This window comes from Microtus pennsylvanicus, chromosome X, assembly GCF_037038515.1.
Source record: "Microtus pennsylvanicus isolate mMicPen1 chromosome X, mMicPen1.hap1, whole genome shotgun sequence".
Lineage (NCBI taxonomy): Eukaryota > Metazoa > Chordata > Mammalia > Rodentia > Cricetidae > Microtus > Microtus pennsylvanicus.
The window spans coordinates 43,239,793-43,311,881 of record NC_134601.1 but is presented as its reverse complement, the minus strand read 5'-3'; the positions used below and the strand labels follow the sequence as shown (position 1 = coordinate 43,311,881).

General features: G+C 44.2%; 1 pseudogene; it reads left to right on the top strand.

The window, feature by feature from the left end:
* Positions 1–26,117: 26,117 nt before the first annotated feature.
* Positions 26,118–70,217, top strand: LOC142841575 (uncharacterized; annotated as a pseudogene).
* Positions 70,218–72,089: the final 1,872 nt, after the last annotated feature.

Genomic DNA, 72,089 nt, shown 5'->3' with positions numbered 1-72,089 from the left:
CAATGCTCCAATGTGGGTCTCTGTCTTTATCTCCATCCATCGCCAGATAAAGGTTCTATGGTGATATGCAAAATATTGATCAGTATGCCTATAGGATAGGGCCATTTCAAGTTACCTCTCCTCTGCTGTCCAAGGAACTAACTGAGGACATGTCCCTGGACACCTGGGAACCCCTCTAGAGTCAAGTCTCTTTTCAACCCTAAGATGACTCTCTTAAATAACACATATACTTCCCTGCTCCCATATCCACCCTTCCTGTATCCCAACTATCCCATTCCCTCAAGTTCCCCCCATCCTCCCCTTCTCACTTTTCTCTCCCAATTTCCCCTTACCCCCATCCCACCCCACTCCCAGTTTCCCAATTTTTGCCTGGCAATCATATCTATTTCCAATATCCAGGAGGATAACTATATGTTTTTCTTTGGGTTCACCTTCTTATTTAGCTTCCCTAGGATCGCAAATTATAGGCTCAATGTCCTTTATTTAAGGCTAAAAACCAATTATGAGAGAGTACATCCCATGTTTATGTTTTTTGGGTCTGGGTTAACTCACTCAGGATAGTGTTTTCTATTTCCATGCATTTGCATGCAAAATTCAAGATGTCATTGTTTTTCACCGCTGAGTAGTACTCTAATATTTATATATTACACACTTTCTTCATTCATTCTTCCATTGAAGGGCATCTGCATTTTTCCCAGGTTCTGGCTATTACAAATAATGCTACTATGAACATAGGTGAACAAATGCGTTTGTCATATGATCAGGCATCTCTTGGGTATATTCCCAAGAGTGGTATTGCTGGGTCCTGGAGTAGGATGGTCCTGAATTTCCTGAGAAATCGCCACACTGATTTCCAAAGTGGTTGCACAAGTTTGCATTCCCACCAGCAATGGATGAGTGTACCCCTTACTCCACAACCTCTCCAGCAAAGGCTATCATTGGTGTTTTTCATTTAGCCATTCTGACAGGTGTAAGATGGTATCTCAAAGTTGTTTTGATTTGCATTTCCCTGATCACTAAGGAGGTTGAGCATGACCTTAAGTGTCTTTTGGCCATTTGAACCTCTTCTGTTGAGAATTCTCTGTTCAGTTCAGTGCCCCATTTTTTTAATTGGTTAATTACCATTTTGAAGTCTAGTTTCTTGAGTTCTTTATATATTTTGAAAATCAGACCTTTGTCTGTTGCGGAGTTGGTGAAGTTCTTCTCCCAGTCAGTAGGTTGCCTTTTTGTCTTAGTGACAGTGTCCTTAGGTTTACAGAAGCTTCTCAGTTTCAGGAGGTCCATTTATTCAATGTTGCATTTAATGTCTGTGCTGCTGGGATTATATGTAGAAAGCAAACTCCAGTGTCCTATGCTGTAGAGTATTTCCCACTTTCTCTTCTATCAGGTTCAGTGTGTTTATATTGATATTGAGGTCTTTGATCCATTTGAACTTGAATTTTGTTCATGGTGATAGATTGGATCTAATTTCATTCTTCTACTGTTGCGGGAGGTCCTCCCACTCCTCCAACCTATCACCGCTGAGATACCAGCCCCTTGGGGCGTGGTCTCTCTCCCTTTAAAAAAGCGGCCACTTCCCTCTCCTCTCTCTCTTCACTTCCTGCTCCGCCGGTGACTAGACTCCTGGTCGCGTAGAGGGCTGTTGCCTGGGACAGTGATCTGTAAGTTTTTCCCCTTTAAATAAATATCACCCTATTAATCATAATCCCAAATTGGGGTGGCATTGTTTGTGACTTACGCCTTCATTTTGGCACCCAACGTTTGGTTTTAGAACCTCTCACGGCTCGCAGCCGCGAGTTCGGCTTGGCGGCCGCAAGTTCGGCTTGGCGGCCGCAAGTTCGGCTTGGCGGCCGCAAGTTCGGCTTGGCGGGAGCCCTTTCTTCCTCAGCCGCTGCCTGTGCCTTGCAGCGGCGGCCTTGGCCTCCCGTGGTTTGCTCTTTTCTGAATTGTTTTTAAATCTCTCTTGCAAGCACAGCTCTTAAAGTGGCGCAAACCAGAGCACGCGGTTGCTGAAAGCTGCAACCCCTCAGGGTGACTCTGTCACGTGGAGGCATAAGCAGCTTCCAGATTGCTCTTCTCTACCCCTGGATTCTGGGTTTCTGGTTCCGTCTCTGGAATTGATTTAATTACATTTACTTTGTTGAGAAACTTGCGTTTTCCAGTTTTTAACATCTACTAAGGCACTGAAACAGGACCATGTTTTCATCGCGATTCTGCAACAGCGCCACCTGCTGGACAATAGGTAATATGGCAATTTTCGTTTCTAACGCAAATTTTACTGCTTTGTTTTCACTAATACAATGGATTAGTAATTTTGTATTTACTAATACAATGAATTACATCATACAAGGTCTATATGATTATGGGATTACCTTAATTTGCTTGTTACTAGGCTTCAGTTTTCTTTTCCATATTCTATCATTAAGGAAGAATATGGCACTCCTAAGAATGATAGAATCTTTACGAACTAATAATGAACAACTAATTGACAGGATTAAAATTATTGAAAATCAGAGGTTATCTGAACAAGTGGATACTATGACAGACAAAATTGATTCCATATCCAAGGGTATTAGAAAGTTACCTGAAAGGGTTCAGGCTATTGAATTTGACCTTCAGAGTTTATCACAAAGTTTTGATAAGGTAACAGACAGAATGTACCTCCAAGATGGGAATCTACATGATATACAAGAAAAGTTTAAGGAGGACATGTTATCTTTGAAGGAAAAAATTAAAGCTTTGGAATCACAGGTGCAGAATGGGGACCAAAAAATTGATACCTCAGTGAAATCACTGGAAATATATACAGGTCAAGAGATTCAGGATTTAAGAGAGACAATGATAAAAAGATTTGAAAAGATTGGAGAAATTATTGCAGCTGGTGAACAGAGTAAGGAGGCACAAGGACAGGATACAATGCCTCCACCAGCTATTAGAACTGGCTTACCCAGGGTTCTAGCGACATACCCTATACTTGATTCTGACAAAGCGTCAACTTCTAAAGGCTCAAAGGGAGTCAGAGAAGCTAGATGGACACCAATAGCAATGAATGATCTGAAAGAAATTAAGCAAGCTGTTGTTAATTTTGGCTTGCACAATGCATATGTAAAGGAAATGATAAAGACTTGGGCTTCTAATGCTAGAGCTATCCCCCATGATTTCCATCAGTTAGTGTCTGCAGTTTTAGATAAGGGACCTTCCTTGATGTTTGGAATTTATTTCAGAGAAGAATCCAAACATATGGAACAGCAAGGAAGAGCAAAAGGTATTGAGGTTTCCCAAGATCAAATTCTTGGTGCAGGAGAATATGCTGATCCACAGGTCCAAGCTCTTTATGATGATGAAGTACTGTGTCTATGTCACCAAGCAGCTTTAAATGCTTTGAATAGGATACAAGATCCAGCAAAAAGGGTTGAATCATATACCAGAATTAGGCAGGGACAGAGAGAACCCTTTATTGACTTTTTGCAAAGATTGATTAAGGCTCTGGACATAGGGGTAACAGACCCAGAATCTAGACGAATACTTCTTGAATCTCTAGCTTTTGAGAATGCAAACATAGAATGCAAAAAGATAATTGGGCCTTTAAAGTCTAGATCAGCACCTATGGATGAATGGATTCAGCATACGATGAATGTTGAGACGTTTAGCTATAATGATGAATCTTGGGTAGGAGAAGTGATTTCCAAAGCAATGAGGAGACATCAAACTGCCAGGTGTTTTAATTGTGGTAAATTAGGACATTTACAAAGGGATTGCAGGCAAAGAATTTCTAGGAATAATATCTCTTCTGGGAATGACAAAAATAGGAGACCTCGGCCTTCAGGTATATGTAGGAGATGTGGTAAAGGCAGGCATTGGTCCAATGAATGTAGGTCAACAACAGATAGACGGGGCAATCTGATATCATCGGGAAACTCCATGGGGGGCCTCTCGCAGGCCCCCAAGCCAACAGTGGCCCAGTCATTCCCAGTCACAGTGGAGAACGTGCCTCACCAAGAAAATTAAAAGCTCCAATTTCTGCTGTAAAAAGTAATGCTGGTCTAAATGATGAATTACGTGTGGAGGATGAGTCAAAAAACCCAGTAGGACAGAGTAAACGTATATTTTGGCAGACTTCTATTAATGATCAAAGACCAAAGCTAAGAGTCTGTATAAATGGCACTTTTATTGAAGGCTTATTAGACACAGGTGCGGATGTAAGTATCATTACCCCAGAATCTTGGCATCCGAATTGGCCTCTTCAAGAGGTAGATGTTCAGTTCCTAGGAATTGGAACCCTATCTCGTGTAAAACAAAGCACAAGATGGGTTGAATGCATAGGGCCCGAAGGGCAAATAGGAAGACTAAGGCCATATATAGCCAATATTGCCATAAATTTATGGGGCCGTGACCTGCTACAGCAATGGAATACCCAGATTAACATTCCTGCATTTCCAGGAATTCATAATTCTGGGAAGGATATGATGAGGTATTATGGAAAAAGGTCACCAGCCATTCAGGCTGTACAAGAACATACAGCAAATACCAAACCTTTAGAGGTACCAACAGCCCTACCTTTAAAATGGCTAACTGAGAAGCCAATATGGATCAAACAGTGGCCTCTAGCTGAAGATAAACTACAGGCATTGGAACAGCTGGTGCAAGAGCAACTAGATGCTCACCATATTGAAGAATCAACCAGCCCTTGGAATTCTCCTGTGTTTGTTGTAAAAAAGAAATCTGGTAAATGGAGAATGGTGACAGATCTAAGAGCTGTCAACAAAGTAATTCAACCTATGGGCCCACTACAGTCTGGAATTCCTTTGCCTTCTCTGTTACCAAAAGGATGGCCTCTTATAGTTATTGATTTGAAAGATTGTTTTTTCACTATACCGTTACAAGAAAAGGATAGAGAAAAATTTGCCTTCACAGTGCCTACTTATAATAATTCTCAGCCTAATAAGAGATATCAGTGGACTGTCCTCCCACAGGGTATGCTCAATAGTCCTACACTGTGCCAATATTTTGTAAGTAAGCCATTGGAAATAATTCGTAAACAATTCCCCAAGTCCATCATTTATCATTACATGGATGACATCTTGTTATCTGATTCAAATAAAGATACTTTAGAAAGGATGTTTGAAGAAGTAAAGAAAGTCTTGCCTAGGTGGGGATTACAAATTGCCCCTGAAAAGATTCAAAGAGGAAATTCTATTAATTACCTAGGTTACAGAATAGGGTTAGAGAAAATTAAAACGCAAAAGGCACAAATTAGGAGAGACCGCTTAAAGACTCTTAATGACTTCCAAAGATTGTTAGGAGACATTTCCAGTCTACGACCAGCTGTTGGGATAACACCTGATCTAATAGTTCATTTAAACAAAACCTTAGATGGTGATAAAGATTTGAATAGTCCAAGAGAACTGACAGCTGAAGCAGAAAAGGAACTGACAATGATTGAGGAAAAATTACAGGAGGCACATGTGGATAGGGTGAACCCAAATCTTAGCTGCATCCTAGTCATATTGCCTTCCAGAATTTCTCCTACAGGGATTCTAATGCAGAGGGAAGATATTATTTTAGAGTGGATATTTATACCTAATAAACCAAGTAAAAAATTAAAAACTTATGTGGAAAAAGTCTCTGAATTAATTATAAAAGGTAAGCTGAGACTTCGTCAACTAGCAGGTATAGACCCAGCAGAAATTATAGTGCCTTTTACTACTGATGAAATAAAAAAGTTATGGGAAGACAATGAACCGTGGCAAAGAGCTTGTGCTAATTTTTTGGGAGAAATTAATAGCAACTATCCCAAAAGTGGTAGACTTAACCTCTTAAAAAGAACTTCTTGGATTCTTCCTAGAATTGTACGTGATGCTCCAATAACTGGAGGCCGTACGTTCTATACTGATGCAAATAAATCAGGGAAAGCAGGTTACAAGTCAGATGAATTGAGTAAGGTGGAACAAAGCCCTTATAATTCTGTCCAGAAGGCAGAATTATATGCCATTCTTATGGTGCTAAGGGATTTTAAAGAACCTCTTAATATAGTCACAGATTCACAATATGCAGAAAGAGTTATCTTGCATATTGAGACAGCTGAATTTATACCAGATGACACAGAGTTGACTTCATTGTTTATCCAGGTACAAGACATAATCAGGAACAGGCTTTGTCCGATGTACATAACACACATCCGGTCCCATACAGGTCTGCCTGGTCCTCTAGCCCAAGACAACGCTGAGCTTGATCAATTATTGATTGGAAGTGTGTTGCAGGCCTCAGAATTTCATAAGAAGCATCATGTCAATAGTAAAGGCCTAAAGAAAGAATTTTCCATTACTTGGCAACAAGCTAAGGACATTATAAAGAGATGTCCTACTTGTTCTTTCTATAATCAAACACCGTTGCCTGCAGGGAGTAACCCAAAGGGTACTAAGAGAAATGAAATCTGGCAGATGGATGTGTTCCACTTTATGGAATTTGGTAAATTAAAATATGTACACCACACCATAGACACGTATTCAGGTTTTCAATGGGCTACTGCCCTGAGCTCAGAAAAGGCTGATTCAGTAATCACACATTTATTGGAAGTTATGGCCATCATGGGTATACCTGCACAAATAAAGACAGATAATGGTCCAGCATATGTATCTAAGAAAATGAAATGCTTTTTTGATTATTATAATATAAAACACATTACAGGTATACCAAACAATCCTACAGGTCAGGCAGTTATAGAAAGATCAAATCGTACTATAAAGGATATGCTGAACAAACAGAAAGGGACCGAAAATACCCCCAGAAATAGATTACATAATGCTTTATTAACCTTGAATTTTCTTAACGCTAATGAGAAAGGAACGACAGCAGCAGAGAGACATTGGATAATGGAAAAGTCTGCTGAACTAAATCAACCGATTTATTTCAAAGATGTGCTGACCTCTCAATGGAAGCCAGGAGATGTGCTACGTTGGGGAAGGGGTTTTGCTCTTGTTTCCACAGGAGAAGAAAAATTGTGGATACCATCAAAATTAATAAAGTTTCGATTTGAAGAGGAGAAACCTCTTGGAAAGGAGAAATGACAACCCATCCACAATGATGATATTCATACAGGTGGTAAGAAAAACATATAGAATGGGGGCAGGGTTCTGTTCTTATCTCCACAGGAAAACACTCATCTTTGAAAAATTCAAGGGACCCTGGATATTTGGATACTGACAGATGGAAAAATACCTGCCCAATAGGAAATATCAAGAAAACTGAAAGGGTTGTGTAAGTAATATTAAACCATATTTCTAAATTTATAAAGCTGGTTTTGAAGTTGGACTCTGGCTCAGTCCTTCTCCAATTCCAAGCCTGTTAATAAGAGAAAAACCCAGAGTTTCTGGAGTTTCTGTCTCATGTCAAGAGCCATGATATGGGACAGAAAGAAATATGAGTTTAGAAAACATCTTTGCTTTTCTTCATATCTATCATACTTTTCATTGAACATATCTATCATGCCTTTCAGTGAATATGTATATATATGTCTATATATGTCTATATGATTAATGTTTAAGTTTTTCACAATGAACAATGAGTTTTTCCTGAAGTGACATTTGAAGTTTCCAGGAAGAAGATGGGGCCCCATAACAACAACTCCACCTGGTTGATATGACGTCATGATACTGACAGCGCTACTACAAGACCTGCTTTGGGTACCAGCTGCACAAGACAGTTTCAACTTGGTTAGCTGAAATGGTGCACATCTTATACAACATTTTGGCCAGACCTGCACAAAATACTCAGAGACTATTGGCAATTTTAAAAGACATTGATCTTGAAATTTAACCATCATTTTACTTTCACAGGATCCCCCAGAAAGAACGTCGCCCCTATGACAGCTGGAAGTAATTTTAGAGGACGACGTCCCCTCTCCCAGTAAAGTTTGCCCTTGGGTTTAGGGACATCATTTAGGGGTTGATTATAATTAGTATATGATTGAGGGTTGGGGGAGGAATTTTATAAGCTCAGGGATCATTTTGAAAAAAAAAAAAAAAGAGGGATGATGGGATAATAGATTTGTAATTGTGAGTTACTGTTGTTAGACAAATATATTGGTATAGATTCTTGTATATTGATACAGTTAAATTGTATTGACTATTGTATGCATTCATGTTTCTACCTCTGTTTAAAATATTTTTTATGTATTGACATATATTGTATTGATATATATATATATTGTATATATTTACCATATTGCAGTGTACATTTCTACCTCTGATTAAGATACTTATATAATGTTTGTGTATTGATATATATTTACCTACTGCAATGTATATTTATTTGTACATTGTTTATATTTGGAGGTCATTGTCCTCATTTGTTTCACAGTCGTTTATTGTCTTAGTCTTTAAGTTAGATAGATATTGAGAATTATATAGACTAATAGTCATCTAAGTTTGTCATTTATAATTAGACTAATCAGGTTCTTTAGATATATAGAGATTATACTCAGTATAGATAGATAATCTTCAACTTCTTCAAAGAGCTGTAGAAAATGGCCTTTAATCTAACTCAGAGTTTTGTGGTAGTGAGACACAATTGCTCCTGGCAACACCACTCTATTCCCGAGAGAATGTTGAGCACCAAAGACACTCCACCTGGAGCCTTTCTTTTTGGCAGAACTGGCCTTGGGGCAAAGAAATGCCTATACCTCAACCACTGACAAAGATACAGAGCATGCATCAATGGATAAAACAGGGTTGTCTTATCCTGCCAAGACAGGGTAAGATAGTTTTGAAAGTTGCTTGCCTTTGAAAATGGTGTGTCAGTTATGTTAGGCCTTAGCCAAAGTTGGTTGCTTCAACGCTGCTAATGTGACTTTGGGTGATTGCCTAGGTAGCTAGTTGTCTCTGTGATTTGATGCATGTTTTGGAAGTTGTTTTACTGAACTTCCTAATTACCCAGGTAACATTATTTCCCTTCTCAGATCTTTGATGGGGTTGAAGACTATATAAATGTAGTTACTTTCTCTCATGACTTGGCCAAGTTATTTATTATACAAGACCTAAGCTAGTCAGAATAGGATATTTGTACTTATTGTATATAATTTCATAGTAGGTTTAGAACTCTCTTATTTAAACAGAAGGGGGAGGTGTTGCGGGAGGTCCTCCCACTCCTCCAACCTATCGCCGCTGAGATACCAGCCCCTTGGGGCGTGGTCTCTCTCCCTTTAAAAAAGCGGCCACTTCCCTCTCCTCTCTCTCTTCACTTCCTGCTCTGCCGGTGACTAGACTCCTGGTCGCGTAGAGGGCTGTTGCCTGGGACAGTGATCTGTAAGTTTTTCCCCTTTAAATAAATATCACCCTATTAATCATAATCCCAAATTGGGGTGGCATTGTTTGTGACTTACGCCTTCATTCTACAGCTTGACATCCAGTTAATCCAGAACCATTTGTTGAAGATGCTTTCTTTCTTCCATTGTAAACTTTTAGCTCTATTATGAAATATCAGGCATTCATAGGAATGAGGGTTAAAATCCGGGTCTTCTATTCGATTCCATTGGTCGACTACTCTGTTTTTATGCCAATAACAAGCTGTTTTCAGTACTGTAGCTCTGTAATAGAGTTTGAAGTAGGGATGGTAATGTCTGAGGCACTTCTAACGGCCTGTCCCAGGCTTGTCTCCTGTCCACGGATGAAGTATAAACCAAACCAACACAGAAACACACTCACACAAACACACACACAAGAGTTCAAAGTTCAAGAGAGCCAGGTGGTGTCCTCTGTTAATTTCAGAGTCTTCTCTGTGTCACAATGGTTAGCTGGCCCTGAGACCCTGAGCACCTGGCCAGAGATGCTGGGCTGTGTGTACGGTTTCAGGCAGGAGCTGTGTGTGCTGCTGGAGAGGCTGAGCCAAAAGCTAGAGGTTCCCTGGGCGGGCCTGTGCACAGGACGTGGGGTGGCGGGCACCCCGAGGTCCCCAAAGGAATCCGGAGGAGGCCCAGGATGCAGAATGCCCTGCAGCGAGCAAGGAGCAAGGTTCTCTGATCCTGCCAGACATGGCGGCCTCAGGACCCGGGAGGCCGTGCTCCCGGTGCCCAGCAAACCATGGGCGGTGGCGCTCGGCGCGGGTCACCTAGGTCCGGCTTGCTCCCACACCTCTCGTGGGTCAAGGAAACTGCGGGGAACCATCTTAGTAGCACTGGGGAGCTGCCCTTTAGCCAGCCCGCCGCCATGTTCACGGGAGCACGGGAAGCTGCTGGCGGGATCGGCAAAACAATTCCTCTTGATGGCAGTAGTGCACCGCGAATGCCTACTGTAGCGGGCCACGGGCACACGCCCTCCGCCCTTTCCGAACAGAAAAAAGAGAAAGCCAAGCCCAGTTAGCCAAGCTCCAAGATGGCCGCCCCCAACCAACCCACTGGGCCAGGCCTGGCCAGAGATGGGTGCCTAGGCCTTTTGCAAGGGATCCAAGGGCCTGTGGACCCTGAGGGGTGGAGGAGTTCAGTGCGGAGATGGGCTCCGGGAACCTCTAAGCTTCTCCACCACACTGCCTGGAGGGAGACACTGGGCTTTGTGCTTAGGCCAGCCCCTGAAGGCTCTGCCTTTGGTTCCAGGGGTGCTCTGCTTGCCAGCCTGCAGGCCACTGCATGCCAGTCTGGACCACGGGGGAGGAACCTCAGAAGCAAATTCCAATTCGTGGACTTGGGAACATGGGGCCCAGGGTCCCCACCTAGCTGTGCAGCCAGAGTGTTCTGAGAGCCGCCCCCTGGCCCTGTCACAGGTCCAGCAACTCCTTCCTTGACCCTGTCCCTCTGTGTGAACAAGAAGGCTGCCAGGTAGGCCTTGGGTCTGCTGACACCTTAAATTAAACCGGGGCAAAAACCAAGCTTCCAGGTCCTGGTGGCCAGCCAAGAAGGGGCCTGCCTCCCAGGCTGACCCCGTCCGTGCTCCTAGGCTAGGGCAGCACCTAGGTAGGGACTGGTGGGCCCAGTCTGAGAATTAGGGCCCCCAGGGAAGATGGGCAGATGCCCCATAGCAGACCACCACCCACCTGAGTGTGTCCGCAGCCCCCGGACCGGCTTCCCACCTGGCAGAAGGCAGCAACGGGATGGACGGACACAAGGCAATGGGCAGGCAGCTGTGTGCGTTCGTGAGGGCTCCAGTTTCGCCGGCCTGAGCCCCGAGGCCCAGGGTCCCATGGGTCCCATGCTCCTAGGGGAGAGGAGAAGAGCCACAGGACACCTTGGACTTCATGCCCAAGCTCCCCGCCATGCGGCTTCAGGTGGCTGTGACCCCACAGCGGCCTCAGCTGGGACCCGAGCAAGCCAGGGTTCATCTGCGACCTCGCACCTGGCAGGCCCCCAGGACCCTCTTGTGAACACAAGGACACATGGAAGAAGACACATTCCATCCCACGTGCCCCCTTGCCTACCAAACCCTGGGCAGGCTGCCAAGCCTAGCACTCTCTTCTAGGCATCGCCAGGCAACCATTGTGAACTGCCTCCAGCTCTGTCACAATCGGTCCTCTCCCCCACAGGCCTCCATCCCCCACACCACCACCTTCAACCCACAGCAACCACCAGGCACCTCTCAAGAAACTTTTCTCTCCTGTCTCCAAAGTCGCCAAGACCCCCACCCCCAGACATGGAACTCTCTGTATCCTCTCAGATACCTGCTTGCGGACGGGCCTAGGCAGCCAGGGGACTCACAGCTCTCTCGAAAGATTCCAGGAGACCCAGGACAGCCAACCTAGACACCAAGGGAGAAATGAGCTCTTCTCATTTGTCGCACTTGGATGCCTATAGCACATACCCACCCCTGTCCTTTTCTGTGACATCCTTCCAAAAAGATCCAGGTGAATCCAAGTCCCCTGGCCAGGGGCCTTCAAATCCCCCGCCCCTCCCCAAGGGACCAAGACCCATGGAAAAGAAACGCATGGCCATGGACAGAGTGCCTCTGCCCACCCACCGGCAAGGCAAAACGCCAACACACATTAAAAAAACACCCAACAGGCCAGACTCAGTCTCTTTCTGCCGCCCCATCCCCGTCTCCTTCCCTCTATCTATGTATCTGCCTATCCACCTATCCTCCGAATCCACCTCTACCATTATTATCTCGGCTGTCTCCAGCCCTGGCATCTGGGCACAGTCCCATCCGTGGTATCCTAGGAAGCTGGACCTGTCTGGACACCAGGTGAGAGACGGAGTTCATTTGGGAATTGCTTTTCATGCCCAACAGGAATCCTACCCGTGTGGGCACTCAGAGGCCGGCCTCCACAGGTCCACACTCCCGAGAATGTCAATGAAGGGACTTAAAGGTGAGCCCTCTCCCCGCCTCCTGGAGACAACCATGTCTAAGCTCTTCCAAGTCGCCCTCTCCACGAAGCCTCCTGGAGTCTTCTGCACTGAGACTAGAAGTGGAACCCCCAGGGAATGTGTGTGTGTGTGGGGGGGGGGTGGCAGGGACACACGTCTGTGTTGGGCAGCCGGCTCTGAGATCGTAGAAATGCCAGTGTGGCCAATGATAACGAAGGTACTGCCACTTCCGGGTGGCTCCCACAAACTGCTCTCATCCATCAAGAAACATGGACAGACACCCCCTGACCCCACCAAAACGCACCGTTTCCTGGACCACGCCATACTTCTACCCACATGAGCTGGAACTGAAGGATGCAGCCTTAAAAGTCTTCACCTACGTGCCATACACCATTAAGCCTGAGCTGACCAACAGAGCTGTTACACGCTGTGACCTCTGAGGCACTTCTTAGGGCATGTCCCAGGACTGATACCCTCTGTTAATTTCAGAGTCTTCTCTGAGTATTCTTGTAGCTGAGCTGATGCCTGGACAGCCCAGGGCTGGTGAAGGGGCTTTTGGACCCTAGACCCTGTGACTTCTCCCTGGGAGTTACTCAGGGTGTCCTCGGCGGGAGAAGACAGGTGTATGCCGCCTGCATGGGCGCCCCTTATCAAAGATCGGGGGTTTGCCTTGGAGGGCAAGGGCACTGAAGCCTGGCCTGGATGGTACCCACAGGCCTGCCTGGCCTCTTTTCGGCAGCCTCCATTCCACACCCTGACCTGGCTACTTCTACTCGGATTCACCCTGAGCCATCAACCCGAAGTGAGCTCGTTGCCCTCTGGGTATGCACAAGCAGGTGGTCCATGATGGTGTTGGTGGCGGGTGCCTTCTCACAGACCCCTTGTAGGGTTCTGCGGAATTAGCTGTGGATCAGAAACCTCTTCTGGCCGGTCCCGGTCCCGGTCCCTGAATTGCTAGCCCAGCACGGCTCAAGGAAAAGCCATCTCACAGAGAAAGCAAAGGGAAAGAAAGGAGGGCCCTGCAGAAAGCGAAAGAGAGGAGAGAGGATGGCAGGGAGGGAGTTGTGTGGATGACAGACACTGTGTGTGTCACAATGGTTAGCTGGCCCTGAGACCCTGAGCACATGGCCAGAGATGCTGGGCTGTGTGTACGGTTTCAGGCAGGAGCTGTGTGTGCTGCTGGAGAGGCTGAGCCAAAAGCTAGAGGTTCCCTGGGCGGGCCTGTGCACAGGACGTGGGGTGGCGGGCACCCCGAGGTCCCCAAAGGAATCCGGAGGAGGCCCAGGATGCAGAATGTCCTGCAGCGAGCAAGGTTCTCTGATCCTGCCAGACATGGCGGCCTCAGGACCCGGGAGGCCGTGCTCCCGGTGCCCAGCAAACCATGGGCGGTGGCGCTCGGCGCGGGTCACCTAGGTCCGGCTTGCTCCCACACCTCTCGTGGGTCAAGGAAACTGCGGGGAACCATCTTAGTAGCACTGGGGAGCTGCCCTTTAGCCAGCCCGCCGCCATGTTCACGGGAGCACGGGAAGCTGCTGGCGGGATCGGCAAAACAATTCCTCTTGATGGCAGTAGTGCACCGCGAATGCCTACTGTAGCGGGGCACGGGCACACGCCCTCCGCCCTTTCCGAACAGAAAAAAGAGAAAGCCAAGCCCAGTTAGCCAAGCTCCAAGATGGCCGCCCCCAACCAACCCACTGGGCCAGGCCTGGCCAGAGATGGGTGCCTAGGCCTTTTGCAAGGGATCCAAGGGCCTGTGGACCCTGAGGGGTGGAGGAGTTCAGTGCGGAGATGGGCTCCGGGAACCTCTAAGCTTCTCCACCACACTGCCTGGAGGGAGACACTGGGCTTTGTGCTTAGGCCAGCCCCTGAAGGCTCTGCCTTTGGTTCCAGGGGTGCTCTGCTTGCCAGCCTGCAGGCCACTGCATGCCAGTCTGGACCACGGGGGAGGAGCCTCAGAAGCAAATTCCAATTCGTGGACTTGGGAACATGGAGCCCAGGGTCCCCACCTAGCTGTGCAGCCAGAGTGTTCTGAGAGCCGCCCCCTGGCCCTGTCACAGGTCCAGCAACTCCTTCCTTGACCCTGTCCCTCTGTGTGAACAAGAAGGCTGCCAGGTAGGCCTTGGGTCTGCTGACACCTTAAATTAAACCGGGGCAAAAACCAAGCTTCCAGGTCCTGGTGGCCAGCCAAGAAGGGGCCTGCCTCCCAGGCTGACCCCGTCCGTGCTCCTAGGCTAGGGCAGCACCTAGGTAGGGACTGGTGGGCCCAGTCTGAGAATTAGGGCCCCCAGGGAAGATGGGCAGATGCCCCAGAGCAGACCACCACCCACCTGAGTGTGTCCGCAGCCCCCGGACCGGCTTCCCACCTGGCAGAAGGCAGCAACGGGATGGACGGACACAAGGCAATGGGCAGGCAGCTGTGTGCGTTCGTGAGGGCTCCAGTTTCGCCGGCCTGAGCCCCGAGGCCCAGGGTCCCATGGGTCCCATGCTCCTAGGGGAGAGGAGAAGAGCCACAGGACACCTTGGACTTCATGCCCAAGCTCCCCGCCATGCGGCTTCAGGTGGCTGTGACCCCACAGCGGCCTCAGCTGGGACCCGAGCAAGCCAGGGTTCATCTGCGACCTCGCACCTGGCAGGCCCCCAGGACCCTCTTGTGAACACAAGGACACATGGAAGAAGACACATTCCATCCCACGTGCCCCCTTGCCTACCAAACCCTGGGCAGGCTGCCAAGCCTAGCACTCTCTTCTAGGCATCGCCAGGCAACCATTGTGAACTGCCTCCAGCTCTGTCACAATCGGTCCTCTCCCCCACAGGCCTCCATCCCCCACACCACCACCTTCAACCCACAGCAACCACCAGGCACCTCTCAAGAAACTTTTCTCTCCTGTCTCCAAAGTCGCCAAGACCCCCACCCCCAGACATGGAACTCTCTGTATCCTCTCAGATACCTGCTTACGGACGGGCCTAGGCAGCCAGGGGACTCACAGCTCTCTCGAAAGATTCCAGGAGACCCAGGACAGCCAACCTAGACACCAAGGGAGAAATGAGCTCTTCTCATTTGTCGCACTTGGATGCCTATAGCACATACCCACCCCTGTCCTTTTCTGTGACATCCTTCCAAAAAGATCCAGGTGAATCCAAGTCCCCTGGCCAGGGGCCTTCAAATCCCCCGCCCCTCCCCAAGGGACCAAGACCCATGGAAAAGAAACGCATGGCCATGGACAGAGTGCCTCTGCCCACCCACCGGCAAGGCAAAACGCCAACACACATTAAAAAAACACCCAACAGGCCAGACTCAGTCTCTTTCTGCCGCCCCATCCCCGTCTCCTTCCCTCTATCTATGTATCTGCCTATCCACCTATCCTCCGAATCCACCTCTACCATTATTATCTCGGCTGTCTCCAGCCCTGGCATCTGGGCACAGTCCCATCCGTGGTATCCTAGGAAGCTGGACCTGTCTGGACACCAGGTGAGAGACGGAGTTCATTTGGGAATTGCTTTTCATGCCCAACAGGAATCCTACCCGTGTGGGCACTCAGAGGCCGGCCTCCACATGTCCACACTCCCGAGAATGTCAATGAAGGGACTTAAAGGTGAGCCCTCTCCCCGCCTCCTGGAGACAACCATGTCTAAGCTCTTCCAAGTCGCCCTCTCCACGAAGCCTCCTGGAGTCTTCTGCACTGAGACTAGAAATGGAACCCCCAGGGAATGTGTGTGTGTGTGAGGGGGGGGGGGTGGCAGGGACACACGTCTGTGTTGGGCAGCCGGCTCTGAGAACCTCGAAATGCCAGTGTGACCAATGATAACGACGGTACTGCCACTTCCGGGTGGCTCCCACAAACTGCTCTCATCCATCAAGAAACATGGACAGACACCCCCTGACCCCACCAAAACGCACCGTTTCCTGGACAACGCCATACTTCTACCCACATGAGCTGGAACTGAAGGATGCAGCCTTACAAGTCTTCACCTACGTGCCATACACCATTAAGCCTGAGCTGACCAACAGAGCTGTTACACGCTGTGACCTCTGAGGCACTTCTTAGGGCATGTCCCAGGACTGATACCCTCTGTTAATTTCAGAGTCTTCTCTGAGTATTCTTGTAGCTGAGCTGATGCCTGGACAGCCCAGGGCTGGTGAAGGGGCTTTTGGACCCTAGACCCTGTGACTTCTCCCTGGGAGTTACTCAGGGTGTCCTCGGCGGGAGAAGACAGGTGTATGCCGCCTGCATGGGCGCCCCTTATCAAAGAGCGGGGGTTTGCCTTGGAGGGCAAGGGCAGTGAAACCTGGCCTGGATGGTACCCACAGGCCTGCCTGGCCTCTTTTCGGCAGCCTCCATTCCACACCCTGACCTGGCTACTTCTACTCTGATTCACGCTGAGCCATCAACCCGAAGTGAGCTCGTTGCCCACTCGGTATGCACAAGCAGGTGGTCCATGATGGTGTTGGTGGGGGGTGCCTTCTCACAGACCCCATGTAGGGTTCTGCGGAATTAGCTGTGGATCTGAAACCTCTTCTGGCCGGTCCCGGTCCCGGTCCCTGAATTGCTAGCCCAGCACGGCTCAAGGAAAAGCCATTTCACAGAGAAAGCAAAGGGAAAGAAAGGAGGGCCCTGCAGAAAGCGAAAGAGAGGAGAGAGGATGGCAGGGAGGGAGTTGTGTGGATGACAGACACTGTGTGTGTCACAATGGTTAGCTGGCCCTGAGACCCTGAGCACATGGCCAGAGATGCTGGGCTGTGTGTACGGTTTCAGGCAGGAGCTGTGTGTGCTGCTGGAGAGGCTGAGCCAAAAGCTAGAGGTTCCCTGGGCGGGCCTGTGCACAGGACGTGGGGTGGCGGGCACCCCGAGGTCCCCAAAGGAATCCGGAGGAGGCCCAGGATGCAGAATGCCCTGCAGCGAGCAAGGAGCAAGGTTCTCTGATCCTGCCAGACATGGCGGCCTCAGGACCCGGGAGGCCGTGCTCCCGGTGCCCAGCAAACCATGGGCGGTGGCGCTCGGCGCGGGTCACCTAGGTCCGGCTTGCTCCCACACCTCTCGTGGGTCAAGGAAACTGCGGGGAACCATCTTAGTAGCACTGGGGAGCTGCCCTTTAGCCAGCCCGCCGCCATGTTCACGGGAGCACGGGAAGCTGCTGGCGGGATCGGCAAAACAATTCCTCTTGATGGCAGTAGTGCACCGCGAATGCCTACTGTAGCGGGGCACGGGCACACGCCCTCCGCCCTTTCCGAACAGAAAAAAGAGAAAGCCAAGCCCAGTTAGCCAAGCTCCAAGATGGCCGCCCCCAACCAACCCACTGGGCCAGGCCTGGCCAGAGATGGGTGCCTAGGCCTTTTGCAAGGGATCCAAGGGCCTGTGGACCCTGAGGGGTGGAGGAGTTCAGTGCGGAGATGGGCTCCGGGAACCTCTAAGCTTCTCCACCACACTGCCTGGAGGGAGACACTGGGCTTTGTGCTTAGGCCAGCCCCTGAAGGCTCTGCCTTTGGTTCCAGGGGTGCTCTGCTTGCCAGCCTGCAGGCCACTGCATGCCAGTCTGGACCACGGGGGAGGAGCCTCAGAAGCAAATTCCAATTCGTGGACTTGGGAACATGGAGCCCAGGGTCCCCACCTAGCTGTGCAGCCAGAGTGTTCTGAGAGCCGCCCCCTGGCCCTGTCACAGGTCCAGCAACTCCTTCCTTGACCCTGTCCCTCTGTGTGAACAAGAAGGCTGCCAGGTAGGCCTTGGGTCTGCTGACACCTTAAATTAAACCGGGGCAAAAATCAAGCTTCCAGGTCCTGGTGGCCAGCCAAGAAGGGGCCTGCCTCCCAGGCTGACCCCGTCCGTGCTCCTAGGCTAGGGCAGCACCTAGGTAGGGACTGGTGGGCCCAGTCTGAGAATTAGGGCCCCCAGGGAAGATGGGCAGATGCCCCAGAGCAGACCACCACCCACCTGAGTGTGTCCGCAGCCCCCGGACCGGCTTCCCACCTGGCAGAAGGCAGCAACGGGATGGACGGACACAAGGCAATGGGCAGGCAGCTGTGTGCGTTCGTGAGGGCTCCAGTTTCGCCGGCCTGAGCCCCGAGGCCCAGGGTCCCATGGGTCCCATGCTCCTAGGGGAGAGGAGAAGAGCCACAGGACACCTTGGACTTCATGCCCAAGCTCCCCGCCATGCGGCTTCAGGTGGCTGTGACCCCACAGCGGCCTCAGCTGGGACCCGAGCAAGCCAGGGTTCATCTGCGACCTCGCACCTGGCAGGCCCCCAGGACCCTCTTGTGAACACAAGGACACATGGAAGAAGACACATTCCATCCCACGTGCCCCCTTGCCTACCAAACCCTGGGCAGGCTGCCAAGCCTAGCACTCTCTTCTAGGCATCGCCAGGCAACCATTGTGAACTGCCTCCAGCTCTGTCACAATCGGTCCTCTCCCCCACAGGCCTCCATCCCCCACACCACCACCTTCAACCCACAGCAACCACCAGGCACCTCTCAAGAAACTTTTCTCTCCTGTCTCCAAAGTCGCCAAGACCCCCACCCCCAGACATGGAACTCTCTGTATCCTCTCAGATACCTGCTTACGGACGGGCCTAGGCAGCCAGGGGACTCACAGCTCTCTCGAAAGATTCCAGGAGACCCAGGACAGCCAACCTAGACACCAAGGGAGAAATGAGCTCTTCTCATTTGTCGCACTTGGATGCCTATAGCACATACCCACCCCTGTCCTTTTCTGTGACATCCTTCCAAAAAGATCCAGGTGAATCCAAGTCCCCTGGCCAGGGGCCTTCAAATCCCCCGCCCCTCCCCAAGGGACCAAGACCCATGGAAAAGAAACGCATGGCCATGGACAGAGTGCCTCTGCCCACCCACCGGCAAGGCAAAACGCCAACACACATTAAAAAAACACCCAACAGGCCAGACTCAGTCTCTTTCTGCCGCCCCATCCCCGTCTCCTTCCCTCTATCTATGTATCTGCCTATCCACCTATCCTCCGAATCCACCTCTACCATTATTATCTCGGCTGTCTCCAGCCCTGGCATCTGGGCACAGTCCCATCCGTGGTATCCTAGGAAGCTGGACCTGTCTGGACACCAGGTGAGAGACGGAGTTCATTTGGGAATTGCTTTTCATGCCCAACAGGAATCCTACCCGTGTGGGCACTCAGAGGCCGGCCTCCACATGTCCACACTCCCGAGAACGTCAAAGAAGGGACTTAAAGGTGAGCTCTCTCCCCGCCTCCTGGAGACAACCATGTCTAAGCTCTTCCAAGTCGCCCTCTCCACCAAGCCTCCTGGAGTCTTCTGCACTGAGACTAGAAATGGAACCCCCAGGGAATGTGTGTGTGTGTGAGGGGGGGGGGGTTGGCAGGGACACATGTCTGTGTTGGGCAGCCGGCTCTGAGAACCTCGAAATGCCAGTGTGGCCAATGATAACGAAGGTACTGCCACTTCCGGGTGGCTCCCACAAACTGCTCTCATCCATCAAGAAACATGGACAGACACCCCCTGACCCCACCAAAACGCACCGTTTCCTGGACCACGCCATACTTCTACCCACATGAGCTGGAACTGAAGGATGCAGCCTTACAAGTCTTCACCTACGTGCCATACACCATTAAGCCTGAGCTGACCAACAGAGCTGTTACACGCTGTGACCTCTGAGGCACTTCTTAGGGCATGTCCCAGGACTGATACCCTCTGTTAATTTCAGAGTCTTCTCTGAGTATTCTTGTAGCTGAGCTGATGCCTGGACAGCCCAGGGCTGGTGAAGGGGCTTTTGGACCCTAGACCCTGTGACTTCTCCCTGGGAGTTACTCAGGGTGTCCTCGGCGGGAGAAGACAGGTGTATGCCGCCTGCATGGGCGCCCCTTATCAAAGATCGGGGGTTTGCCTTGGAGGGCAAGGGCACTGAAGCCTGGCCTGGATGGTACCCACAGGCCTGCCTGGCCTCTTTTCGGCAGCCTCCATTCCACACCCTGACCTGGCTACTTCTACTCGGATTCACCCTGAGCCATCAACCCTAAGTGAGCTCGTTGCCCTCTGGGTATGCACAAGCAGGTGGTCCATGATGGTGTTGGTGGCGGGTGCCTTCTCACAGACCCCTTGTAGGGTTCTGCGGAATTAGCTGTGGATCAGAAACCTCTTCTGGCCGGTCCCGGTCCCGGTCCCTGAATTGCTAGCCCAGCACGGCTCAAGGAAAAGCCATCTCACAGAGAAAGCAAAGGGAAAGAAAGGAGGGCCCTGCAGAAAGCGAAAGAGAGGAGAGAGGATGGCAGGGAGGGAGTTGTGTGGATGACAGACACTGTGTGTGTCACAATGGTTAGCTGGCCCTGAGACCCTGAGCACATGGCCAGAGATGCTGGGCTGTGTGTACGGTTTCAGGCAGGAGCTGTGTGTGCTGCTGGAGAGGCTGAGCCAAAAGCTAGAGGTTCCCTGGGCGGGCCTGTGCACAGGACGTGGGGTGGCGGGCACCCCGAGGTCCCCAAAGGAATCCGGAGGAGGCCCAGGATGCAGAATGCCCTGCAGCGAGCAAGGTTCTCTGATCCTGCCAGACATGGCGGCCTCAGGACCCGGGAGGCCGTGCTCCCGGTGCCCAGCAAACCATGGGCGGTGGCGCTCGGCGCGGGTCACCTAGGTCCGGCTTGCTCCCACACCTCTCGTGGGTCAAGGAAACTGCGGGGAACCATCTTAGTAGCACTGGGGAGCTGCCCTTTAGCCAGCCCGCCGCCATGTTCACGGGAGCACGGGAAGCTGCTGGCGGGATCGGCAAAACAATTCCTCTTGATGGCAGTAGTGCACCGCGAATGCCTACTGTAGCGGGGCACGGGCACACGCCCTCCGCCCTTTCCGAACAGAAAAAAGAGAAAGCCAAGCCCAGTTAGCCAAGCTCCAAGATGGCCGCCCCCAACCAACCCACTGGGCCAGGCCTGGCCAGAGATGGGTGCCTAGGCCTTTTGCAAGGGATCCAAGGGCCTGTGGACCCTGAGGGGTGGAGGAGTTCAGTGCGGAGATGGGCTCCAGGAACCTCTAAGCTTCTCCACCACACTGCCTGGAGGGAGACACTGGGCTTTGTGCTTAGGCCAGCCCCTGAAGGCTCTGCCTTTGGTTCCAGGGGTGCTCTGCTTGCCAGCCTGCAGGCCACTGCATGCCAGTCTGGACCACGGGGGAGGAGCCTCAGAAGCAAATTCCAATTCGTGGACTTGGGAACATGGAGCCCAGGGTCCCCACCTAGCTGTGCAGCCAGAGTGTTCTGAGAGCCGCCCCCTGGCCCTGTCACAGGTCCAGCAACTCCTTCCTTGACCCTGTCCCTCTGTGTGAACAAGAAGGCTGCCAGGTAGGCCTTGGGTCTGCTGACACCTTAAATTAAACCGGGGCAAAAACCAAGCTTCCAGGTCCTGGTGGCCAGCCAAGAAGGGGCCTGCCTCCCAGGCTGACCCCGTCCGTGCTCCTAGGCTAGGGCAGCACCTAGGTAGGGACTGGTGGGCCCAGTCTGAGAATTAGGGCCCCCAGGGAAGATGGGCAGATGCCCCAGAGCAGACCACCACCCACCTGAGTGTGTCCGCAGCCCCCGGACCGGCTTCCCACCTGGCAGAAGGCAGCAACGGGATGGACGGACACAAGGCAATGGGCAGGCAGCTGTGTGCGTTCGTGAGGGCTCCAGTTTCGCCGGCCTGAGCCCCGAGGCCCAGGGTCCCATGGGTCCCATGCTCCTAGGGGAGAGGAGAAGAGCCACAGGACACCTTGGACTTCATGCCCAAGCTCCCCGCCATGCGGCTTCAGGTGGCTGTGACCCCACAGCGGCCTCAGCTGGGACCCGAGCAAGCCAGGGTTCATCTGCGACCTCGCACCTGGCAGGCCCCCAGGACCCTCTTGTGAACACAAGGACACATGGAAGAAGACACATTCCATCCCACGTGCCCCCTTGCCTACCAAACCCTGGGCAGGCTGCCAAGCCTAGCACTCTCTTCTAGGCATCGCCAGGCAACCATTGTGAACTGCCTCCAGCTCTGTCACAATCGGTCCTCTCCCCCACAGGCCTCCATCCCCCACACCACCACCTTCAACCCACAGCAACCACCAGGCACCTCTCAAGAAACTTTTCTCTCCTGTCTCCAAAGTCGCCAAGACCCCCACCCCCAGACATGGAACTCTCTGTATCCTCTCAGATACCTGCTTACGGACGGGCCTAGGCAGCCAGGGGACTCACAGCTCTCTCGAAAGATTCCAGGAGACCCAGGACAGCCAAACTAGACACCAAGGGAGAAATGAGCTCTTCTCATTTGTCGCACTTGGATGCCTATAGCACATACCCACCCCTGTCCTTTTCTGTGACATCCTTCCAAAAAGATCCAGGTGAATCCAAGTCCCCTGGCCAGGGGCCTTCAAATCCCCCGCCCCTCCCCAAGGGACCAAGACCCATGGAAAAGAAACGCATGGCCATGGACAGAGTGCCTCTGCCCACCCACCGGCAAGGCAAAACGCCAACACACATTAAAAAAACACCCAACAGGCCAGACTCAGTCTCTTTCTGCCACCCCATCCCCGTCTCCTTCCCTCTATCTATGTATCTGCCTATCCACCTATCCTCCGAATCCACCTCTACCATTATTATCTCGGCTGTCTCCAGCCCTGGCATCTGGGCACAGTCCCATCCGTGGTATCCTAGGAAGCTGGACCTGTCTGGACACCAGGTGAGAGACGGAGTTCATTTGGGAATTGCTTTTCATGCCCAACAGGAATCCTACCCGTGTGGGCACTCAGAGGCCGGCCTCCACATGTCCACACTCCCGAGAACGTCAATGAAGGGACTTAAAGGTGAGCCCTCTCCCCGCCTCCTGGAGACAACCATGTCTAAGCTCTTCCAAGTCGCCCTCTCCACCAAGCCTCCTGGAGTCTTCTGCACTGAGACTAGAAATGGAACCCCCAGGGAATGTGTGTGTGTGTGAGGGGGGGGGGTGGCAGGGACACACGTCTGTGTTGGGCAGCCGGCTCTGAGAACCTCGAAATGCCAGTGTGGCCAATGATAACGACGGTACTGCCACTTCCGGGTGGCTCCCACAAACTGCTCTCATCCATCAAGAAACATGGACAGACACCCCCTGACCCCACCAAAACGCACCGTTTCCTGGACCACACCATACTTCTACCCACATGAGCTGGAACTGAAGGATGCAGCCTTAAAAGTCTTCACCTACGTGCCATACACCATTAAGCCTGAGCTGACCAACAGAGCTGTTACACGCTGTGACCTCTGAGGCACTTCTTAGGGCATGTCCCAGGACTGATACCCTCTGTTAATTTCAGAGTCTTCTCTGAGTATTCTTGTAGCTGAGCTGATGCCTGGACAGCCCAGGGCTGGTGAAGGGGCTTTTGGACCCTAGACCCTGTGACTTCTCCCTGGGAGTTACTCAGGGTGTCCTCGGCGGGAGAAGACAGGTGTATGCCGCCTGCATGGGCGCCCCTTATCAAAGAGCGGGGGTTTGCCTTGGAGGGCAAGGGCAGTGAAACCTGGCCTGGATGGTACCCACAGGCCTGCCTGGCCTCTTTTCGGCAGCCTCCATTCCACACCCTGACCTGGCTACTTCTACTCGGATTCACCCTGAGCCATCAACCCGAAGTGAGCTCGTTGCCCTCTGGGTATGCACAAGCAGGTGGTCCATGATGGTGTTGGTGGCGGGTGCCTTCTCACAGACCCCTTGTAGGGTTCTGCGGAATTAGCTGTGGATCTGAAACCTCTTCTGGCCGGTCCCGGTCCCGGACCCTGAATTGCTAGCCCAGCACGGCTCAAGGAAAAGCCATTTCACAGAGAAAGCAAAGGGAAAGAAGGAGGGCCCTGCAGAAAGCGAAAGAGAGGAGAGAGGATGGCAGGGAGGGAGTTGTGTGGATGACAGACACTGTGTGTGTCACAATGGTTAGCTGGCCCTGAGACCCTGAGCACATGGCCAGAGATGCTGGGCTGTGTGTACGGTTTCAGGCAGGAGCTGTGTGTGCTGCTGGAGAGGCTGAGCCAAAAGCTAGAGGTTCCCTGGGCGGGCCTGTGCACAGGACGTGGGGTGGCGGGCACCCCGAGGTCCCCAAAGGAATCCGGAGGAGGCCCAGGATGCAGAATGCCCTGCAGCGAGCAAGGTTCTCTGATCCTGCCAGACATGGCGGCCTCAGGACCCGGGAGGCCGTGCTCCCGGTGCCCAGCAAACCATGGGCGGTGGCGCTCGGCGCGGGTCACCTAGGTCCGGCTTGCTCCCACACCTCTCGTGGGTCAAGGAAACTGCGGGGAACCATCTTAGTAGCACTGGGGAGCTGCCCTTTAGCCAGCCCGCCGCCATGTTCACGGGAGCACGGGAAGCTGCTGGCGGGATCGGCAAAACAATTCCTCTTGATGGCAGTAGTGCACCGCGAATGCCTACTGTAGCGGGGCACGGGCACACGCCCTCCGCCCTTTCCGAACAGAAAAAAGAGAAAGCCAAGCCCAGTTAGCCAAGCTCCAAGATGGCCGCCCCCAACCAACCCACTGGGCCAGGCCTGGCCAGAGATGGGTGCCTAGGCCTTTTGCAAGGGATCCAAGGGCCTGTGGACCCTGAGGGGTGGAGGAGTTCAGTGCGGAGATGGGCTCCGGGAACCTCTAAGCTTCTCCACCACACTGCCTGGAGGGAGACACTGGGCTTTGTGCTTAGGCCAGCCCCTGAAGGCTCTGCCTTTGGTTCCAGGGGTGCTCTGCTTGCCAGCCTGCAGGCCACTGCATGCCAGTCTGGACCACGGGGGAGGAGCCTCAGAAGCAAATTCCAATTCGTGGACTTGGGAACATGGAGCCCAGGGTCCCCACCTAGCTGTGCAGCCAGAGTGTTCTGAGAGCCGCCCCCTGGCCCTGTCACAGGTCCAGCAACTCCTTCCTTGACCCTGTCCCTCTGTGTGAACAAGAAGGCTGCCAGGTAGGCCTTGGGTCTGCTGACGCCTTAAATTAAACCGGGGCAAAAACCAAGCTTCCAGGTCCTGGTGGCCAGCCAAGAAGGGGCCTGCCTCCCAGGCTGACCCCGTCCGTGCTCCTAGGCTAGGGCAGCACCTAGGTAGGGACTGGTGGGTCCAGTCTGCGAATTAGGGCCCCCAGGGAAGATGGGCAGATGCCCCAGAGCAGACCACCACCCACCTGAGTGTGTCCGCAGCCCCCGGACCGGCTTCCCACCTGGCAGAAGGCAGCAACGGGATGGACGGACACAAGGCAATGGGCAGGCAGCTGTGTGCGTTCGTGAGGGCTCCAGTTTCGCCGGCCTGAGCCCCGAGGCCCAGGGTCCCATGGGTCCCATGCTCCTAGGGGAGAGGAGAAGAGCCACAGGACACCTTGGACTTCATGCCCAAGCTCCCCGCCATGCGGCTTCAGGTGGCTGTGACCCCACAGCGGCCTCAGCTGGGGCCCGAGCAAGCCAGGGTTCATCTGCGACCTCGCACCTGGCAGGCCCCCAGGACCCTCTTGTGAACACAAGGACACATGGAAGAAGACACATTCCATCCCACGTGCCCCCTTGCCTACCAAACCCTGGGCAGGCTGCCAAGCCTAGCACTCTCTTCTAGGCATCGCCAGGCAACCATTGTGAACTGCCTCCAGCTCTGTCACAATCGGTCCTCTCCCCCACAGGCCTCCATCCCCCACACCACCACCTTCAACCCACAGCAACCACCAGGCACCTCTCAAGAAACTTTTCTCTCCTGTCTCCAAAGTCGCCAAGACCCCCACCCCCAGACATGGAACTCTCCGTATCCTCTCAGATACCTGCTTGCGGACGGGCCTAGGCAGCCAGGGGACTCACAGCTCTCTCGAAAGATTCCAGGAGACCCAGGACAGCCAACCTAGACACCAAGGGAGAAATGAGCTCTTCTCATTTGTCGCACTTGGATGCCTACAGCACGTATCCACCCCAGTTACTTCGTGACCTCCTAAAAGATTCCAGGTGAATCCATAGGCCACAGGCCAGGGCTTTTCATATCCTTGCTTCCCCACACAGAAGGAGCCCAGACCCATGGAACAGAAACGTGTGGCCATGGACAGAGTCCGTCTGACCAGAAACCTGTATGGCAAAACACCAACATATGGGACATATGTCTGTGCTTGGCGGCCAGTTCTGAGGTCCTAGAAATGTCATCAATTTTTCCAATCATAATGACGGTACTGCCACTTTTGGATGGTCCCCATAAACTGCTCTCCTCATGGGTCACTTTTGGACCCATGGACCAGAAACAGGTTTCTATAGGCACAATGTTTTTGCCTACTAACCTTCATGATAAAACACTAGCACACATATGATACCCCTACCCTCAACATTCCTACACTATGTCCTCACCTGTGATTCTCTCGACTCTTAAGACTAGCTTCTAGAAATAAATATCCTCGGATAGACCTGCCCATGTCTCTCTCCTTTGTTTTATAAGCAACAGGAATTCAAAACGGTTCTGAATAAATTAAAAAAAATAGATTGTCTACGTTTGGTTTTGCTTTGTAAATATAGAATCAAGAGAAACCCTATGCCAGACAAGGTTGAAAATGACAATCAACTCAGAAAGATCTCCTCTGTCCCCCGTTAATAGAGTGGGTTAGGCACTTCATTTACATAGACTTTGAGAACACACACACCTTCTGCACACACACATAAGTTTCAAAAATAAAATAATTTCCAAAACAATTTTGCAGTTGTGGATGTATTAGAAATGCCTGTTTTCTCCCCATTGGTTTGATGAAAGCAAGAGTGTGTTAGGTTACAAGGCACTAAGTCTGAAAAAGAGAAAAATTTGAATGAAGAGAACCTTAAAGTACTCACCCACAGCTTCAGCTTGGAGTATGCACCAACTTAAGAAACATGGAATGGTTCATGTTCAAAGCCTTGTTCAAAGAATAAACCTTGATGAACTTTGTAGGGCTCCGAAACTGAAATGGAGATCTATTTTGTTTTCTATTGTTTTTATATTAGTTCTTTCCTTTATCATTCAAGACTATAGAGAAAGCTTAAGTATTTCTATGTTTGAATAAAAAGTGCAAAAATCAAAAGCCATGGACATATGCGTACATGATATTCAGAATGGCAAATTAAGTAGGAACTAGTATATGTATCTATTCAGAAATTAAAATTTTTCAATAATTCAGCTTTGGAGATTACTGCTTCAGGATGATTAACAAGAAATGCAAGGATATACGGGAACAGCTACAAATACAGACAATGCTGTTATTTGCAAATAATTAGCATTTTGGCCATTTTTTTCAATAAGACTTCCTCAACCTAGCCACATTATTTTTCTTATAGAGTTTGGTATCTGAAATTATTTCTTTTCCAAAAAATTTAAAATTTAATTTTTGTTACCTTTTTAAAATCTTTGGGAACATGTGACTCTATGACAAGGTAGTTTTATTTGTACAAGCAAGGTGCTGGTATCCCCAATGAGTGCTGTAAAATATTCATGAATATAACTTCATTTCTTCTGTAGTTCATAAAACCCTAGAGTCTAGAATCTGGATCAGTGAAAGTGTGAATGCCCTTTGTTGTGTGTCTTTCATCCCAGCAGTTGAGAGACTTAGAAAGAAGGATCTCTGAGTTGGAGGTCAGCCTGGTCTACAGAGCAAGTTCCAATACAGCCTGGGCTACACAAAACAACCATATCTCAGAAAACCAAAAAAGAAAAAATAACTTAATGGTCCCGATTTTGCGTGAACTTGCCAAGGGACATGCGTAAATGCTTTTTTATATTTTAATAGTCCTCTGTCCATTGAATATACACAGCAGCTGATGTTCAGTTTTGCACAGTAAACGACAGTAATGCAGGGCTTTTGTTTATTTGTTTGTTTGTTTTTTAGGGTTTTTTTGCTGCCTTTTTTTTCCTCCCTGAAAGATCCTTCCCATTAAAAGTCCTTACCAGTAAGTTTGGGGAACAAAGCCATGCACAGGGCGGCCACACTTTAACAATTGCTTAGCCAGGCTTTATCAGTCCCTTTGATTAACCCACCACAGCACCCGCGCTTCTCGGGCGGTGCATAGGAGCAGAGTAATGGGACCCCTGCTTAGTGTGCAGGTCCTTGAGCCCTCTCAGGCCTCCAGCAGTGTCCTCTGACCCAGGGAAGTGATTCCAGGTTTCCCGGGAGACCCTACTGGCAAGGCTTTCCAGATGCTGCCCGGTGCACAAAACTGCAGTGTTTCTAAACTCACGACCTAGGCCAAACCACGTGGTGCCTCCACCACCAACCCCTGGCGCTTTCTCAGTGAGATCCAAGGCCCAAGGTCCCAGGCTCAGGGTCACACACTCAGGCACAACAGGGTGGCTGCGGATGATGCAAAAATCTTACCTTGTCGAGGCCAGACTGTCCTGTGCTCCAATCTCAGACTTGGAAGGCTACAAAAGCCAGCAGCACCCATTCTGCGCCTTCTCCACAGTCTCCCTATGCTTAGATCGGGATAAGTAGGGAAAAAAGGGGAAGGTAATCCAATCCCTTTGAATGCTGGCCCCGCCCAGGGGATAACAGAGCTAGAGCAGATCCGCCCAGGAGTTTCAAAGGGGCGGGGACCTGTGGGCCTGGGAATGCCATGTGGGTTTCTTTGCAATTTGCTTAGAAAGGATTTGGTTCCCTTATGTGAGATGAAGGGAGGACAGTAGGACCCATACAATGGGAAATTAACCCTCAAGATCCTCGAAAGCATTTACGGAAAAAAACAAGCTTAAATAAATTTTAATAAGGATTAAAGTTTTGTGCTTCCATGCTCCTATGGATACTTTGCATGTATGTATGAACGTATGAATGTATGCATGTATACCTCATGCATTGCTAGTGTCCACAGAGGCCAGAGGAGGACGAGAGAGGGCACTGGAGCCCGTGGGTTTGGAGTTCTAGATACAGTTGGATGTGAGTTGCCTTACAAGTCCTGGGAATTGTGCCTGGGTGTTTTGAAAGAACAGTGATTGCTCTTAACTGCTGAGTCATTTCTCCAGCCCAGCAATAGGGTCAAGTCCTCAAGTTCTGGTAGGCAACCAGACCAATGTCAATAGCCTGTATTGTTCTGGGGGAATCTCTTGAAACATCAAACCACAAAACTTAAAGGGATGTTCACACAGCTGGCTCCAGATTTTTGTTCAAAAGTCTGTACTTTTGATGGGAGAACATCAATCCCCAAGATGGAATAATTTCAATTAAACTATGTGAACAGGGTTGTTTATGATTTCTATTGCTGCAAAAAGACACCATGAAGATGACAACTCTTATAACACAAAATATTTATTGGGGTGGTTTACATTTTCCAAGTTTTAGTCCATTATCATCTTTGTTGGCTTACAGGCAGAAATTATTATTTAGAATTATTTAGTGATATTCTTGAACTGTATCAGCAAAAGTATGCTCTTAAATATAAGCATCATAGCTTTCACTGCAGGGAAATGAAATAGTCAATGCCCATTTTTAAGTTCAAGCCTTGATGTTCAAAGAAAATACAAGTGCACAGAACTTATAGCAGAATTCGATAATCTGTATCATTTTTTTTGTCACACTGAACGCTGTGAGAGAAAAATTGTCTTGTCGGCTAGAGGGGGAAAAGAGACCCTCATGCTTACTTTTTGGCAAATTCACATATTATTTTAGATAAATTCACACATTTCATCTGCAAAGACATAAATTATTTTCATGTGTGAAACAGAGCCTGACATCAGTCCCACAAAGTGTGTGTTTTGTGCATACAAGCAAAACTGTTTGGAAAAATCATTTCATGATTGTGCTAATAATTGAGTTCATCACACTTCTTTCCAAGCAGAAATTGCTGCCTGTGTTGAGCTTTGGGTTTAGCTCCCAACATCACAAGAAAGGGATAGTGATAACAATAATGGCTATTTTTCTTTTTCTTTCTTTTTTTCTTTTTTGAGACAGGGCTCCTTTGGTAGTGTTTTCTGTCCCAGAATTGGCTATGTACACCAGGCTGGCCTAGAACTCAAGAGATCCATCTACCTTTGCCTCCCTTCAAAGTGCTGGTATTAAAAACATAGTTGCCCTTTATTAGGAATCTATAATTCTCTCTATTTACTTAATTGTGTGTCTTTTTGTTCATCACTGGAGTGAGGTAATTTTGAACTACATCCCTAGCACTTTTGAATTTGAAAAAAATGTTTTGAGATAAGGTCTGTGTAAGCATTCCAAGCTAGCTTAGAACTTTCTACCCTCCTGCCTTTATCTCTAGAGTAGCTGAAGTTATACATCACCAAGTAAAATTACTGACAAATATTTTAATGCATGTATCTTAATGAAGTTGGTCTGTTAGTTATTTTGTTCACTTTTTTATAGTTACTGAAAATATATTTGCATATCATTAAATATTTAATCCTTTTAAGGGTGAATATGCTGAAAACTGAATCTCCTGTTTAAGCTATATCCCAGTCTGTACAACTTTACATTAGTCTCTCATTCTTTACATTTCCTTATTAGTTCCCTACGTCATTTAAAGAACTGCCTATTGCTTAGCCTTTGATTAGGGCAAAAGCAACAACCTTTTTGCTCCTACAGGTTGAATGCCTGTAGAATCTGGATATCACATACTGGTTTAGAAAGTTACAACAAGCAGCTATCTTTGCGTATTGAAGTTGGACTTTTCCCAAATAACCACACAGGTACTTCTTATTAATTATAAATGCTCAGTCAATCTCTTGGATTTATTTTTTAGCTAGTTCAGAGAGCCTTAATTAACCTATTCTATTAACTATGTGCTTATAGGGATTCCTAAGAACACAGTTTATTGTTCATAGGCCACATTGTTATTAAGGTGTAATAGAAAAGTCCAGTTGTTGTGATTTGTGTAGGTAGGAAGGGTATTCGGCTAGGTGAGCAGGTTAAAGATTGGTTAATTTGAATGATTTCAGTAAATGAGTCCAGACTTACCTGGTAACTGGCCCTGGGGAGACTAGGGCTAGGGAAATACTCATGAAGGGGGTGGAGATGGAGGGCGAGTTGGCTTCTGTGTTTTTACATGGGAAAGGCACTAATCCAAAGAGTATTTACTATCTTTAGACCTTGGGCATGGCATTGTCTCCTGGATCAGCAAAAGCATATGAGGTCACACCATCAGAATCACAGACAAAAAAAGCCCGATTAAAACGATCTTTTGTAAAATATTTCTTTAATTTATTTTCCGTACGGATGTCTGATTCAGGGGTATCCCTTTGAGACCAGATCCATGGTAGAAAATAAAGGAGTAAAGGCACTGAAATCCCAAGGCAGGAGTGGTTATAATAGCCTTTGTTATCTAGAGCTGGGAGTGGAATCCGCGCTCTCAGAATTGCCAAGCAGGCTCTAACTGCTGAGTCACACCAGCAGTCTTGCAACTGACTTTTAAAGGCCACCATCAGTGTGGAGTTTGTTGCCTCCATTCCCTGTACTCTGCACCGCCAGTATTCTTTCCCAGTTGAATCCCCTGTTATGACCACCTGCATGCTGCTGGACCCAGCCTTGGGTCAAAGGCCCAGACTTCACTGGTTTTGTTTATCCCTCACTTATTTTCTGGCTGCTTAGGTAGAAGAAATAGAAGAATCAGAGGGAAGGGGCAGGAGAACAATAGAGCCCCTGAGGTTCTTTATCTTAGCCAAGCAGGTGACTTTGTACTTTAGGTCTGCAATATTTTCATTGCCTTCCCCTGGGAAGGGTTCATTCCTGTTGTTGATTATTTATATGTTTGTCAGGGATTGTGCTATGCTGTCATACTTAGCAGAGAAAATTGGGAACATAGTGGTGAGCGAAATAGTGAGGGAAGCAGAGGAGGAGGAGGAGAGAAGGGGAAGTGGGAGGAGAATATGAAAGAAGGGAATGATTGAGATGGGGGAAGGACAGAGAGGGAGAGCAAGGAAAGAGATATCTAGATTGAGGGAGTCATTGTGGGGCTAGCAAGAAACCTGGTATGAGAAATTTCCAGGCATCCACAAGGAGAACCCAGCTAACAACCCAAGCAATTGTGGAGAAGGTGCCTGAACTGTCCCTGCCCTATAATCAGATGGATGACTCTCTTATATGTCATCATAGAACCTTCATCCAGCAACTGATGGAAAGAGATGCAGAGATATACTGGCTAGCATTGGTCTGAGCTTCCAAAGTCTAGTCGAAGAGAGGGAGCAGTGATAATATGAAAACAGGAGTCAGACCATGATGGGAATACCCAGTGACACAGCTTACCTGAACTAATTAGAAGTTCACTACTTCAGGCCTAACAGTAGAGGAACCAGCGTAGGACCGAATTAGGCCGCTCTGAATGTGGGTGACAGTTGTATGACTGTGGCACCTGTGAGACCAGGATTTAACCATACTGCTTGTCTACTGGCTCTTTGGAACCCATTCTCTTTGGAGGGATAGCTTGCTCAGCCTAAATATAGTATGGAGGGTCTTTGTCCTATCTAAAAGCAATGGGCCAGACATTATTGACTTCCCATAGCAAGCCTCACCCTCTCTGAGGAGTGGATGGTGGGAGAGTTGACAGGGGTGGAAGGAGGTTAGGGAGCAGGAAATATTATTGGTATGTAAAAAGAGAAGCCTGGCGGTGGTGGTGCACGCCTTTAATACCAGCCCTTGGGAGGCAGAGGCAGGCAGATCTCTGTGAGTTCGAGACCAGCCTGGTCTACAAGAGCTAGTTCCAGGACAGGCTCCAAAACCACAGAGAAATCCTGTCTCGAAAAACCAAAAAGAAAAAAAGAAAAACAAAAGAGAAAATATATCCTTTCTTAAAAATTAAAATAATTAAAGAAATATTGAAGCATGCATTTAGGAGTTAATGAAATCTTACTCTTCCTATTTAATTTTTTTGAGACAAGGTCTTAATATACATCCATGGTTGGCACTATGTAGAACAGCCTGGCCTTGAACTCACAGGCAAGTCTCTGCCACTGACTAGCAGGTACTGGGATTAAAGGCACGTGTTCCCATACCTTGTCCCAACTGATTTGAATTTAATTTTGCTATGTACCTTCTGAATTTGAATCAATAATTTTAACATATGTGTTGTATATGTTCTTAAAAATGTTATCGATAAAATCACATATATGTGAGTGACAAAAATAAATCATCTGCCAGAAAATTGCATGTGGATTTTAGTGATATCTTCTTGACTTTGGTAATCTTTTGTCATGTAAATGTAATCATTCAAAGTTCAGTTTTGTAGGTGTATTTTTATATAGTATATCTCTAAAATAAAGTTCAATATCATCTCAATATGGAGGAACTATGAATAAAATTCTGCAACTTATAACTATATTTTTGTTGGTTGATCTGGAATCCAGTATGTTATCTTTTAAAGTGTGAAGTAATATAGAAACGTCGATTTTGTTTTTGTTAACTTGATGTGGAATTCCCCTCTGTATGCTGTGAATATTATTGGTGAATAAAAGAACTGCTTTGAGCCTATAGCAGAGCTATAGGGGAATATACCTAGGTGGAGAAAACTAAACTGAATGCTGAGAGAAAGAAAGGTGAAGCTAGAGAAATGCTATGTAGCCCCACCAGAGACAGATGCCAGAATTTTAGCTGGTAAGCAACAGTCACGTGGCCATACACAGATGACTTGAAATGGGTAAAGTAATATGCAGGATTTAGCCAATAAGAAGCTAGAGGTAAGGGGCCAAGCAGTGATTTAAATAATATAGTTTCTATGTGATTATTTAGGGTCTAGGCAGCCGGAAACCAACAAGTGGCCTCCTTACAACATTAACTAGAACTTTAAACTGCACTTAGGTTTTTTCAAAACCTGCATATATGGTTATTTTTATTTCTTTTCCTTAGTAAATAATGAAAATGCAGTGGTGTTAACATTTCAGCATGTGACAAGAACAAACAAAATTTTATACACTTTTTCTATGTCCTTGCAATGCTGTGTTTTCCCACATCAACACATTAAGCACATAAATACATTACTAATTAGTTGGATTTTTATGCTTCTTTTGTAGAATATCTTGAACAGACATGCTTTTCTCTGTATAGTAATCACATTTTGGAGTGCCAAATATGAAGGACTCCATGTACATATTTGTTATATAATATTATAGCAATTGTGGCAACTTTAATACAAAATCGACAGCAGAACATTCTATCACAATCATGTATAGCATGAAGGAAGAGTTATGCATTTCTCCTAAATGTTTTCTTAAGCTAATACAATAAAAGTTAGACCCAAGCTGATGGCTCATTGCAGGTAGTTAAAATTTTGAATAGGCTAGTTCAAGAATGGCTCCAGGTCAGGTAGTAGAAACTTTAGAGCAGGCTGTTTCAAGGATGCAGATCAGTATAGTCTCACTCCGGAAGGTTATGTAAGGACTCAGGCTCCTGCTCTCTCTGGTTCCATGCTTCATGAACCGTCAGGATCCTCCCTGCCACAAGCTCTTTACCATGTTCTGCCTTGTTGACGTTCCAAAGCAGTGCAATTAAACAAGCGTGCTGAAACATCTAAATCTGGGAAACAAACTTCTCTTCCTTACTATAGTCTATTATGTCAGACATTTTCCACAATGACAGAAGGCAAACATCAAACAAAGGTGAGAGAAAACATCCAAGATGGTTGAACATGGAAACCTTTAATTCTGTAGGAAGAGACTGAACGTAATAGAGTCCACTTTGTCTTGAACAGAGCATGTACCAAGAACAAGGGAACTAAAATGTGGTCCAAAAGTATAAATTGCCTTGGGTGGGTTACTTAGTCTAGGGGTTGCAACCCACCCTGCAGTTCAGTAATTCCAGGGTCCCGAAGAGGCACTATCTGAAAAGACTTGAGCAAGAGAGAGGAAGAAGGCCAGGCAGATTTGTTGAAGCCTCCGTTTATTAGAGTCAGGGTTACAGCTTATATAGGATAAGGAATTTGGGGGGGGCGCACAGGGGCCTGGGCTCTTGCCACGTGGTTCACGTTGGTCACATAGGCCAGGAGGTTACGAAAGGTCAGGTCACATAGGCCAGAAAGTCACGAGTTGACACACCTAGTTCTCTAGATAGTCTGGAATGTGGGGCGGGTTCCACTAACAGAGATAGCTCTCTATTAACAGCTAATTGGGTGTGGGGTAGGCTCTGTCAATAGAACAGTTTCTCAATGTAATTGGGGGGTGTGGGGTTCTCTGCAGGCTCCCCAGGGCGATGGTTCCTGTAATAATTTTGGGGGGAAAGTGGCTCCTGACACAAGAGGGTAAACAACTTCCTTCTGTGCACTAATACACTCTGGATAAACAGATAAGCCACAGAAATATTAAGCATCTGAGTGGCAGGAACCTTGTATTGTTTGTCTGTTCATTTTTGCAACCCTTGGCAAATAAGTATGAAATAAAGAAAAACTGAGCCACTCTATGGGAATGTGTGTAGATTCTTTTACTCACTTTTTTTTATGTTTATTTCTTCTTCTTCTTCTTCTTCTTCTTCTTCTTCTTATTATTATTATTATTATTATTATTATTACTACTACTACTACTATTATTATTATTATTACAAATTTTCACCTCCCCCTTCCTCCCATTTCCAACCTCCTCGCCCCATTCCCCTTCCCCCTCTCTCCAGTCCAAAGAGCAGTCAGGGTTACCTGCCCTGTGGGAAGTCCTAGGTCTTACCCTCTCCATCCAGGTCTAGGAAGGTGAGCATCCAAACAGACTAGGCTCCCACAAATCCAGTACATGCAGTAGGAACAAAACCCAGTGCCATTGTCCTTGCCTTCTCATCAGCCTTCATTGTCCGCCATGTTCAGAGAGTCCGGTTTGATCACATGCTTCATCAGTCCCAGTCCACATGGCCTTGGTAAATTCCCATTAGATCAGCCCCAAAGTCACAGTGGATTTGCGCACCCCTCGAGGCCCTGACTTCCTTGCTCATTTTCTCTCTTCTTCAGCTCCTCATTTGGACCTTGGGAGCTCAGTCCAGTGCTCCAATATGGGTCTCTGACTCTATCTCAATCCATTGCCAGATGAAGGTTCTATGGTGATATGCAAGATATTCATCAGAGTGGCTATAGTATAGGGTCAGTTCAGGCTTCCTCTCCTCAGCTGCTCAAGGAACAAGCTGGGGACATCTCCTTGGACACCTGGGTACCCCTCTAGAGTCCAGTCAACACTCAAATGGCTCCCTTAATTAAGATATATACTTCCCTGCTCCCATATCCACCCCTCCTCCATCCCAACTGTCCCATACCTCCATGCTTTCCCCATCCTCCCCTTCTCACTTTTCTCTCCCCGTCTCCCCTTACCCCTGTCCCACCCCCACCCCCAAGCTCTCAATTTTTGCCAGGAAATCTTGCCTATTTCCAACATCCAGGAGGATAACTACATGTTTTTTTGGGGGGGTTACGCCTTCCTATTTAGCTTCTCTAGGATCATGAATTATAGGCTGAATGTCCTTTATTTATGGCTAGAATCCACTAATTAGTGAGTACATACCATATTCATCTTTTTGGGTCTGGGTTACCTCATTCATGATAGTGTTCTCTATTTCCATCCATTTGCATGCAAAATTCAAGTTTTCATTTTTTTTTAACGTTGAGTAGTACTCTAATGCGTATATATTCCACACTTTCTTTATCCATTCTTCCATTGAGGGGCATCCAGATTGTCTCCAGGTTCTGGTAATTACAAATAATGCTGCGATGAACGTAGTTGAACAAATGCTCTTGTCATATAATAGGGCATCTCTTGGGTATATTCCCAGGAGTGGTATTGCTGGATCCTGGAGTAGGTTGATCCCGAATTTCCTGAGAAACCGCCACACTGATTTCCAAAGTGTTTACACATGTTTGCATTCCCACCAGCAATGGATGAGTGTTCCCCTTACTCCACATCCTCTACAGCAAAGGCTATCATTGGTGTTTATGATTTTAGCCATTCTGCCAGGTGTGAGATGATATTTCAAAATTGTTTTGATTTGCATTTCCCTGATTGCTAAGGAGGTTGAGCATGACCTTAAGTGTCTTTTGGCCATTTGAACTTCTTCTTTTGATAATTCTCTGTTCAGTTCAGTACCCCATTTTTTAATTGGGTTAATTAACATTTTAAAGTCTAGTTCTTGAGTTCTTTTTTTCATCCTTTTCTTTCTTTCTTTCTTTCTTTCTTTCTTTCTTTCTTTCTTTCTTTCTTTCTTTCTTTCTTTCTTAAAATTTCTGTCTCTTTCCCGCCACTGCCTCCCATTTCCCTCACCCTCCCCCAATCAAGTCCCCCTCACTCGTTAGCTCAAAGAGCAATCAGGGTTCCCTAACCTGTGCGAAGTCTAAGGATCACCCACCTCCATTCTTGAGTTCTTTATATATTTTGCAGATCAGACCTTTGTCTGTTGCGGGGTTGGTGAAGATCTTCTCCCAATCAGTAGGTTGCCTTTTTGTCTTAATGCCAGTGCCCATTGCTTTACAGAAGCTTCTCAGTTTCAGGAGGTCCCATTTATTCAATGTTGCTCTTATTGTCTGTGCAACAGGGGTTATACATAGGAATTAATCTCCTGTGCCCGTATGTTGTAGACTATTTCCCACTTTCTCTTCTATCAGGTTCAATGTGTTCAGATCGATACTGAGATTTTTAAATATTTGGACTTGAGTTTTTTGCATGGTGATAGATATGGATCTATTTTCATTCTTCTACGTATTGACAACCAGTTCAGCCAGCACCATTTGTTGAAGATGCTTTCTTTCTTTCATTGTATACTTTTAGCTCCTTTGTTAAAAATCAGATGTTAATATATTTGTGGGATAATATCTGGATCTTCTATTTGATTCCATTGATCTACTTCTCTGTTTTTTTTTTTTTGCCAGTACCAAGCTGTTTCCACTACTGTAGCTCTGTAATAGAGTTTGAAGTCAGGGATGTTAATGCCTCCAGAAGTTCTTTTATTATATAGGGTCGTTTTGGCTATTCTGGGGTTTTTTGTTTTTCCAAATAAAGTTGATTATTGTTCTCTCAAGGTCTGTGAAGAATTTTGTTGGGATTTTGATGGGTATTGTGTTGAATTTATAGATTGTCTTTGGGAGAATTGCCATTTTTACTATGTTTATCCTACCCATCCAAGAACATAGGAGGTGTTTCCATATTCTGGTGTCCTCTTCAATTTCTTTCTTCAATGCCTTAAAGTACTTGTCAAATAGATCTTTCTCTTCCTTGGTTAGAGTTACCCAAGATACTTTATGCTATTTGTGACTATTGTAAAAGGTGAAGTTTCTCTGAATTCCCTCTCTGCTTCACTATCCTTTGTGTGTAGGAGGGCTACTGATTTTTTTGTGTTGATCTTGTAGCCTGCCATTTCACTGAAGTTGTTTATCAGCCGTTGGAGTTCTTTGGTAGAGGTTTGGGGGTCACTAATGTACACTATCATATCGTCTGCAAATAACGAAAGTTTGACTTTTTCCTTTTAGATTAGAATCCCCTTGATCTCCTGATCGTGTCTTATTGCTATTGCTAGGACTTCAAGAACTATGTTAAAGAGATATGGTGAGAGTGGGCAGCATTGTCTTCTCCCTGAATTTAGTGGAATGGATTTGAGTTTCTCTCCATTTAACTTGATATTAGCTGTTGGCTTGCTGTTTATTGCTTTTATTATATTTAGGTATGATCCTTGTATCCCTAACCTCTGCAAAAGCTTTACCATAAAGGGGTGTTGAATTTTGTCAAATGCTTTTTCTGCATCCAATGAAATGATCATATGGATTTTTCTTTGAGTTTTTTCATATGATGGATTACATTGATAGATTTTCATATGTTGAAGCAGCCCTGCATCTCTGGGATGAAGCCTACTTGATCATAATGGATATTTTTTAATGTGTTCTTAGATTCTGTTTGCCAGAATTTTATTGAGAGTTTTTGCACCGATGTTCATGAGTGAGATTGGTCTGTAATTCTCTTTCTTGGTTGGGTCTTTGTATGGCTTTGGAACCAGGGTGACTGTAGCTTTGTAAAAAGAGTTTGGCAATGACTCTTCTGTTTCTGTTATGTGAAACACATTAAGGAGTATCGGTATCAGGTCTTCTTGGAAGTTCTGATAAAATTCTGCATTAAATCATCAATCAGGTCCTGGGCTTTTTTTGGTTGGGAGGGCCCAGACCATTGTATCTAGTACCATCTCTGGGCTGGTGGTCCTCATTTCTATAAGAAAGCAGGCTGAGCAAGCCATGATGAGCAAGCTAGTAAGCAGCACCCCTCAATGGCCTATGCATCAGCTCCTGCCTCCAGGTTCCTACTCTGCTTGAGTTCCTGCCCTAGCTTCATACAATGCTATGGAAGTGCACCAAATAAACATATTCCTCCCAGAGATAATTTGGTCATAATGTTTCACTGAAGCAATAGAAATCCTGACTAAGACAGTTGCCCTAAGTTTCCCTCCGCACTTCTGAACAAAGCTTTACAAAAGCAAACCTTTGACTGTTCTCATGTTTTCACACAAGGTCTCACTGTACAGCACAAACTGGCCTTCAGTTTCATAGTCTGTATTTTCTGCCCTCTAGTGCCAGGATTTATTATTGTGAGCCTCCAATCCAGGCAAGGTTATGTAGTTCTTTGTTTTTTTCTTTATGAAATGCATTGTGTGCTGATCCTGGACCACAAATAAGGATCCAGTGAGGACTTGTGACAGGCCACAAGGAGACACTTGAGAAAACCTCTGACTGTAAGAAAATGATTGCATACCAATTTAATTTAATCTAGCAATTCAATACTGTGAACCCGAGAAATTATTTTTTGCTTTTTTCCTAATGCCATTTGTGTACAGTTCTGTCTGTACAGGGGGGTGAGCATATTTATGTGTACACAGTAGCACTTATACACATAGGCAATCTTGTACATGTTTGTGCATGTAAAACCTAGAGGGCAACATTTAGTTTTGTTACATAGGACCTAACAACATGTTTCTTTGAAACAAATCTCTTTTGGATACTGAGTTTTACCCATTAGGTCAGGTTGTCTTGCCAGTGAGTCCCAGGGATTCCCCTATCTTTTTTCCATCCTTGACACTAGGGTTATAAGTATACACCCTTATGGCTCAAAGATTTTTAAAACGAACTATTTATTTAATTTGTTCAGGGATTATGTGACCTGCCACAGTGAACATGGGAGATCAAAGAACAATTTGTTTGTTTGTACTCTCCATTCATGATGTTGGTTCCAGGGATCCCCTATAAGTCATCAAGTATGGCACCAAGTGCCTTTAACCACTGAGCAATCTCACTGGCCATCACCTAGGGGCGTTGAAGGTTTTCTGGGGATCCAGTTCAGGCCCTAAAGCTTGCCCAGTAAGCACTTTATCTACAGAGATATCTCTCCAGCAGTCCTAATAGAGTGTCTAAAAACAGAAATATTTTCCCTTTACTTTTCACATGTTATGAGAGTTATAACATTGTATGTTATAATGTTGTTTGCCAAACACAGACTCAAAATGAACCATTTTTAAAGAGAATTAAAGAAACGTTACCATTAAAATCATTTATATTTTTACACAGTAAATTTGATATCTTTTCCCTTCATTCTCATGGTATATTTCTACTTTGGGAGCATAGATTTTCTTTATTAATAATATTCCTTTTACATTTATATTTAAACATTGATGGATTAATTCATTTATTTTTCTTTTCTTTTTTGTAAACTTCTATGTAGCTAAGACTCATCTGAGACAAAATGGGTAGCCCACACTGGCTTCAAAGGGCAGGCTACCTGCCTAACATTTCTGAGTGCTGAGATTGTACATATAAATCATAATACCAGATTCATTTGTAAACTTTTAAAATTTATTTTGGATTGATATTTTTCCAAGTCATTTGTTTTAATTTATGACATTATAAAAATAATTGCATGATTTTTCAGTTCACTTTTTTCCCTACAAAACCTCCCATATACCTCTCCTTGCTCTTTAAAAAATAAACGCTTTTTTTTCTCATGAATAGTTGTTTGGACATGGGTGTATATCTGTGTGACTATATACATACATGTATATTGTTGCGGCATAAACGAATGCAGACAGATTGTAAAAATATATATAGTTTTAATGTAGAAATAGACTTACAGAACCACCGTTCCCGCGGAGACCAGGAAAGCAGAAGCGACAGCTGGGAACATGCTTGCCAAATTTATAGGCAGACATTAGCCCGAGGCAAACACGCCCCCTAAGGGGCGGGACTTATCCCTACAGTATATCTCTGTGTGTCACACACACATACACATACACGGTGACTTCTTTGTTCAGGTCTCATTTAAGGTAGTCAGCTTGGTGAGACCTTATGGGTTTAGCTTCTTACATTACAGAGAGATAAAAATCTCACCGAGAACTCTCCATTTCTCTGGCTCTTAAAGTCTTTCATACCTTCCATAATTTTCCTTAAAATTTAGATGTGAGAGTAGGTTTGTTGATGTATCCATTGGGACAGGGATCCTGGCTTAGCGATGTTTCTATTGCTGCCACAAAACACCATAAGCGAAAGCAAGTTGGGGAGGAAAGTGTTTACTTAGCTGACACTTCCATATTGCTGTTCATCACTGAAAGAAGTCAGGATAGGAACTCAAACGTGGCAGGAACCTGGAGGCAGGAGTTGATGTCACAGCATTTGGATGGGTGCTGCTTACAGACTTGCTTTCAATGGCTTACTCAGTCTACTTTCATATAGAACCCAGCATCACCCCTGGCCCAGGGGTGGGCTTGGTCCTCTCCCATCAATCACTAATGCCTTATAGCTGGGTCTTCTGGATGCATTTTTTTTGCCAACTGAGTTCCTTCCTTTTCAGATAACTCTACCTTGAGTCAAGTTGACATTAGCCTAGCAAGGTCAGATTCAAAACTATACATTTTCTTTGGTTGTGTTTTTTTGTAAGAGTCAACATCTGTTACAAGGATTTTTCTGCATGAGATCTGAGGGCTACAATTATCTGGGGGAAAAATAAACAATTGGGAAAAGTATAGATTACTTTGGTTAGATAATAAAGTAGTTGTGGTTTCTTCTTCACAACCCATGGCTGCATTGGACCTGGGTAGCTGGCTGGGTTTTCAGTAGCAGTCATAATTTCTCTCTTGTTGATGAGGTATTTAATTCAATTGGCAAGCTGTTGGTTACTGTCAAGGTATGAGTACTTAAACTGTACCTTAAGTTTACCATGCCTTGATGGTTGGCATGTTTTAGAGGTATCTTACAAGGATAAGACTGTTGGTTGCATCCCTCCATTGGAAGCTTGCATGTTCTTATGGTACCATAAAGGTTTAAATGAGAGAGAGAGAAAGAGAGAGAGAGAGAGAGAGAGAGAGAGAGAGAGAGAGAGAGAGAGAGAGAGAGAGAGAGTTGAGTGTATTGTTTTTGTGTAGATAGTTAATAGGGATTTCTCATATATTTTCCAAAAATCCTTACTACTATTTACCTTCCTTTTTCTATATTTATTCCACTCCCTCACCAGTAATTAGAGACTCCTTTTTCCTATTCCCTGATCAGATTACTTACGTCCTGATACTCCACACTCCATAGCTCCCCTGTCACCCAACTCTGGCAATGGTAGCTTTTTACTTCCTTGGTGTCTTCCATTAATTAATATGAATACAAAATAAAAAATTATAGCCCTTGGCTTTTTCAAACTTACATTGATGCTGTTGTAGGCTAGTGTGGCTTCAAATTCTGATCTTCCTATCTGGTATTTCAAGTTTGGACCACCATACCTATGCAAGTTGTGCTTTAGTAGGTCTTCTAAATGTTTCTGATTTATAATATACACTATGAAGTTTGGGCCACACTTGCATCTGTGATCTCTTCAAATACTTTTGGCAATTTTTCAGCACACAGCATTGCTAGATATTGCATATTGTACTGGTAATACTAGTTACTTGACTGAGAAATATTCTTACCACCTTCAAGTGCTTCTACTGTCTCAAGGTTTTATAAAAAATTATTTCCTTCTTGGTCTACAGGTATTCTCTGCAATTCTATATCTACACAGCCATTAGCTTAGGTACTTGGACAATAGAGAGATGCTGGAATGATCAAGGGCTCTTGGTGCTCTTTGGGAGTATTGGAGTTTCATTCTTGGCACTCAGATCAGAATGCTCACACCTGCTTCTAACTGTACTGGAGTTCAGCAGCCCTCTTCTGGCCTCTGTGAGCCAGACATATGTCCTAAACATGCATTCAGACACAAACACAAAAACTTAGAAAAAATACTAATAAATATTACAGGCATTAAATGTTTATTTTCTTTATAATATTGTAGTGACATTTCACTTTTATTTTATTATTATTATTATTATTTTTATTATTTTTATTGAGCTCTACATTTTTCTCGGCTCCCCTCTCTACCTCTCGCCTCCCCTTCAACCTTCTCCCAAAGACCCCATGGTCCCAATTTACTCAGAAGATCTTGTCTTTTTCTATTTCCTGTGTAGATTAGGTCTATATATGTCTCTCTTAGGGACTTCATTGTTGTCTGTGTTCTCTAGGATTGTGATTTGTGGGCTGTTTTTCTTGGCTTTATGTTTAAAACCACTTATGACATCTTCTTTCTGAGTTACCACACTCAAAATGATGTTTTAGTGTAGGACAATTCTATATTCTGTCAATAATATTTAAATAAATGCTGATTTGCCATTAGCCAGGAAGGATGTATAAGTGAGACAACCAGACAGGAAGTAGAGGTAGGGCAAGGAGAATAGAAGAATTCTGGGAAGCAGGAAGCTTTCTCAGATGTCCTGCCCAGACCACAGAAGAAGCAAGATGTGATGTGCCTCACTGAGAAAGGTACCAAGCCATGTGGCTAACATAGAAAAGAATAATAGGTTAATATAAGTGATAGAGCTAATAAGAAGCCTGAGCTAATTGGTCAATCAGCTTATAATTAATATAAACCTCTGTGTGAATGTCTTTGGGGTTACCTGCTGTGGGAACTGGGCAGGACAGAAACTCCAACAAGCAGGACCACTTGGCTCACATGTAAATGAAGCAGGCCCTCATGTTACAATGTTTTCCATTTTCCTGAAAAATTCAAGATGTCGTTATTTTTCTCTGCTGTGTAGTACTTCATTATGTAAACATATCACATTTTCCTTATCCATTCTTTGGTTGAGGAGCATTTAGATTGCTTCCAGGTTCTGGCTATAACAAACAATGCTGTTATAAACATAGTTGAGCACACGTCCTTGTGGCACGATTGAGCATCTTTTGGATATATACCCAAAGTGGTATTACTGGGTTGTTGTGGAAGGTTGTTTTCTAATTTTCTAAGAAATTGCCATACTGACATCCAAAGGGGCTGTACCAACTTATGTTCCCATCAGCAACGCAGGAGTGCTCCATTTACCCTACAATTTCTCCAGCATAAGTTGTCATCAGTGTTTTTGATCTTGGCCATTCTTATATATGTACTCACTCCATATATAGCTAGGGTTCTTAAACTGGAGGCTGAACAGAAAGAGTGCTGGTTATTTGGAAGAGAGGCAAGATAGGAGAGTAGATTAGCTACTTGCTATTCAGCCTCTGTGACTAAGTAGAATTTCACCTTGACCTTTGACTTCGGAATTCCTTCTATAAGGGGATGGAGATCTAGATAAAGTTCTCTTTCGCAGTGGTTGTAGAGACCTATTAGAATTCCCGCCAGGCTACAGCCAGTGCAGCAGAACCCCTAATGATAGGTGAAGATTTGCAATTATCGATTAGAACAGCAGTTGATTAAGGGGCAGCTACTGAAGTTAATGAAAAACAACAGATGTGTATATACAATGTCCTGGTACAAAACACACACACACACAAAAACCATATACAGAATTAAAGTGGTGCACACCTTTAATCCCAGCACTCAGGAGGCAGAAGCAGGCAGATTTTTGTGAGTTTGAGGCCAACCTGGTCTATAAGAGCTAGTTCCAGGACAGCTAGAACTGTTACACAGAAAAACCCTGTCTTGAAAAACAAAACAAACAAACAACAACAAAAAACCCAAATCAAAATAAATAAATAGCAGGCGCAAACAAACTGTCTGTAACTCTGGATTCCAGGGATAGGTAACATCTTCTCAACTGAAAAGAACCACACTAGGAATACATTTGATTTATAGCCTTACTTGGCAGCAAAGTAATACCCATAATATGCTAAAAGTTAAAAATTAAAATTAAATAAAGTTACTAGAAACTAGAGCCAAATATTAATTATCACAACTTTTCCTAATATATACAAGGGATAGACCTTTAGGAAGCTGGTAAAAAGCCATGGTGACACATTAGTGTAATCAGGCTGAATTATGAAGATTAGGAGTCGAAGAAAATCCTCAGCTACAGCAATGAGTTCAAAGCCAAAAAGAAATACAACAAAAATAAAGTAAATTATGTATTTCAAAGGTACAGTTTTCTCCATTTTACCACATCCTTGCCTGAATCTGAAATACCTCTTATATTATTTTACTACTCTTGTCAATTTTTACTACTGTTCACTTATTATTATTGTTATTATTATTATTATTACTATTATTATTATTATTATCATTTTTTAAGAGAGTGTTTATCTGTGTAACAGCCCTAGCTGTCCTGGAACTTGCTTTGTGGTCAATATTAGCCTCAAACTCAAAGAGATTTCCCTGCTTCCCCCTCCCTAGTGCAGGGATTAAAGGGCTGAACCAATACTGTCACCTCGCTAAAAACAGTTTTTTTTTTTGATTATTTTTTTTATTGATAAAAGGATAAAGAAAAAAAAACAATTTTCCACCTCCTCCCAGCCTCCCCTTTCCCTCCCCCTCCTCCCACTCTTCTCCCCCTCCTCCCACTCTTCTCCCCCTCCTCCCACCCCTCTCCCCTTCCCCCCACTCCTCTCCCCCTCCCTCTCCAGTCCAAAAAGCAGTCAGGATTCCCTGCCCTGTGGTAAGTCCAAGGTCCTCCCCCCTCCGTCCATATCTAGGAAGGTGAACATCCAAACTGGCTAGGCTCCCACCAAGCCAGCAGATTGCGTAGGATCAAAACTGCGTGTCATTGTCCTTGGCGTATCATCAGCCCTCATTGTTCGTCATGATCAGAGAGTTCAGTTTTATCCCATGCTTTTTTTGGTAATAGTCCAGCTGGCCTTGGTGAGCTCCCAGTAGATCAGCTCCACTGTCTCAGTGGGTGGGTGCACCCCTCGTGGTCCCGACTTCTTTGCTCATGTTCTCCCTCCTTCTGCTCCTCCAGGACCAGATGGTTTCAATGCGGAATTCTACCAGAACTTCCAAGAAGACCTAATACCTATACTCCTTAATGTATTTCACAATATAGAAACAGAAGGGTCATTACCAAATTCCTTTTATGAAGCTACAGTTACTCTGATACCAAAACCACACAAAGACTCAACCAGGAAAGAGAATTACAGGCCGATCTCACTCATGAATATCGACGCAAAAATCCTCAACAAAATACTGGCAAACCGAATCCAAGAAAAACAGTTTTTTTTAATTAAAATAAAAAATAAAAAAAGATTTGTGACCCGACAGTGGTGGGAAAGGTCTTAAATCCTGGTCACTCAGGAGGGAGAGATAGGTGAATCTCTGAGTTCTAGGCAAGCCTGGTGAGTTCCCAGGCAGCCAGACTACACAGAGAAACCCTGTTTTGAAAAGCCCACCCATCCCTCCTGATGGAGGCCTGGTGCTGAGTGGCCTAAACTAAATTCTGCCCTTTGAGCCTTGGCAACAGTGCAGGGAAGGGCAGTTATTGGAGGGCGCCATTAGCCAACTGTGGAGAGCGCCAGTCTGAGGAAGTGATTCCCGGGCGTGGATGGAGTGCACTCCTCTTTGAGATGCCATGGAATGGAACTCGACGTGGCAGCAGGATGGCAAACCTTGAGGGTAACTGGCTCTTTCTAGTCATGTCTCTATGAATGTAGCAGCTGGGCCCCTCTCCCTCCTCGGGGTCCCCACTAGTCGGGAAGGATCTTGCGGGCGAGAGGAGAGGGGGGTCTCGGTACCACAGAGCCTTCAAAGTGGCGCCTGGCTGTGGTGACCACTCCCGGGGAAGAGGCTTACACTCTGGCTCTCCTGTGCTCTTCACCAGAGAAAAATCTTCCACCCTTTCAGGCCCTGGGTCCCTTGACCTTCATCCACCAATCTGTTCTATGAGGGAATCTGCAAATTTATATGGGGCTCCAAAAGAGAAAAAAAAATGGCATCAGAGGCTGCTGCTGAGGTGGAGGGACCTCACCTCCTGCCTGGATTGGGAAGCAGAGGCAGAGGCAGAGGCAGAGGGAGAGGCAGAGGCAGAGGCAGAGGCAGAGGCAGAGGCAGAGGCAGAGAGGCAGAGGCAGAGAGGCAGAGGCAGAGAAGCAGAGGCAGAGAGAGAGAGGCATCTCTGTGAGTTTCTGTGAGTTTGAGACCAACCTAGTCTATAAAGGGAATTCCAGGACAGTCAAAGCAGTTATGATGAGAAATCTTGTCTTGAAAAAACCGATAATGATGTGCGGATTGTTTAAAGGGGCAGGGAGTAAAACTGGTTCTTTTCAAGACATGAGGCCCTTTACCGAGTTCTGACCCATGAACCGCATAGCTGGAGCCCAAGGTATCCTTCCTAAGGATATATTTATGGCAGTGCCAGAAAGACACAGAACTGACATCTAGTTGCTGGGTTTGTTTGGTTATTCGTAGAAATCATGATTACCTCCTGACCTGTCAGAGTCCAGTTGTCCCCCCGAAGCCATGGTTCCAAACCATTTCCCCAGACACCCTTGCTGTGTTCCCTACCTTTTCATTCTATTAGTATTATTATTATTACAAATTTTCAACTCCTCCCATCCTCCCATTTCCCTTCCCCTCCCCCAATTTCCCCTCCCTCTTCCTCTCCAGTCCAAAGAGCAGTCAGGGTTCCCTGCCTGTAGGAGAGTCCAGTCTCTTGCCAACCATAAAATGGCTCCCTTAATTAAGATATATACTTCCCTGCTCCCATATCCACTCCTCCTCCGTCCCAACTGTCCCAACCCCCAAGTTCTCCTCATCCTCCCCTTCTCACTGCTTTCTCCCTATCACCCTTACCACCATCCCAGCCATACCCCCAAGCTCTCAATTTTTGCCTGGAAATCTTGCCTATTTCCAATATCCAGGAGAATAACTACATGCTTTTTGTGTAGTTATTCCTATTTAGCTTCTCTCAGATCATGAATTATAGGCTCAATGTACTTTATTTATGGCTAGAATCCACTAATTAGTGAGTACATACCATATTCATCTATTTGAGTCTGGGTAACCTCACTCAGGATAGTGTTCTATACTTCCATTCATTTTTATGCATAATTCAAGAAGTCATTGTTTTTTACTGCTGAGTTATACTCTAATGCGTATATTCCACACTTTCTTTATCCATTCTTCCATTGAGGGGCATCTAGGTTGTTGCCAGGTTCTGGTAATTACAAATAATGCTGCTATGAACATAATTGCACAAATGCTTTTGTACTATGATAGGGCATCTCTAGGGTATATTCCCAGGAGTGGTATTGCTGGATCCTGGGGTAGGTTGATCTCGAATTTCCTGAGAAACCGCCATACTGATTTCCAAAGTGTTTACACATGTTTGCATTCCCACCAGCAATGGATGTGTGTTCCCCTTACTCCACATCCTCTCCAGCAAAGGCTATGATTGGTGTTTTTGATTTCAGCCATTCTAACATGTGTAAGATGGTATCTCAAAGTTGTTTGGATTTGCATTTCCCTGATAGCTAAGGAGGTTGAGCATGACCAAAGTGTCTTTTGGCCATTTGAACTTCTTCTGTTGAGAATTCTCTGTTCGGTCCAGTGCCCCATTTTTTAATTGGGTTAATTAACATTTTAAAGTCTAGTTTCTTGTGTTCTTTATATATTTTGGAGATCAGACCTTTGTCTGTTTCGGGGTTGGTGAAGATCTTCTCCCAGTCAGTATGTTGCCTTTTTGTCTTAATGACAGTGTCCTTAGGTTTACAGAAGCTTCTCAGTTTCAGGAGGTCCCATTTATTCGATGTTGCTCTTATTGTCTGTGCTACAGGGGTTGTACATAGGAAGTGGTCTTCTGTGCCCATATGTTATAGACTTTTTCCCAGTTTCTTTTCTATCACGTTCAGTGTGTTCAGATTGATATTGAGATCTTTAATCCATTTGGACTTGAGTTTTGTTCATGGTGATAGATATGAATCTATTTTCATTCTTCTACATGTTGACATCCAGTTATGCCCAACACCATTTGTTGATGCCTTCTTTCTTCCATTGTATACTTTTAGCTCCTTTCTCAAAAATCAGGTGTTCATAGGTTTGTGGGTTAATATCTGGGTCTTCTGTTTGATTCCATTTGTCGACTTCTCTGTTTTTATGTCAATCCCAAGCTGTTTTCATTACTGTAACTCTGGAATAGAGTTTGAAGTCAGGGATGGTAATGCCTCCAGATGTTCCTTTACTGTATAAGGTTGTTTTGGCTATTCTGGGTTTTTTGTTTTTCCATATAGAGTTGATTATTGTTCTCTCAATGTCTGTGAAGAATTTTGTTGGGATTTTGATGGGGATTGCATTGAATTTATAGATTGCTTTTGGTAGAATTACCATTTTTACTATGTTGATCCTACCCATCAAGAGCATAGGAGGCCTTCCCATTTTTTGGTGTACTCTTCAATTTCTTTCTTCAAAGACTTAGAGTTCTTGTGAAATAGATCTTTCACTTCCTTGGTTAGAGTTACCCAAGATATTTTATGCTATTTTTGGCTATCGTAAAAGGTGAAGTTTCTCTGAATTTCCTCTCTGCTTCTCTATCCTTTGTGTATAGGCAGGCTACTGATTTTTTCTTTTTTTAAATTTATTTTTACTTAAAAATTTCCACCACCTCCCCTCCTCCCATTTCTCTCCCCCTCCCCCCAGTCCCTCTCCCTCTTTCTCTCCAGTCCAAAGAGCAGTCAGGGTTCCCTGCCCTGTGGGAAGTCCAAGGTCCTCCCCCCTCCATCCAGGTCTAGGAAGGTGAGCATCCAAACAGGCTAGGTTCCCACAAAGCCAGTACATGCAGTAGGATCAAAACCCAGTGCCATTGTCCTTAACTTCTCAGTCAGCCCTCCTTGTCTGCCACGTTCAGAGAGTCGGGTTTGATCACATGCTCCATCATTCCCAGTCCAGCTGGTCTTAGTGAGCTCCCATTAGATCAGCCCCACCGTCTCAGTGGGTGGGTGCACCCTTCACCCTTCTGACTTCCTTGCTCATGTTCTCCCTCCTTCTGCTCCTCATTTGGACCTTGGGAGCACAGTCCAGTGTTCCAATGTGGGTCTCTGTCTCTATCTCCATCCATCATTAGATGAAGGTTATATGGTAATATGTAAGATATCCATCAGTATGGCTATAGGACAGGGCCATTTCAGGCTCCCTCTCCTCAGCTGCCCAAGGATCTAGCTGAGGATATCTCATAGACACCTGGGAACACCTCTAGAGACAAATCTCCTGCGAATCATAAAATGGCTCCCTTTATTAAGATATATAATTCCTTTCTCCCATATCTACCCTTTCTCCATCCCAACCATCCCATTCCCCCAATCTCTCCCCATCCTCCTCTTCTCACTTTTTTCACCCCATCTCCCCTTACCTCCATCCCATCCCCACTCACAAATTACCAATTTTTGCCTGACAATCTTTTCTATTTCCAATATCCAGGAAGAGAACTATATGTTTTTCTTTGGGTTCACCTTCTTATTTAGCTTCTCTAGGATCATGAAATATAAGCTCAATGTCCTCTATTTATGGCTAGAATCCACTAATGAGTGAGTACATTCCATATTCATCTATTCGGGTCTGCATTACCTCACTCAGGATTGTGTTTTCTATTTCCATCCATTTGCATGCAAAATTCAAGATGTCATTGTTTTTTACCGCTGAGTAGTACTCTAATGCATATATATTCAACATTTTCTTTATCCATTCTTCCATTGAGGGGCATCTAGGTTGTTGCCAGGTTCTGGCTATTACAAATAATGCTGCTACGAACATAGTTGAAAAAATGCTTTTGTAGTATGCTAGGGCATCTCTTGGGTATATTCCCAAGAATGGTATTGCTGGATCCTGGAGTAGGTTGATCCCGAATTCCATGAGAAACCGCCACACTGATTTCCAAAGTGGTTGCACAAGTTTGCATTCCCACCAGCAATAGATGACTGTTCCCCTTAGTCCACATCCTCTCCTGCAAAGGCTATCATTGGTATTTTTGATTTTAGCCATTTTGACAGGTATCTCAATGTTGTTTGATATCCATCTCCCTGATGGCTACAGAGGTTGAGCATGACTTTAAGTATCTTTTGGCCATTTGAATGTCTTCTGTTGCGAACTCTCTGGTCAGTTCGGTGCCCCATATTTTTAATTGTGTTAATTAGCATTTTAAAGTCTAGTTTCTTGAGTTCTTTATATATTTTGGAGATCAGACCTTTGTCTGTTGCGGGGTTGGTGAAGATCTTCTCCCAGTCAGTATGTTGCCTTTTTGTCTTAATGACAGTGTCCTTAGGTTTACAGAAGCTTCTCAGTTTCAGGAGGTCCCATTTATTCAATGTTGCTCTTATTGTCTGTGCTACAGGGGTTATACATAGGAATTAATCTCCTGTGCCCGTATGTTGTAGACTATTTCCCACTTTCTCTTCTATCAGGTTCAGTGTGTTCAGATCGATTTTGATATCCATTTGGACTTGAGTTTTGTCCATGGTGATAGATATGGGTTAATTTTCATTCTTTTACAGGTTGACATCCAGTTATGCCAGCACCATTTGTTGAAGATGCCTTCTTTCTTCCATTGTATACTTTTAGCTTCTTTGTCGAAAATCAGGTGTTCATAGATTTGTGGGTTAAAATCTGAGTCTTCTATTCAATTCCATTGGTCAACATTTCTGGTTTGTGCCAATACAATTTTTTTTGAGTAGATCTTGTAACCTACCACTTCACTGAAGTTATTTATCTGCTGTAGGAGTTCTTTGGTAGAGGTTTGGGGATCACTAATGTACACGATCATATCATCTTCAAATAATGAAAGTTTGATTTCTTCCTTTCCGTTTCGAATCCTTTTGATCCTCTGATGTTGTCTTATTGCTCTTGCTAGAAGGTCAAGAACTATGTCGAAGAGATATGGTGAGAGTGGACGGCATTGTCTTTTTCCTGAATTTAGTGGAATGGATTTGAGTTTCTCTCCATTTAATTTGATATTAGCTGTTGGCTTGCTATATATTGCTTTTATTATATTTAGTTATGATTCTTTTATCCCTAACCTCTCCAAAACCTTTATCATAAAGGGATGTTGAATTTTGTCAAATGCTTTTTCCTCATCTAATGAAATGATCATAAGGTTTTTTTCTTTCAGTTTATTTATATAATGGATTACATTGATAGATTTTTGTATGTTGAAATAGCCCTGCATCTCTGGGATGAAGCCAACTTGATCATAATGGATAATTTTTTAATGTGTTCTTGGATTCTGTTTGCCAGAATTTTATTGAGAATTTTTGAATCAACGTTCATGAGTGAGATTGGTCTTTAATTTCCGTTCCTGTTTGGTTCTTTGTGTGGTTTTCGAATCAGGGTGACTGTAGCTTTGTAAACAGAGTTTGGCCATGACTCTTCTGTTTCTGTATGTGTAACACATTAAGGAGTATAGGTATCAGCTCTTCTTGAAAGTTTTGATAAAATTCTGCGTTAAAGCCATCAGGTCCTTGGCTTTTATGGTTGGGAGGTTTTTTATGATACCTTCTATTTACTCAAAACTTATAGGTATATTTAAATTGTTCAGCCGGTCTTGATTTAATTTTGGTAAATAGTACTTACCTATAAAGAAGTCCTTTTCCTTTACATTTTCTAACTTTGTGGCATATAAGCTTTTTAGTAAGATCTAATGATTCTCTGAATTTCCTCATTGTCTGTGGGTATGTCCCCCTTTTCATTTCTGATCTTGTTAATTTGCATGTTCTTTCTCTGCCTTTTGCTTAGTTTGGATAAAGGTTTGTCAATCTTGTTGACTTTCTTAAAGAACCAGCTCTTTGTTTCATTGATTCTTTGAATTGTTTTCTGTGTTTCTATTTTGCTGATTTCAGCCCTCAGTTTGATTATTTCCAGTCTTCTACTCCTCCTGAGTGAGTCTGCTTCTTTTTTTCTAGAACTTTCAGCTGTGCTGTTAAGTCTCTAATGTGAGCCTCCTCCGTTTTTTTAATGTGGGCTCTTAGGGCTATGAACTTTCCTCTTCGCACTGATTTCATAGTGTCTCATAGGTTTGGGTATGTTTGTCTTTATTTTCTTTGAATTTAAGGAAGACTTTAATTGCTTTCCCTATTTCTTCGCTGACCCAGGGGTGGTTCAGTAGTTGACTCTTCAGTTTCCATGAGTTTGTAGGCTTTCTTCGGGTAGAATTATTGTTAAATTCTAACTTTATCCCATGGTGTTCCAATAAGACACAGGTGGTTACTAATATTTTTTTGTATCTGTGGAAGCTTGCTTTGTTACCGAGTTATGGTCAGTTTTCGAGAAGATTCCATGAGCTGCAGAGAAGAAGGTATATTCTTTCCTATTTGGGTGGAAAGTTCTATAGATGCCTGTTAAGTCCATTTGATTCATTACCTCCATTAATTCTCTTATTTCTCTGTTAGGTTTCTGTCTGATTGACCTGTCCATGTGTCAGGACATAAGGGGAATGCACACAATATTAATAAGTTTCTCTAGAAATCAAAGGAAACCCATATAATACATCCCAACCACAGTTTCCCCTCCCTCCAATCCCCTACGTCCAATACTCCCAAGGGAAGATGGGCTGATGCCCTGGAGCAGACAAACCACCCACCTGAGTGGGGCCCTAAGAGTGGGGCCCTAAATAGAGGGGAGTGTTGAAGTCTCCTACTATTAGTGTGTGGGTTTTGATGTTTGCCTTCATATCTAGTAATGTTTCTTTTACATAAGTGGCTGCTTTTATATTAGGGGCATAGATATTCAGGATTGAGACTTCCTGTTATGAGTATACAATGTCCCTTTCCATCTCTTCTGAATGATTTTAGTTTGAAGTCAATTTTGTTAGAAATTAGTATGGCCACACCCACTTGTTTCATAGGTCCATTTGCTTGATAAACCTTTTCCCAACCCTTTACTCCGAGTCGATGTTTGTCTTTGTGGTTGAGGCGTGTTTTTTGTAACAGCAGAATGTTTTTGTAACCAACCACTTAGCCTGTGCCTTTTTATAGGTGAGTTGAGTCTATTGATATTAAGTGATATTAATGACCAGTGGGTGTTAACTCGGGTTATTTTCTTTTTGGTAGTAGAATTTGTGTGTTTCCCTTCTCTGAGTTGTGCTGGTGAAGAGTCGCTAGATATCTGAGTTATTGTGGGCATTGCTGGATTCCTTGGTTTGTGATTTTCCTTCTATTTCTGTAATGCTGGATTTGTGGCAATGTATTGTTTAAATTTGTTTTTATCCTGGAATATTTTGTTTTCTCCATTGATAGTGTACAACAGCTTGGCTGGGTATAGTAGTCTGGGCTTGCATTCATGGTTTCTTAGTTTCTGTGGTACATCTATCCAGGACCTTCTGGCTTTTGTGGTTTCCATAGAGAAGTTAGGTGTAAGTCTGATAGGTTTACCTTTATAAGTTACATGACCTTTTTCCTTTTCAGCTCTTAATATTCTTTCTTTATTCTATATGTTTTGATTATTATATGGTGAGAGGATTTTTCTTTGATCCAGTCTATTCAGTGTTCTGTATGCTTCTTGAACCTTCATAGGAATATCTTTATTTAGGTTGGGAAAGTTTTCTTTTATAATTTTATTGAATATATTTTCTGGGCTGTTGAGCTTTAATTCTTCTCCTTCTTCTACTCCTATTATTCTTAGGTTTGGTCTTTTTATTATAAGAATAATGGGCTAATATAAGTTGTAGGAGTTAACAAGAAGCCTGAGATACTGTGCTAATCAGTTTATAACTAATGTAGACCTCTGTGTGCTTTCTTTGGGACTTAGGGATGCAGGAACTGGACAGGACAGGAACCTCAGTCAACAGTGCTTGTTGGTTGCTGTGGGTTGAAGGTGGTAATGTGGGGGATGGAGGGAGGTCTGTATGGGAGAGGACAGATTATGACAGAGCTGGAGGCAGTTCACAATGGTTGCCTGCTGATGCCTAGAAGACAGCCAGTGCTAGGCCTGGGAGCCTGCCATGGGCCTAGTAGGAAATGGGGCAGGTGGGATGGAATGTGTCTTCTTTCAATGTGTCCTTGTGCCCACAACAGGGTCCTGGGAGGCCTGCCTCTTGGTGCAAGGTCGTGGATGTCCCCAGCCACGCTCTTTTCCCAGCTGAGGACAATGTGGGGCTGCAACCACCTGAAGCCAGATGGTGGGTAGCCTAGGCATGAGGCCCAAGGTTTCTTGTGGCTATTCTCCTCTCCCATCAAAGCATGGTACATGTGGGACCATGGGACTCGGGACCAGCGAAACTGGAGTCTTCAAGAATGCACACAGTTGCTTGCCCTTTGCCTTGTGTCCATCTAGTTGCAGTTTTTTACCAGGTGGGAAGCCATTGCTGGGGTTAGGGCCCCACTCAGGTGGGTGGTTGTCTGCTCCAGGGCATCAGCTCGTATTCCCTTGGGAGTATTGGAAGTAGGGGATTGGAGGGAGGGGAAACTGTGGTTGGGATGTATTGTATGGGAGAGTTTCCTTTGATTTCTAGAGAAACTTATTAATATTGTGTGCATTCCCTTTATGTCCTGACACATGCAGACCAAGCACACCATGTGTTGGCTCTGACCAAAATCACACCCTAAGCTCGTGCTTTTGAAATTCACCTAAACAATTCTAAATGTTATATAAATAAAAGTCTCAGTCTTTGCCTTTTCAAATCTTTACAGAATCACAGTAAGCTTAAAATACTTATTAATATCTAGGCTTAAATGTTGTTATATGTTCCTGTTTTGTTATTCTCTTAGTTTGTCTGTTTCTATGGAAGACTTCTTCAGGCTTCTCCTTTCTTACTGTCTTTGCATTTTGTTACAGAATCATTTCTCCTTGTATATAGCTTCACGGTACATATGAATGTGTGTATGACAATTAGCAACTCTCCTATACAGTTTTCTGTTGTCTACTTTAGATTTTATGATCAATAATTTACTGATGACTATTCCCCATTGAACACATTGATCATAGTTGCACAGATGGGCCATATTTTCTCTTTTACTATTTACACAAGCTGCATGAAATGACCTACTCAGAAACATTTCCATTGCTTCCTCTCTGGTTTTCAACTTAACAGTGAGCCAGATCTTACATAATGACTATACCCTGAAGGCATAAGTCACAAAACAATCCCAAACCAGTTTGGAATTATTATTAATAAAAGGATTATTTATTTAAAGGAAAAACTTACAGATCACCATCGTAGACAACAGCCCTCCGCACGACCAGGAAAGGAGTCTATTAGCCAGAAGGGGAGTTCAAAGCAAGAGAGAGAGTTCGAGTCTACCACTGTCTTTTAAAGCAAAAGAGACCATGCCCAAGTGAGCTGGTATCTTAAAGGCTATTGGCTGAATGTGCAGAAGGAGCTCCATTGCTGTCAGTGTCTTCTCATGCCCATTCAATTGAGGATACAGCACTGAACAACAGAACAAAAATTATCACTAAACAGCACACATCATTTTTTTGTTTGCCACCAATCCTCAGCAATTTTAACATTTATGTCTTTCTTCTATGCAATAATAACATGATAATACAAACATGTGAACAGTGTCTTTAATCACTTACATTCCATATTCAACATTGTAAAATGATGTGGGATTCCCGTCTGTATGCTGTGAATATGTTTTGTTACCATTGGTTTATAAAGAATCTGCTTTGGGCCTAAGGCAGTACAGAAGAGAGCAGGGTGGGAATGTCAGGTATATATAGAGGAAAAAAGAAGGCAGAGTCAGGAAGATGCCATGTAGCTGCCAAAAGAGACAGATGATCCAGAACCTTAGCAGTAAACCATGAACCTCATGGTAAAATACAAAATAATAGGAATGGGTTAATTTAAGATGTGAGAGTTAGTTCATTAAAAGCCCGAGCTAATAGGCCAATCAGTGTTGTAATTAATATAGTTTCTGAGTGATTATTTTTGGATTATTCATCTGGGAATGAACAGGCAGTCTCTACATACAGTGATACACTATTTACAAATTGGCCTCAAGTTACTGGACTAACAAGAGAAGCAGGCTGTGGTGTAACCTCCTATGTCTTAACATGTCTCTATTATACAGGGTCTTATCTAAATCCTGAGTTCTGAACAGGTGGGAATTGAAGACATTCCAACACGGGTTTTGATCCTACTGCATGTACTGGCTTTGTGGGAGTCTAGCCTATTTGGATGCTCACCTTCCTAGACCTGATTGGAAGGGGGAGGACCTTGGACTTCCCACAGGGCAGGTAACCCTGACTGCTCTTTGGACTGGAGAGGGAGGGGGGATGGTGAAGGAAATGGGAGGCTTGGAGGAGGCGGTTGTTTTTTCAAAAAAAAATAAAAGATTTGGCAATGACTCTTCTGTTTCTAATTTGTGATACACATTATGATTTTCAGAGATAGCAGAAAAAAATGCTGTGCCATTTTAAAATGCCAGCTTTCTGGGCTGTCTTACCAGTACAATCTCTGACTCTTTGAGGCAGGAGGTCCTGCTACAGAGAGAGCATTTGATTGTTGTTTGTTAACACACTGTTGCAGCTTGCTTGCCAGCAAGGGCCTTGAAATGCCATACAGTTGTGGCAATAAACATGGCTCCAGCTGATACCTCCACCATGAGCTTAGAATTTCAGAAAGCTAAGGAATGGGCTGGATCAAGCCGTCGAAGCCACGGCTCAATCCTTTCCATATTGTTTAGGAAATTAAAGAATCATGTGGTCAGAAAAAAGAGAGATATATAGTAATAAGAGAGTCAATATGAAGTGACCTCTAGATGATTTAGAGTGTGTTAAAAAATATATGCATGCTAAAGGTTAAAGTCTTTAAAATTAAAAAGAAAGAAAGAGAGTAGTTGGGTGTGGGGATATAAACCGTTAATCACAACTCTTGGTAGACAAAGGCAGGCAGAACTCTATGAGTTCAAGGCATGTTGGTACACGTCTTTACTCCCAGTTCTTGGAAAGCAGAGGCAGAGAGACCTCAGTGAGTTTAAAGTGCGGTGTCACATGTCTTTAATTACAAATCTGGGAGGTGGAGGCAAAGAGACCTTTGTGAATTCAAGGTGTGGTGGCAAACACCTTTGATCCCGGCACTTGGGAGGCAGAGGCAGGCAGATATCTCTGAGTTTGAGGCCAGCCTGGACTACAAGAGCTAGCTCCAGGACAGGCTCCAAGCTACAGAGAAACCCTGTCTCAACAAAAACAAAAACAAATGACAGAAGAAGGGGCTTTTTATTTACCTTCTAACACACAGAGAAAGACAGGCAGACATAGACACACAGTGACAGAAGTTTAGTCTGTAGAAGCAATCAAAATAGAGATCCATTTAAAGACTTACTTTTAAGCAATTGGATGCTACTTTGTCACAAGTTCAGAAACAAAGCCAGGCAAAATTCACTTGAAGATGCATTAAATTCAAAATAGTCCTACACAGATGCAGGAATTGTGATGACCTTGTAGGAATGACTATTCAAGAAAAGTAATTAGAGCTTACAAATTACTTTGTTTTCCTGGTGATTGCTTTTACTATAGATAGAACATTTTTTAATTAACAGTTTTCACTGTACAGAAAACAATGAGTTTCAATATGACATTTCCATACACGCATATCATTGTAGTTTGTTCATGCTCTTTTTTACTCTTTTGTTTTTTTCTCCTAGTTCCCCTTCTCTCCCTAAATAGTTACTCTTCCTCTTTCATATCTTGTATGTGTGTGTGTCTGTGTGAGAGAGAGAGACATCAAATTACCTTTATCCATTAATCTGATGATGAACACCTAGGATGATGCCATAATTTGGCCATTGTGAATAGTGCCACAAAAGAAACAGGGGCTCCCTCGTCTCTCTGTAACAGGCTGGCTCAGATTCCCTTGCAGCGATTCCCAGAAGTCCTGCAGATACATCATGTGACAGTTCTATTGTCAGTGCTTTGAGGAACCTGCACTGTGATTTTCCATAGTGGCTGGATTGACATCTCCACCAGGTTTCATTTTTTCACATTCTTGCCAGCATGTGATGCCACTGCTTTGTTTTTGGTGGCCATTTCGACTGCAGTGAGATGGAATCTGAATGTAGTTTGATCTTGCAGACCTACTGCTGTCTAGGGATGTTGAACACTTTTCCTACCTTTTTCAGCCATATTTACCTTTCTTCTTCTAAGAATCGTTTGTTTAGCTCATTGGTCAATGTATTGATCGGATAATTTGGATATTGATATTGGAGTTTTTCCTATATTATGTATATTAATTCAGTGTCAGGTATAGAGCTAGCAAGAAATTCATTCTTTCTGTTTGTGGCGTCTCCACTCTGCTGCCTATTCCCTTTGCTGTGCAGCTCTACAGTTTTAGAAAACCCAATCTGTCAGTTGTGCCTCCTGAGCACTTGGAGCTCTTGTCAAAATGTCCTTTCCATGCCTCGCCTCTATCATGACGTGTTCTCCTCATTTCAGGCCAGCAGTTTCAAAATTGAAAGCCTTCCATTAAGGTCGTTGTGGCAAACCTAATTGACTTCTGTACAAGGTGAGAGATAGTGACTTAGATTAATTCTTCTTCAGGAGAACATACAGTTTTCTCAGCACCATTTGGTGAAAAAGTGGTACTTTCTGTGGTGTGAGCTTTTGGCACCTTTGTCAAAAGTTAGGTCAAATGACCATTTGTGAGTCTAGGACTTGGGAGATAGTGGCAGGAGGATCAGTAGTTCAAGGCAAGACCATCCTGGGCTGCAAGGGATCCTGTCTCAGACACACATGCCAACCTGTACCTGTGTGGATTTACTCTGAGTCTCTTTTCTATTCCTTTGTCTTTGTCTCTGTTTTGGTGCTGGTAGCATGCTGTTTTTGTCTCTGTGGTTCTGTAGTGTAACAAATTAGGGCGTTGCCATGCTTAGGATAGCTTTGGTTATGTGTGAGGTTTTGTGTCTCTGTGTGAATTTTGGAAGATCTTTAGGAATTCTGAGAAGAATAACATTTTAATTTTGATTGGGATTGCACTGAATCTGTCAATTGTTTTTGGTAAGATCACCATTTTCACAATATTAATTTTTAAATTCATATCAGAAAGTCATTCTTCAAATTGTTTCTTTGGTCTGTTAAATCTTTTTATTATTTATGAAAACATATTTTAAATGCTTTGGTGTGAAGGTGTCAGATCCTCTGGAACTGGACAGTTGTGAGCTGGGTGCTGGGAATTGAAGCCGGACCCTCTGGACGAGCAGCCAGTGCTCTATTGCCAAGCCATCTCTCCAGGCCAAATGTTTTAGATTTTACTTTTGTATATGTTTGGTTTTTTATTGCTTTATAAATAATATCATTCAAAATTTCCACTTCCTCCCATCCTCCCACTCCTCTACTCACCCTCTCCCCTCCCTCTCCTATAAAAATTGGTAATTGTTGTTTTACATTTTTAATTGTAGGGCTAAAGAGATGTCTGAGCAGGTAATGGCATATGCTCCTAAGTCTGAAAAGCACCATTCAGTTCCTGGGAGCTATTTGGTTGAAGTTTTTCTCAGACCTCTACACACTCACAGTGGTAAGTGAATGTGTATACACACACAAAGAAAGAAGTGAATGTGTACACACACACACACAAAGAAAGAAGTGGAAAATACAATAAAATTTTAATTGCACGTGTCTTCATTTTGTTTTTTCAAGACAGGGTTTCTATGTGTAGCTTTGGAGTCTGTCCTGGAACTCGTTCTGTAGAGGAGGCTGGCCTCAATCTCAGAGAGATCTGCCTGCCTCTGCCTCCAAGAGTGCTGGGATTAAAAGCATGTGCCACCACCACACAGCTTCATTATAATTTCAGGTGCCTTGAACAAACTTTTAGCTTAAAATTTAGGTTTATTCCTAGGCAGTTAATTTTTGACTTATTTTGTTTGTCTAATTATGTATAATTATGTGTTTTTGTGTATAGGTGTGTGTATGCGAGTGCCCTCAATGCACAGAAGATAGCACTGAATCTCAAGGAACTTGAAATGGAGGAAATTGTCAGCTACCCAAACTCTAGTTCTCTGGAAGAGAAGCATGGTCTCTTATCAGTAGGCCATCTCTCTAGTCCAGTCTCCTAGGTATTTCTATTTTTGCAATTGCTAAAGGAATTGTTTTATTTCTTTCTCAGTAAGCTCAGTATTTATAAAGAGAAAAATCTAATTCTATAGGTTTATTTGGTATTCTGCTACTGAAAATGCTTATGAGATCTAGTACTCCTTTGGATCTTTCAAGTACAGTATCTGAGAGGTAATTTGACTACTTCTGTTTTCTTTTGGCTTCTGTCTCTTGTCTTATTGCTTTGACTAAGATTTCAGCACTGCTTTGAGTAAGAGTGAAGAAAGTGGACTTTTCACCTTCTTTTTCAAAATGAAATGCTTTCAGTTTCCTCGCATTTAGTACAATGCTGGTGAGAGGTTGGCGTACATGGTCTTCATTATGATTATGTGGTTGATCTTTCTTGCTACCATAAGTGAATTTGGGCCAGTCGAGTAGCACATTTCTAGAGAGACAGCTCTCAGGGAATACACCTGGGGAATGTCGGCGGCACCAGTCAATGGGCTGGGCTCAAAGAGTGAGCAAAGAGGACAAAAGGGAAAAGCAAATTGAGCAGAGCATCATCATTCTCTGCCTCATCACCACTGGCACATTATAAAGAGCTGTCGCAACAGTCTGCCACAAGAGCTGGAGCCACTGTCACTGCCATGGTATCACAATATGACGGGCTGTATTCTCTCCAAAGCCTGCACAAATTATGCCCTTGTCTTCTGAAGGTACTTTGGTCTGGTATTTTGTCAGGAAAATGAGAAATGAAATAAGGCCAGAACCTTGGTACCAGGGTGGGAATCATTATTGTTATAAATGGGACCTTGCAGTCCATAGGCCTTAGAAATAAGGTCACTGGAGGAATGTAGAAGAGTTCTGAGTTGTTGGCTAGAAAAGTCCTTGAACACTGTACGTAAAGCATAATGGGTGGAATATGGGAAGACCAAAATGCCAATAGAAACGTGGACAGTGAAGTCTGTGCTCATGAGGTTCCAAGGGGGAACAAGGACTCTACTGGGAACTAGGTTAGATGCCATTTGTCTTACATCCTCTCAGAGAATCTGGCTGCATTCTGTCTATACCCTGAGGAGCTGCAGGGACCTGAAATCAGAAGTGATGGACTAAGTCTGGCATAGGAAATCTCAACACATCATACTAATTCCTCTGATTAACTAATTTTTACATCACATTTGTGTGTTGATGGGCAAGGCCAATCAGAAGTTGGAATTAACCAAACCAACTTAAAATAATATTCAGCTTTAATAAACAGAAGAAAGGAAACTTACAAAACCAGGGTTCCAGCGATTCAGGAGAACAGGGACACAAAGAGAGAGAGGTAGAGCACATGGATGCTTTTATTGGCTATCTGTGGCCCCAGGGGACACCCTAAGCAGCATGTGATTGGCTGAAGTCCCCCATCATCTCCCCCTTTCTCTAAACAAAATTGAACTAAACCCAATACAACTATATACAGTAGGAACAGATACCAAATATAAAATTACAAATAACAACCAATATTAAGCAAGAAACATATAACAAAAGTTTTGCTAAACATTCTATTTCAAGGAGACTAAATAATGTAGAGAGTAACTACAATTATCTTGCCTCTGACTGGCTAATTCTCACATCTTGATTAACCCATTTCTATTACTCAGTGTAGCACCACGAGCTGGTCGCTTACCAGGAAGGATCTTAACCTGTGTCCATCTTGGAGAGGTGAGCTATGGCGTCTGTCTCACTGCCTTATTCCTCCCAGCATTCTGTTCTGTCTTCCCCACCTACCTATGTTCTGACCTATCAGGCCAAGCAGTTTTCTTTATTAATTAACCAATGAAAGCAACAGTACAGCAGGCCTTGGTGAGCTCCCATTATATCAGTTGATGGATTCAGCATACAATGAATATTGAGACGTTTAGCTATAATGATGAATCTTGGGTAGGAGAAGCCATTTCCAAAGCAATAAGGAGACATCAAATTGCCAGGTGTTTTATTGGGGTAAATTAGGACATCTGCAAAGGGATTGCAGGCACAGAATTTCTAGTAATAATATCTCTTCTGGGAATGACAAAAATAGGAGACCTCGGCCTTCAGGTATATGTAGGAGATGCATTAAAGACGGCATTGGTCCAACGAATGCAGGTCAACAACAGACAGACAGGGCAATTCTATATCATCAGGTAACTCCTTGAGGGGCCTCTCGCAGGCCCCCAAGCCAACAGTGGCACAGTCATTCCCAGTCACAGTGGAGAACATGCCTCACCAAGAAAATTAAAAGCTCCAATTTCTGCTGTAAAAAGTAATACTGGTATAAATGATGAATTACACGTGGAGGATGAGTCAAAAAAAACCAGTAGGACAGAGTAAACATATATTTTGGCAGACTTCTATTAAGGATCAAAGACCAAAGCTAAGAGTCTGTATTTATTCAATAAAAGAGGCACTTTTATTGAAGGCTTATTAGACACAGGTGTGGATGTTAGTATCATTACCCCAGAATCTTGACATCCGAATTGGCCTCTTCAAGAGGTAGATGTTCAGTTCCTGGGAATTGGAACCCTATCTCGTGTAAAACAAAGCACAAGATTGGTTGAATGCATAGGTCCCGAAGGGCAAATAGGAAGACTAAGTCCATATATAGCCAATATTGCCATAAATTTATGGGGCCGTGACCTGCTACAGCAATGGAATACCCAGATTAACATTCCTGTATTTCCAGGAACTCATAATTCTGGGAAGGATAGGATGAGGTATTATGGAAAAAGGTCACCAGCCATTCAGGCTGTACAAGAACATACAGCAAATACCAAACCTTTAGAGGTACCAACAGCCCTACATTTAAAATGGCTAACTGAGAAGCCAATATGGATCAAACAGTGGCCTCTAGCTGAAGATAAATTACAGGCATTGGAACAGCTGGTGCAAGAGCAACTAGATGCTCACCATATTGAAGAATCAACCAGCCCTTGGAATTCTCCTGTGTTCGTTGTAAAAAAGAAATCTGGTAAATGGAGAATGGTGACAGATTTAAGAGCTGTCAACAAAGTAATTCAACCTATGGGCCCACTACAATCTGGAATTCCTTTGCCTTCTCTGTTACCAAAAGGATGGCCTCTTATAGTTATTGATTTGAAAGATTGTTTTTTCACTATACCGTTACAAGAAAAGGATAGAGAAAAATTTGCCTTCACAGTGCCTACTTATAATAATTCTCAGCCTAATGGGAGTTATCAATGGACTATCCTCCCACAGGGTATGCTCAATAGTCCTACATTGTGCCAATATTTTGTATGTAAGCCATTGGAAATAATTCGTAAACAATTCCCCAAACATGGATGACATCTTGTTATCTGATTCAAATAAAGATACTTTAGAAAGGATGTTTGAAGAAGTAAAGAAAGTCTTGCCTAGGTGGGGATTACAAATTGCCCCTGAAAAGATTCAAAGAAGAAATTCTATTAATTACCTAGGTTACAGAATAGGGTTAGAGAAAATTAAAATGCAAAAGGCACAAATTAGGAGAGACCGGTTAAAGACTCTTAATGACTTCCAAAGATTGTTAGGAGACATTTCCAGTCTACGACCAGCTGTTGGGATAACACCTGATGTAATAGTTCATTTGAACAAAACCTTAGATGGTGATAAAGATTTGAATAGTCCAAGAAAACTGACAGCTGAAGCAGAAAAGGAACTGACAATGACTGAGGAAAAATTACAGGAGGCACATGTGGATAGGGTGAACCCAAATCTTAGCTGCATCCTAGTCATATTGCCTTCCAGAATTTCTCCTACAGTGATTCTAATGCAGAGGAAAGATATTATTTTAGAGTGGACATTTATACCTAATAAACCAAGTAAAAAATTAAAAACTTATGTGGAAAAAGTCTCTGAGTTAATTATAAAAGGTAACCTCAGACTTCATCAACTGGCAGTTATATATCCAGCAGAAATTATAGTGCCTTTTACTACTGAAAAAATAAAAAAGTTATGGGAAGACAACGAACTGTGGCAAAGAGCTTGTGCTAATTTTTTGGGAGAAATTAATAGCAACTATCCCAAAAGTGGTAGACTTAACCTCTTAAAAAGAACTTCTTGGATTCTTCCTAGAAGTGTACGTGATGCTCCAATAACTGGAGGCCGTACGTTCTATACTGATGCAAATAAATCAGGGAAAGCAGGTTTCAAGTCAGATGAATTGAGTAAGGTGGAACAAAGCCCTTATAATTCTGTCCAGAAGGCAGAATTATATGCCATTCTTATGGTGCTAAGGGATTTTAAAGAACCTCTTAATACAGTTACAGATTCACAATATGCAGAAAGAGTTATCTTGCATATTGAAACCGCTGAATTTATACCAGATGACACAGAGTTGACTTCATTGTTTGTCCAGGTACAAGACATAATCAGGAACAGGCTTTGTCCGATGTACATAACACACATCCGGTCCCATACAGGTCTGCCTGGTCCACTAGCCCAAGGCAACGCTGAGCTTGATCAATTATTGATTGGAAGTGTGTTGCAGGCCTCAGAATTTCATAAGAAGCATCATGTCAATAGTAAAGGCCTAAAGAAAGAATTTTCCATTACTTGGCAACAAGCTAAGGACATTATATAGAGATGTCCTACTTGTTCTTTCTATAATCAAACACTGTTGCCTGCAGGGAGTAACCCAAAGGGCACCAAGAGAAATGAAATCTGGCAGATGGATGTGTTCCACTTTATGGAATTTGGTAAATTAAAATATCTACACCACACCATAGACATGTATTCAGGTTTTCAATGGGCTACTGCCCTGAGCTCAGAAAAGGCTGATTCAGTAATCACACATTTATTGGAAGTTATGGCCATCATGGGTATACCTGCACAAATAAAGACAGATAATGGTCCAGCATATGTATCTAAGAAAATGAAACGCTTTTTTGATTATTATAATATAAAACACATTACAGGTATACCAAATAATCCTACAGGTCAGGCAGTTATAGAAAGATCAAATCGTACTATAAAGGATATGCTGAACAAACAGAAAGGGACCGAAAATACCCCCAGAAATAGATTACATAATGCTTTATTAAACTTGAATTTTCTTAATGCTAATGAGAATGGAACGAAAACAGCAGAAAGACATTGGATAATGGAAAATTCTGCTGAACTAAATCAACCGATTTATTTCAAAGATGTGCTGACCTCTCAATGGAAGCCAGTATATGTGCTATGTTGGGGAAGGGGTTTTGCTCTTGTTTCCACAGGAGAAGAAAAATTGTGGATACCATCAAAATTAATAAAGTGTCGATTTGAAGAGGAGAAACCTCTTGGAAAGGAGAAATGACAACTCATTCACAATGATGATATTCATACAGGTGGTAAGAAAAACATATAGAATGGGGGCAGGGTTCTGTTCTTATCTCCACAGGAAAACACTCATCTTTGAAAAATTCAAGGGACCCTGGATATTTGGATACTGACAGATGGAAAAATACCTGCCCAATAGGAAATATCAAGAAAACTGAATGAGTTGTGTAAGTAAAATATATTAAACCATATTTCTAAATTTATAAAGCTTGTTTTGAAGTTGGACTCTGGCTCAGTCCCTCTCCAATTCCAAGCCTGTTAGTTAGAGAAAAACCCAGAGTTTCTGGAGTTTCGGTCTCATATCAAGAGCCATGATATGGGACAGAAAGAAATATGAGTTTAGAAAACATCTTTGCTTTTCTTCATATCTATCATACTTTTCATTGAATATATCTATCATGCATTTCAGTGAATATATATATATATATATATATATATATATATATATATGTCTATATGATTAATGTTTAAGTTTTTCACAATGAACAATGAGTTTTTCCTGAAGTGACATTTGAAGTTTCCAGGAAGAAGATCGGGCCCCACAACAACAAGTCCACCTGGTTGATATGACGTCATGATACTGATAGCGCTACTACAAGAACTGCTTTGGGTACCAGCTGCACAAGACAGTTCCAACTTGGTTAGTTGAAATGGTGCACATCTTATTCAACATTTTGGCCAGACCTGCACAAAATACTCAGAGACTATTGGCAATTTTAAAAGACATTGATCTTGAAATTTAACCATCATTTTACTTTCACAGGATCCCCCAGAAAGAACGTCGCCCCCATGACAGTTGGAAGTAATTCTAGAGGACCACGTTCCCTTTCCCAGTAAAGTTTGCCCTTGGGTTTAGGGACATCATTTAGGGGTTGATTATAATTAGTATACGATTGAGGGTTAGGGGAGGAATTTTATAAGCTCAGGGACCATTTTGAAAAAAAAAAGAGGGATGATGGGATAATAGATTTGTAATTGTGAGTTACTGTTTTTAGACAAATATATTGGTATAGATTCTTGTATATTGATACAAAGTTAAATTATATTGACTGTTGTAAGCATGCATGTTTCTACTTCTGTTTAAAACATTTTTATGTATTGACATATATTGTATTGATATATATATTGTATATATTTACCATATTGCAGTGTACATTTCTACCTCTGATTAAGATACTTATATAATGTTTGTGTATTGATATGTATTTACCTACTGCAATGTATATTTGTACATTGTTTATATTTGTAGGTCATTGTTCTCATTTGTTTCACAGTCGTTTATTGTCTTAGTCTTTAAGTTAGATATTGAGAATTATATAGACTAATAGTCATCTAAGTTTGTCTTTTATAATTAGACGAATCAGGTTCTTTAGATATATAGAGATTATACTCAGTATAGATAGATAATCTTCAACTTCTTCAAAGAGCTGTAGAAAATAACCTTTAACTTAACTCAGAGTTTTGTGGTAGTGAGACACAATTGCTCCTGGCAACACCACTCTATTCCCGAGAGAATGTTGAGCACCAAAGACACTCCACCTGGAGCCTTTCTTTTTGGCAGAACTGGCCTTGGGGCAAAGAAATGCCCATACCTCAACCACTGACAAAGATACAGAGCGTGCATCAATGGATAAAACAGGACTGTCATATCCTGCCTAGACAGGGTAAGACAGTTTTGAAAAGTTGCTTGCCTTTGAAAACGGTATGTCAGTTATGTTAGGCCTTAGCCAAAGTTGGTTGCTTCAACGCTGCTAACGTGACTTTGGGTGATTGCCCAGGTAGCTAGTTGTCTCTGTGATTTGTTGCATGTTTTGGAAGTTGTTTTACTGAACTTCCTAATTACCCAGGTAACATTATTTCCCTTCTCAGATCTTTGATGGGGTTGAAGACTATATAAATAGTTACTTTCTCTCATGACTTGGCCAAGTTATTTATTATACAAGACCTAAGCTAGTTAGAATAGGATATTTGTACTTATTGTATATAATTTCATAGTAGGTTTAGAACTCTTATTTAAACAAAAGGGGGAGGTGTTGCGGGAGGTCCTCCCGTTCCTCCAGCCTATAGCTGCTGAGATACCAGCCCATTGGGGTGTGGTCTCTCTCTCTTTAAAAAAGCGGCCACTTCCCTCTCCTCTTCTCTTCACTTCCTGCTCTGCCAGCGACTAGACTCCCTTCATGGTTGCGCAGAGGGCTGACGGTGATCTGTAAGTTTTTTTCCCCTTTAAATAAATACCACCCTATTAATCATAATTCCAAACTTGTGTGGCATTGTTTATGACTTATGCCTTCAGTCTTCCGGTCTTACTGCCAAGAACTCAGCTTTTCAATAAGAATGTGTATAATATGTATATGGTAAGGTAACAAAACATTATCCTGGAACTTATTGCAAGTGGGGGCCAGATAATCTCTCATAGTTAGGTAACAGTGAATAATGAAAATCTATGTGAGTTGGTTGGTACATCAGTTGTGGTTATCTTAAAAACTCTGATGTCTTACAGAGGGTTTTAATTTTGTTATAGAGGTGAGAGAGGCTGCTGTTGATAAATATACAAAATGGAGATGTTTCATGAAAACAGGGATATCAAGGTATTATGAACCTTAGTTGATTACAGAAAATAGTAAAGGATATAGTATTAACATGACAAAATCTTGCTGGTATTTGGTGTATGGAATGACAAAAGGAAGAAAAAAAAGAAAGATGATTTTGTCACTACGTGTTGTCATTGATACAGCTTGGTTATAGTAATGTTTCTAGCTCTTAGTGTTCTGTGTTCTCTTTTCCCTACAGGAGCCCTAAACTGAGGATCCTAGATTTAAGGGAGGATTCTGGCTGCAAGATCGTCTGCTGGAGATCAGTACTATGTCACCTGCATGCTTGTTCTCCTGTGCTCACTTGGAGCACTCTATCTTGAAGATCAAGGACCAGTATCCTATTGCAAGTTCAGATCCTGAGGTTCAACCCTCTAATAAGACTATGGAATTAAGAGTGAACATTTCCCTCAGAAGCGGTAGCACCTTAAGGGAATGTGAATATTTGGCTCTGCTTCTGAATAAAATAGAAGAGAGTTCAGGTTCTTTGCACCTGTGCTGCCGAGATTTGGAAATCTATAAATTGGGTGATAGTAGAAACACCCTGGACCATTTAGATCTCAAATGCCTTGATCACCTGTCAGTGTTTCAGGGCTGTCTGAGTGAGTTCATCATCCTTTTGACTCAGTTGGGACACCTGAGCAGACTTTGTCAGTCTAAAGTCCCTTGTAGACCTTTGAATGAGAAAGGTTTTGGAATTGTGTCTCACAGCTGAGGTGTATGGACCATCTAAATGAACTCAGTTTGTATTCTTTTGCCATCACAGATCATGTTGAAACTGTCCTGAGATAAGGGCCTGGGATAAATACTGGGTTTCCAATAGCAGCCTGTTTTTACGATGAGAGAGATAATTCTTAGATATCCTTAAGCTTCCCATAACCCTTTCTCCTTCTACCTCAGAATGGGCAATGCTGGGAGTTTTAAAACAGCCATGGAATGGTATTGTTCTATAGTTGAAGGCAAAAATGGGGTTACAAAAAGCATAGTCAGATGAGCATGTAGGCACTGAGCTCATTCCAGAAATATTGAGGTCAAAGGAACAATGCAGTTCTCCTCTGGCCATTGAGAGTTAAAGAGGGGGAATTGAAAGACTTTATGTTCCGGCACAGGTGCACATAGTCATACACTCGTATATGGTAATGTCATATCATGAGGAAAATCTCCAAGGTTCAGGCCATGACTGGAAAGGCTGTTATTTATGGACTGGTCAAAGGGAGTTTCTAGTTGGTTGCTCCTTCTGTCCCCTCTCTTCTGAGCAGGTGAACTAGCTCCCCCTTTGGTTATGTTGTATTTTCTAAGTTGATAGTATTTTCACTAAGTTTTTCACACAACTTTATAAGAATATGTTCAACATATTGTAAAAGTTAAACTAGTATTTGCCAGGGTGGTAAAGTATCTCTCACAGACCCACAAGACTATTGTGTGAAAGCTCACATCATTTGCTGATGATGAGCAAAACGGTTTGTTCTAGTTTCACAGATATAGTTCTCCTCTTCGAGTCCACATTTCTTTTAGAAATCCTTTTCTGTTTTCTCTCTGAAGAGTCCTACCAACCAGTTTGAATTTCTTACATCTAACATTCTGTGAACTTTCTTGCAATGATTTCAAGTTTCTAGCTGAGTGCACTCAAGCCAACCATTTAAAGCTGCTGAATATCAGCAATAATCCGATGTACTGGGAAGATTGTGAGCCCTTTTATCTATACAAATAGATTGGATCAGAAAAGGGAGTTCCCTCACCACGCAAGTTACTCCTAATATTCTTTGTTTTGTATATTTAGTGTTTTGATTATTGTGTGGTGAGGGAACTTCCTTTTCTGATCCAATCTATTTGTTGTTTTGTAAGTTTCTTTCTTGTACCTTGATAGGGATATCCTTCTTTAGGTTAGGAAAAATTTTTTTCTATGATTTTGCTGAAAAGAGTTTTTGTGTTTGGTCCTCTATTTCTTCTCCTTCCTCTGTTCCTATTATTCTTAGATTTAATCTTTTCAGTGTCCCAGATTTTCTGGATGTTGTGTGTTGGGAGTTTTTTAGATTTAACATTTTCTTTACCAAATGTATCCATTTCCTCTATGTATCTTCAATTTCTAAGATTTTATTTCTATCTCTTGTATTCTGTTTGTGTAGCTTGTCTCTGTGGTTCCTGTTTGAATTCCTGATTTTTTCATTGCCAGAATTGCTTCAGTTTAGGTTTTCTTTATTGTTTCTATTTTGATTTTCAGATCCTAAATAGTTTTATACATTTCTTTCCACTGTTTGTATTTTCCTGTATTTTTAAAATGGGATTTATTTATTTATTTATGTTGTTTGTGTTTTCCTGCATTACTTAAGATGTTTATTCTTTTATGTTGTAAAAGTAAATATGCTGGCCTGGCCTATTACCTGGGTACACTGTCCATTTAAAAGAAAAACCCTGTCCACTCCAATCTCCTCCTTCCTGCATCCAAAGCAAGGGGATCTCAGGCCTCCTCTCCAGCCTTCTCTTCTCTCTCTCTCTCTCTCTCTCTCTCTCTCTCTCTCTCTCTCTCTCTCTCTCTCTCTCTCTGTGTGTGTGTGTTTCTCTTCTTAGTATGTCTTCTAGAGAGGCCACTTTTGTGTCTCTCCCTTTTCCTCTTCCCCTCTACCTCCATAACCCACTATAAAGTCTATACCCAAGCTCTCATCTGTCTGTCTGTAACCTGCCAAGGTCTCCCTCCTACTAGGAGTCCTGAGGCCTCGCGTCACCTACTGCCACTCCTTGTGGGACTGTCCTTGGGTCACCTGTGTTATGAATGATAACAGTTTCTTCTTTAGTGATCTCTATCATTTTCACACATGCTGTTTTAAGGTCT